General features: G+C 34.7%; 3 protein-coding genes and 6 non-coding genes across 13 annotated transcripts in view; 1 reads left to right on the forward strand and 8 right to left on the reverse strand.

Annotated features, from left to right (window-relative positions):
• Positions 1-9,541, reverse strand: part of LOC6047907 (calcitonin gene-related peptide type 1 receptor) — a 175,612-nt gene extending 166,071 nt beyond the window's left edge. For all 5 annotated transcript variants that reach the window (XM_038252077.1, XM_038252076.1, XM_038252075.1 and 2 more), the window contains exon 1: positions 8,795-9,541. The gene's annotated coding sequence lies outside the window, so the exon portion shown is untranslated. The remainder of the gene's footprint in view (positions 1-8,794) is intronic.
• Positions 9,542-27,548: 18,007 nt separating this feature from the next.
• On the reverse strand, positions 27,549-28,410 carry LOC6053401. The gene is made up of 2 exons (XM_001869460.2): positions 28,317-28,410; positions 27,549-28,250 (listed from the first exon to the last, which is right to left on the reverse strand). The coding sequence occupies exons 1-2, from the start codon at positions 28,329-28,331 to the stop codon at positions 27,762-27,764; spliced, it is 504 nt and encodes a 167-aa protein (XP_001869495.1). The 5' UTR covers positions 28,332-28,410; the 3' UTR covers positions 27,549-27,761.
• Positions 28,411-34,135: 5,725 nt separating this feature from the next.
• LOC6053400 (protein PTCD3 homolog, mitochondrial) lies at positions 34,136-45,317 on the forward strand. Its single transcript, XM_001869459.2, has 3 exons — positions 34,136-34,604; positions 34,663-35,058; positions 44,009-45,317. The coding sequence occupies exons 1-3, from the start codon at positions 34,257-34,259 to the stop codon at positions 45,266-45,268; spliced, it is 2,004 nt and encodes a 667-aa protein (XP_001869494.2). The 5' UTR covers positions 34,136-34,256; the 3' UTR covers positions 45,269-45,317.
• A 37-nt stretch (positions 45,318-45,354) lies between these two features.
• Positions 45,355-45,427, reverse strand: Trnaa-agc. Its single transcript has one exon. It is a non-coding gene; the product is annotated as a tRNA-Ala (tRNA).
• A 78-nt stretch (positions 45,428-45,505) lies between these two features.
• On the reverse strand, positions 45,506-45,578 carry Trnak-cuu. Its single transcript has one exon. It is a non-coding gene; the product is annotated as a tRNA-Lys (tRNA).
• A 649-nt stretch (positions 45,579-46,227) lies between these two features.
• Trnan-guu lies at positions 46,228-46,301 on the reverse strand. The gene has a single exon. It is a non-coding gene; the product is annotated as a tRNA-Asn (tRNA).
• Positions 46,302-46,806: 505 nt separating this feature from the next.
• Positions 46,807-46,878, reverse strand: Trnam-cau. The gene has a single exon. It is a non-coding gene; the product is annotated as a tRNA-Met (tRNA).
• A 1,663-nt stretch (positions 46,879-48,541) lies between these two features.
• On the reverse strand, positions 48,542-48,615 carry Trnan-guu. Its single transcript has one exon. It is a non-coding gene; the product is annotated as a tRNA-Asn (tRNA).
• Positions 48,616-48,704: 89 nt separating this feature from the next.
• Positions 48,705-48,776, reverse strand: Trnam-cau. The gene has a single exon. It is a non-coding gene; the product is annotated as a tRNA-Met (tRNA).
• Positions 48,777-72,089: the final 23,313 nt, after the last annotated feature.

A 72,089-nucleotide genomic window follows, 5' to 3' on the forward strand; every position in this document is an offset into this window, starting at 1 on the left:
TTTTTCTTTCAAACATGAGCAGTTCTTTAAAAAAAAAGTCCAACATCCTATGTATTTTGTACTATTTTGAAAAACGACAATTTTTGAAATAGTTCTGGATTTACATATTGTTGTGAGTTTTTCCATATGAGCAGTTCATTCAAAAAAGCCCAACTTCTCAAATTCTTTGTAAGTTTTTTTTTTAAACAACCATTTTTTAAACAACCTCGGTATTCAACCTCCTTACGGAAGACCAACTTCAAAAATGCTTAAGATTGTTCATCTACACGTCTATCAAGTGCTCCAAACTTAAAATAATCGAAATTTTGTTTCAATTTGGAGAAATACGAATATTAGTGTCGGAGATCACGGTGGCTCTAACGGCTTTTTGAAAACTCACCCGAGAAATCTTGATTGTCGTAATAATAATAATAATGATATGTCTCATGCTTTGAAACAGTTTTTTTAAATAATACTTCTTAAAATTTTTGTGAGTTTTTCCTTTAATAAAAAACAAACAAACTATTCTTGCTTGCTAATATTGCATAATTGCCTCGAAAAATCAGGGGACGAAAATAGATTTTAAAATCCAATTTAATATGGCCAGAGGTGAAATTGAGCCTTTCTTACAAAATGATGAAACTCCGACAAATATATTGGTGCAATGATTTTTCAAAAACATAATGATACAACCCAGAAAGAATTTGACCTAAAAGCTTCGAATTTTTCTAGGCTAAACCTCGAATGCCATTTTTTAATTTCTAAGGATTATGGGTCGCAAGATATTTATATTTAATAAAAAAAACATATTGGATTGACATTGCATATGTGGAATAAATTGATAACTCCTTTATTTGACGTCCTAGCCAAATGGTGTCTTCGAAAGTGTTGTTGTACTTGATAAGGGCTATTTTTTGAAGTTATTGACATACAGGGTGACGACCTTCCAGAGTGTCAACCAAAAACTAACTTTGTTGGATGACGTTGTAGGGCTTTGGTGTCTTGGGCAAAGTTGTAGAGGAGAAAATTTCATGAAAGTTTGTCAAAGGCACCAAATTTATAGCTCTTAATCTATTCGAGATATACGCCATTTTTGCAAAAATGGTCCAAAAAAGCATTTTTTTGGTGATAACTCAAAATGTTAGCATTTTAGCAGCCTACTATGTTCTGAAGAGTTGTTTATGACATGAAATTACACATCTTTGCCCAAGACAGCAAAATGTTTTGAGCCTTTGTTGAAGAGTTATAACCATTTTTATGTGATTTTGAGCTTATTTTCAAGTTGCTATGTTTTCAAAATGGCGCATTTTGTCGCAAAACCGAACAATGCACCTGAAAGTACACACTTTCAACTACATTTCCTGAAAATATCTCCGTGTCTATCCGTGTCTATTTTTAGATATCTCGATTTGAATTATCCAACAAAGTTAGTTTTTGGTTGACACCCTGGAAGGTCGTCACCCTGTATGTCAATAACTTCAAAAGATAGCCCTTATCAAGTACAACAACTCTTCCGAAGACACCATTTCGCTAGGACGTTAAATAAAGAGTTATCAATTTATTCCACTTAATTTTGCCATTGCAAACACTGTGGCATTGTTAGAAAAAAATAAAGGGTACTCAGTCTTTCATGTTAGTCTATGATTAACTTAAAATAATATGTATCGATATTGCGCTTTGTCGATCGATTATGAGAAGCCAGAAAGAACACTTTGCTTTGCTTCGACTTGACGACGTAAAACACTAATATGGCTATATCTCTGGAAATAAATTTTGGAAAGCTTCAAATTTTAGGCCCAATCAGTTTATGGCGCATGTTTTCGAATGGCTTTTGTTTGAAATTCTTTTAATTTAATAGTGTTATCTGTAAAATAGTCCAAATCCATAGGATTTTTTTCTGCGACGATTCCCCACCGTGATTTCTTAGAAAAGCGTATTGCGTGTATATTGCGACTTCTTCAGTCTAAATTGAGTTAATAGTATTATGATGAAGATGGTGCAAGCAATATAAAACCTTCAAATTTTACATTTTACAAATTACACGTTTTTTTACTGTGTACCTTAAATCTTTAAACACAGCTAACCATGCCTAAAACCGCGTACGCAAGTTTTCTTATTGTTGTTGCTGCCTCAAACTATAGCTGCTCTCAGTACTAGTAAAAACAACTTAACTTCGATTAAGTCTTCCCTCTGCTTGTTTCGTCTCAGCTTCTTAAATTTCGCTCGAAGCGTTTCGCGGAATGATGATTGTGGGGCTCGGCACAACGGCTCTCCACCATAATGTGATAATGTCCACTTGAGGTTGCCGCCGCCACCGCCATGGTCCGCCGGGGACCAGATCAGAAATTTTCGGTCTGTCGGGGGGTTTGGGTATGTCAATGTTGCCCCGGCATGCAATCGGTGGCATTTGGCTTTAATTAATGAGTATTTAATTAATGGTGCAATTTGGTATTTCATCTCCTTCCCTTCGTACTCTTTCCCTATGAACGAGGTATTTGAGCGGGATTCACTTTAATGTCTTGTGAACATGAGTAACTGTCAATTACGGAAAATGGAATTTCACACTGCGTGGCCCATGATATGGGAGTGTTATGAGAAATTTGAAGCCTTCGCCGTGCAAAATATCACGCTTTGAGATATTTATCGCCCCGTTCGAGTTCGCAAAAGCTTCACACAAAAGCCACATTCAGAACCAATTGCCGAAAATTGAAAAGTGGCAAAGCCGAAAAGTCCTCGCAGCTCTAACTCGATTGATGTCGGCAAACGGCAGGGGGTCGGCCCAAAACGAGTCTGCTCGATTTATGGAGCAGCCCACCCACAACTCGTAATCGTAATCATATTACTACGCACACACATACGCATAAAGACTCGAAAAAATTGAATCAACTCTGACGGAAAGTTGTTCCATGGAAAATGTCATGCTCGAGTAAGAATCAGCTGAGTTTATGGAGTAAACGAATTATCGTACGTGACTGATCATTTATCCACGGAATGATTTATAAACTTTTGTTACAACTTTTCGAATGCAGTAAGGCTTAATGTAAAAACTTATTTTGCTGATATATCAAATTTATACAGATTTTCTGTGTGTCCGCTCAGCTCAAAACAATCACCATGCTTGATTTGAGCACAACTTTTAATCAAGGGCCATAATGAGCTTTGTTGCTCTTGCGCGTTTCGTGGTTTTAAAATGCAAGACCTGACGTTCACCCTGTCTGGGGAGAAGGTGCTGCCAAACGGGTGACAATTGCAGCTTTTGATCGTGTGGTGATGCACTTTTTGCCTTTGAAACACTCGCGTTGCATGAGGTTTCATTTGCATAATTCGTTAATTCCCTCGCCGACCTGCCAGAAGTGTCCACGGTGTAGGCACATTGCCACGAAATATTCTATGAATAAATACATTGGCGAGTGCGGCAAGCTAATCCGATGCTGGTGGGTCAATAATGGAGGATTATTCTCGGGAATAACGGGGTTTGATCGCTGTCAGTGATTGAATTACAAATTTTTCCTCGCTTTTTGTTGCGGGGTTCAACACTGAAACAATATCCAATCGAGATTGATTAAATTCCGAGTAATAACCACTTTGTATGCGGCGATACAAAGAGATTGATTTTTTTTACTTTATTAAATATGATGGAAATACATTCACTGCAATCACTAGCAATTAGATAGATATTCGTATAAAATACTATATCTATCAACTTTTACCTAAGAAAAAAAATTACTATTTTTTTAAGATGGATACATGAAATAAAAATCACTCTGCATTTTATACTCAAATTTTAAAAATACATATGAATCACTAATGCAAACATTCTGTTTTATACATTTATGGCCTAAATCTAACTTTTGAAGGAACATAATTTAAAATTTTGCGCCTTCAAGATGTTAGTGTAGTGATGAAGCCGTGTCGACAATAATTTAGAAAAAAAAAACTTTTTTTACATTATTTTTGTCAACTCGACGTCGTTGTGCTATCTTGTCGCATCCGCCATTTTGACGTTCCGAGAAAAACGCGGTTTAATGTTCGACCTTGAATGAACAAAAACGAAAGCACGCAATGTAAACAATAACAAACACATTCTGTTTGGCTGACCATTAAGCCGTCTCAAAAAAATGAAAAGTTGTCAAATCTTCGGTGCTCACCCCTAGAATGATAGATTAAGATGTCAGGAACAATGTTTTCATACAACAAAAAATTCCCAAAAATGGTTTACGCATGCGGAGCTTGAATGTAAAAAGTGCATTTTTCGAGTATTTTTCAGAAATGCGAGTAACAATCATACTAAAGTCATTCAAATTTGGTCGCCTTGGGCTTCAAGTTAAAGTTTAATAATCCTTGAACAAGTTTCTGTTCAGATATAGTCCATAAAAGCTTGTGTTAGGGCATGGCAGGGCGTTTAAGGAAGAAAAAAATGTATTTTTTATCCATTTTTTTTTAAATTAGTGCACATGTTTGCCCATTTTTGAAAAAAATATTTTTGAAAAGCTGAGAAAATTCTCTATATTTTGCTTCTTCGGACTTTGTTGATACAACTTTTAGTTGCTGAGATATTGCAATGCAAAGGTTTAAAAACAGGAAAATTGAAGTTTTCTAAGTCTCACCCAAACAGTCCACCATTTTTCAATGTCGATATCTCAGCAACTAATGGTCCGATTTTCAATGTTAAAATATGAAACATTTGTTAAAAAATGAAACATTTCCCGACCTTCTCGAAAAAAATATTTTCAAAATATTCAAATCACGACTAACCATTAAAAAGGGCGTAAATGAAAAACTGCGACTATTTTCTAAAAAGTCACTTAAATATGGATTTAACTTGAAAACGGTGCACTTTATCAAAATTTTACTGAAGTACTTTTTGATTGCAAATTTGATTTTACATCGAAAAATGAAGTTGAAAATTTTTTGCGACCAAAATTTCGATTTTTTGAAAAAATCAGTATTGATTAAAAAAATCATAACTCGATCAATGATTTTTTGCAAAACCTGGAAATTTCTGAAAAGTTGGCCCAACTCCTCTAAAACATATCAAAAAATAAAAAATAAATAAAAATAGTGTTTTTTTAGTGATAAAAAATTAAATAAAAAAATCACCAAATTTTTTTTACCGTGTATCATATGTTTCCAGTGTAGTCCGTATTCATACCTACAACTTTGCCGGAGACACCAAATCGATCAAAAAAAAAAATGATAAAAAATTAAATAAAAAAATCACCAAATTTTTTTTACCGTGTATCATATGTTTCCAGTGAAGTCCGTATCCATACCTACAACTTTGCCGAAGACACCAAATCGATCAAAAAATTCCTTCAAAAGATACAGATTTTTGAATTTTCATACATCATTTTTGTATGGACAGCTGCCAAATTTGTATGGAAAATTATATGGACAAACTAATGATGAAAAATGGCTTTTTTGGGCATACCGAAGGCACCAAAAAAGTTTCAGTCGGATTAAAAAATACAAAAAAAATCGAATGACCGAAATCCTAGAGAACTGCTCATAAGGGTTTTTAGCATAATGCGTTGGCTACTATGATTAAAAACGGGAAGGCATATATTTTGGATATAATTATTTTGCTCGCTCAAAAACGATATTTGTTGATAACATTTCATGAAAAAACATGAGATTTTCTCACAATGTGACGTAAACGACATATTTATATGTACTGCTCTGTGCTCTTCTCGATATGAACAAAAATAAAGCTCTAGTGGGTAACTATTTAAAAAAAAAGTTTTTTTTAAATGAATTTGTTTCATTCGAATGCACATATAAAAAAATCACGTTCACAGCTTGAAGATATGATCTTTGATAAAATTTATTTTGATTTATGATTATTTGTCGTTTACGTCACATTGTGAGAAAATCTCATGTTTTTTCATGAAATGTTATTAACAAATATCGTTTTTGAGCGAAAAAAATAAAAATATCAGAAATATATGCTTTCTCGTTTGTAATCATAGATGCATATGTTTTATGCTAAAAACGCTTATATACCAAGGATTTTGAAAAATTTGTCACTTTTTGTTCACTAAAATGCAAATATCTCGGCTTTGCGTGGGCATAAATTGAATGTTAAAAATAGCAAAATGATCTCCGTAAAATTTCCTATAAGCTGAATGCATTAGTTTTGGCTGCAATTTTTTTGGATCGTTTAGGGAGGTTAATTTTGAAAATTTTTGGCTAAAAAATACAATTTTTTCTTCCTAAAACGCCCTGCCATGCCCAAACTCAAGCTTTTATGGACTATGTCTATACAGAAATTTGTTCAGGGGACATTAAACTATAACTTGAAGCCCAAGGCGACCAAACTTGAATGACTTTAGTATGATTTTTACGCGCATTTCTGAAAAACACTCGAAAAATGCACTTTTTTCATTCAAGCTCCGCGCGCGAGTTGTAAACCATTTTTGGGAATTTTTTGTTGTATGAAAACATTGTTCCTGACATCTTAATCTATCATTCTAGGGGTGAACACCGAAGATTTGACAACTTTTCATTTTTTTGGGACATCCTACTGACCATTCTGTGCATTGCCCCGAAGTTCGGTTGAAGTTGGTTGCTGGAATCCCGAGTTATAATTACAAATGTTTACGGTAGTCTAACTTGTACGTGTGACAAACGTGTTCTGACCTGAAATGCCTTTGGCCAGTTGTCGCACTTACATCAATTTTCAGGGAGTGACAAAATATGAAAAGTGACAAAAAATTTCGGATCTTTTTCGGATTTCATTGAATATCTCAGGATTGAAATCGAATTTTGAGGATCTGTGAAGGTCAAAAGATGAGGCATTGTGAGCTGCACAAAATGGCGTTCTTAACTCAATTTGGCCCAAAATGCACGTACGACAAGTTAGCACGACGGCGACGAACTGTTAACCTTATTAACAAGGTCAAAAGGTCAATGCAGCACCCAACTTGCAATCAAACGCACCCGCGTCGTCACGTTTCGTAATGCTCGCTCATTAGCCATTCAGAAATTATGATTAGCGGTGGTGTGCAGCAAAGTGCAACAAAACCAGCTTCGCATAGTGTCACTCTGTGCGCGAGCTTTGGGCTTTGGTTCAACGTTGAATGCATAATTATTGTCTTAAGCATCGCCCGTGTGTGTGCGTGTGCGAGTGTTTGTCTTTGCATAGCTCGAACAACTTTAACTGACATAACTGTTTTTCCATCGAACGGCATCAAGTGGGAGGAAACCCGTAATTAAGGCCCTTCCTCTCTGTCTTACAGTATCAATAGATTCCCCCTTCCCCCCCCCCCCCCCCCTGAACCAGCTTAGTTAGTTGCAGCGACTAGAATTTGTGTGCGCTTAATATAAACAAAACTGGTGCACGCTTTAATCGCTGATCGACGACGCCGATGTCGTCATTTTTAAGTCAACTCTGCCTGAAATGTTTACACTGAAATTGTTAAAAGTGTTGTTGGTTGCATTACAAATTAAACATTCATCTGTCTAAAACCAGGTGAACTTGAAGATCTCTCTCTCTCTGCTTAATTGAGAAGGGCACGGCCAACAGCCGGACTGGGTCGGGCCCATTCAAGGTGGATCAAATTTATGCTAAGTTGTGAAAATTACATATAATTAAATTAAGCTCGTCTGCTTTGATAACAGTGACTGCATCAGCTGTGCCGGGCATTCCGACATAAATCGTATGAAAGTGGTCGTAGTCGTGCTTCGAGTGTTGTTGTGAGCTGCTTATGTTTATGGTTGAAGGGGGTGGATCGTAATCATTGCTGTGTTGATTTTATTGTTCGATCGTGTACTTTGAGGTGGCTGAATTGGGGTTTTATTACTGGTAGATACTTTTGTTACACTTGAAATTCTAATTGTTCTTTTATCATGTCAGGAGTTTTTGAATAATCAAAATTAAATAAAAAATAACTTGTTCATTAGATTTTAAGTTTATCTTGATTGTTATAACATAACTTGACGTTCGTTGACTTCCTTGTTGAGGAAAAGCTACACATCTCTAAATAAAAAGAACATTTAAATTACACCTCCTAAGCCTAACTTTTTTAGATGATTGTCTTTTTTGTCTTTTTTTTTGTCTTTTTTTTTGTCTTTTTTTTGTCTTTTTTTGTCATTTTTGTCATTTTTGTCATTTTTGTCATTTTTGTCATTTTTGTCATTTTTGTCATTTTTGTCATTTTTGTCATTTTTGTCATTTTTGTCATTTTTGTCATTTTTGTCATTTTTGTCATTTTTGTCATTTTGTCATTTTGTCATTTTTGTCATTTTGTCATTTTGTCATTTTGTCATTTTTGTCATTTTGTCATTTTTGTCATTTTTGTCATTTTGTCATTTTTGTCATTTTTGTCATTTTGTCATTTTGTCATGTTTGTCATTTTTGTCATTTTGTCATTTTGTCATTTTGTCATTTTTGTCATTTTGTCATTTTGTCATTTTTGTCATTTTTGTCATTTTTGTCATTTTTGTCATTTATGTCATTTTTGTCATTTTTGTCATTTTTGTCATTTTTGTCATTTTTGTCATTTTTGTCATTTTTGTCATTTTTGTCATTTTTGTCATTTTTGTCATTTTTGTCATTTTTGTCATTTTTGTCATTTTTGTCATTTTTGTCATTTTTGTCATTTTTGTCATTTTTGTCATTTTTGTCATTTTTGTCATTTTTGTCATTTTTGTCATTTTTGTCATTTTTGTCATTTTTGTCATTTTTGTCATTTTTGTCATTTTTGTCATCAAAATTGAGGGACATAAACTTCAGAACAAATTTGTAACGATTGATAATTGATACTAATTTAAAAATAAGATAAAAACAAAATACAGCATATCAAAAGTTACTCACCAAACAGGTTTATCAAACATCAAATACTTTTGCAGTACACGGATTTAGGTTCCAATTTTGAACTTCATTTTTACACATTTGATCAATCTAACTAACAATAATCATTTGTTTTGCAAACAATTCATGCAACTCTACTTCATGAGAAACAATTCAACTTGTTGTAATCCCCACTCAGCTGAACCATGCACAAAACTACTGCTCCATTTTCAATTTCTCAGAAACAACGCAGCGAATTTTCGTTTCTGCTTCACCAAACTTCACTTCCACATAAAACCACACTCCAGGCGGATTAGTTGTAACACCCAGAACCCACCAGCAGCAGGTGGTCCAGCCACAAATTAATTTCTCCAAAACACACTGACTCTGCTGATTCTTCGCACTAACTCTGCCAACGACGATTTCTTCAAACACGTGCTCCTCCCATTTGCGCTTAATCACACCGCGCTGAGCTATTAATCGGCTTCACCCCGTCATCTGCTTCTCTAAACTGCATCTGCCGGAGGTCGGTGGGTCCAATTTCCCGTGCAAAACGCTTGACTCTTCTCGACGAACATCACATAACCCGGTTGAATCGGGCCGGGATCAACACTTCACAAACACCGACTTCAATCAAAGTGGCAAAAAATAGCATTCGCTTTTTCTAAACTTGCTCCTCCGAAAAAAAAACCAATCCAACCCCACGAACCGGACACAACACAAAACCCCGCTCCGACACGACGGAACGGACCACGCGATGTGAAACCGCTGGCAGACGAGGAAAAACTGAATCCGCTCAAGTTGCGCTTGCAGGCCATGCTTTCCACGGTGACGATGGACTGTGTGTTGCGCGACATTGAAGGGATGTTGCACGCGCAGCAGCGGTGTGACGCGATAGCTGGAGAATGTTGCCACCCAGCCGGCTAGAATTTCTCCGGGCTGGCTTGGAATACACAGATTGGGTCACGACAACACACGTGTTGCGCACAGAAGCTGACTGTGGGGACAGGCGAGGATACTTGGGTTGGAAGCCCGAGCAGACAAGAGATCAAAATAAAGTTTGATCACAAAAATATGTATTTATAAAAAAAGGCAGAAACTGTTTTAAAATCAAAATCAAAATCAAAATTAACGTCAACGTCAACGTCAACGTCAACGTCAACGTCAACGTCAACGTCAACGTCAACGTCAACGTCAACGTCAACGTCAACGTCAACGTCAACGTCAACGTCAACGTCAACGTCAACGTCAGCGTCAACGTCAACGTCAGCGTCAACGTCAACGTCAACGTCAACGTCAACGTCAACGTCAACGTCAACGTCAACGTCAACGTCAACGTCAACGTCAACGTCAACGTCAACGTCAACGTCAACGTCAACGTCAACGTCAACGTCAACGTCAACGTCAACGTCAACGTCAACGTCAACGTCAACGTTTAGTTTTTAGTTTTTAGTTTTTAGTTTTTAGTTTTTAGTTTTTAGTTTTTAGTTTTTAGTTTTTAGTTTTTAGCTTTTAGTTTTTAGTTTTTAGTTTTTAGTTTTTAGTTTTTAGTTTTTAGTTTTTAGTTTTTAGTTTTTAGTTTTTAGTTTTTAGTTTTTAGTTTTAGTTTTTAGTTTTTAGTTTTAGTTTTTAGTTTTTAGTTTTTAGTTTTTAGTTTTAGTTTTTAGTTTTTAGTTTTTAGTTTTTAGTTTTTAGTTTTTAGTTTTAGTTTTTAGTTTTTAGTTTTTAGTTTTTAGTTTTTTTTTAGTTTTTAGTTTTTAGTTTTAGTTTTTAGTTTTTAGTTTTTAGTTTTAGTTTTTAGTTTTTAGTTTTTAGTTTTTAGTTTTTAGTTTTTAGTTTTTAGTTTTTTTTTAGTTTTTAGTTTTTAGTTTTTAGTTTTTAGTTTTTAGTTTTTAGTTTTAGTTTTTAGTTTTTAGTTTTTAGTTTTAGTTTTTAGTTTTTAGTTTTTAGTTTTTAGTTTTTTTTTAGTTTTTAGTTTTTAGTTTTTAGTTTTTAGTTTTTAGTTTTTAGTTTTAGTTTTTAGTTTTAGTTTTTAGTTTTTTTTTAGTTTTTAGTTTTTAGTTTTAGTTTTTAGTTTTTAGTTTTTAGTTTTTAGTTTTTAGTTTTTAGTTTTTAGTTTTTAGTTTTTAGTTTTTAGTTTTTAGTTTTAGTTTTTAGTTTTTAGTTTTTAGTTTTTAGTTTTTAGTTTTTAGTTTTTAGTTTTTAGTTTTTAGTTTTTAGTTTTTAGTTTTTAGTTTTTAGTTTTTAGTTTTTAGTTTTTAGTTTTTAGTTTTTAGTTTTTAGTTTTTAGTTTTTAGTTTTTAGTTTTTAGTTTTTAGTTTTTAGTTTTTAGTTTTTAGACAGAATCTGGAGGATTGATGAAGATCCCTTCAGAGTTTTTAGTTTCGTATTGGTTGCAAATGAAAAGTGAAGTTTTGGGGAGAATTTGTTGAAAAGTGCCTTTTGCATAGTAAGGGTCTCATTCAGCCTTTGTTTTTGATGACCGCGGGTGCACATGTTCAAAGGATTGAGTTTGAGTGTGGGTAAGAAAAGTCAGGTGAGATGACAGTGCGACGAGGGGTGACAGCTCATCGGCTGAGTGCTTTATGTCGGTGTGGCAACTGCCACGCCACTAAGCTCGACGGTGGTCGGTGGCGGAACTAAATAAGTGCAGTGATGCCTTATTCACAGAATCCCGGTGAGTTTGTTCCAAGCAAAAAGTTTTAGTATTTTGAAAAAAGAACTACGCCGCGTCTTTTGCATTTTAATGATTTATGTCTTTAGTTTAATTCACGTCGCGGTTGCTGCAAAAGATTTCCGTTACCGCTGTCGTCGTTGGTTTACTCCGTTTTTGTTTGTTTTGTTTTTTGCCTGTACTCGTTTAAATGTTCGGTAAGGAGTTCGATTTGCGATGCCTTTTCGTTGGGTCGCAAAATTTGTCGCGTCCGTCGCAATGTGTTTTTCGTTTTTCCTTTCGCGTGCGTGTGAAGGTGCGGCTGGCTTTGGCTGTCCCGAGGACAGTTAGCCAGATTTTTTCGCGTCCGTCGTCGGTGTGCAACAACAACAAAACCCTATCATACCATTTCAGCTCGATAAACATTGTAACTCGTCGATCGCAACGTTAACGCATCAATCATTTAAAACTCGTAAAATCATCTCAAGTTAAAAATTGCACTGTTCAATCCTTCATTCATTAATTTCAAATGATTTTGGTTCTATCTTTCCACAGCCGGCTGTCTAAGACTAAACCATTTCATTTAAAATTTAACAACAGATAAACGGGAAATGTCTCATCCGCAGCATCCGATTGCTTGCCTTGAGAATAAAACATAATACCTTTCAACAAACACTATGATTTGGGTCGCATCATCATCTTCTATGATGAATCCTGACCAAACACCCTATCCTACTAACAAGTTTTCAGGTTCCTGGCGCTCGTGGGGTGTAAGCACAGAGTAAATCAGCTGCCCTAGTAGCAACCTGCGCTAACTAACATTCCCGTCCCTTAAAATCGAGGTCTACAAACTGACATGGCGGGCGCCGTTGGTGGCCAATGACTGTTACCTTTTCGCAACTGATCTAGTTTTAGCAATCATGGTGTTTTATCTTTTCAGCGCATTCATACATGCTGTTGATAAGGGAAACACCACTAGATTGTCGAAGCCTATGATCAGTAGTGCTGAAAGGATATTACGGTTCTGTTCAGCAACGGAGGGGCAACCATGGGTGATCTCTCATGCTCATGCTCATGCTCAGTTTTTAGTTTTTAGTTTTTAGTTTTTAGTTTTTAGTTTTTAGTTTTTAGTTTTTAGTTTTTAGTTTTTAGTTTTTAGTTTTTAGTTTTTAGTTTTTAGTTTTTAGTTTTTAGTTTTTAGTTTTTAGTTTTTAGTTTTTAGTTTTTAGTTTTTAGTTTTTAGTTTTTAGTTTTTAGTTTTTAGTTTTTAGTTTTTAGTTTTTAGTTTTTAGTTTTTAGTTTTTAGTTTTAGTTTTTAGTTTTTAGTTTTTAGTTTTAGTTTTTAGTTTTTAGTTTTAGTTTTTAGTTTTTAGTTTTAGTTTTTAGTTTTTAGTTTTTAGTTTTTAGTTTTTAGTTTTTAGTTTTTAGTTTTTAGTTTTTAGTTTTTAGTTTTTAGTTTTTAGTTTTTAGTTTTTAGTTTTTAGTTTTTAGTTTTTAGTTTTTAGTTTTTAGTTTTTAGTTTTTAGTTTTTAGTTTTTAGTTTTTAGTTTTTAGTTTTTAGTTTTTAGTTTTTAGTTTTTAGTTTTTAGTTTTTAGTTTTTAGTTTTTAGTTTTTAAGTTTTTAGTTTTTAGTTTTAGTTTTTTAGTTTTTACAATTCAACAATAAATTATTACCCGTCTTCTGAGTGCAATAACAATAGAATCACGATAAATATTTTCAGACTGACAATTTGCCCCAGATGACGAAAATGATTTGTTTGTTGTTTTTTTTCCAACTTGCTTAACTTCAACTAACTTTTAAATTTGTATTATTTTAATTTGGCGGATACAATTTATAACACTTTAAAATTCAAAACTGCTCGCTTCAGTTCAAAACCAAGTTGAAGTACAGTTCACAATGAAACGAGTTGTTTCCATGCCACCTTGTTACTCCGGTGTTGTTGCGTTGCAGACACTTGTTGCTGTCACCTTAGTCTAATGCTACCAATTTGGCATCACCGCTTTGCATTTCCGTCTTGTGTGTGATAAGAGAATTTTGTTTCTTCGGTGGATACAATTCATTTCTTTGTTTTTTTTTTTCGTAATTTGGGAGGAATTATCCATTTTGTAGGATACAAAAAAATTATTAAAATTCTTGATCATTTTGAACATCACTTTAATGTTATTGCAAATGAGATCAACTATTTGCCCGCCACATAGTTAATTCAACCTAGTTTAATTAGACTTTTCCGTTTGCAAACCGATACATACAATGCCAACTCCCGCACCAGGAACAAAGCCCAGTTCAGTCCATTCGAGAGGTGAATTGTGAAATTGTTTTTCTCCTGTATTTCCTTAGTCATGACGACCTAGAGACAGAGTTAAGAGAGAGAGAGAGAGTCATCGCATGACAATTCAACGACGATACGGGATGCGACGATGGTCTTTTGATAAGCGAGAAAAGTTTCTAATTAAAATCAACTAGGTCTCGGGATGTGTGTGCGCGATGCGATACTGCTGATAACGACCCAGACTAGACGATAAACGATACCTCCCATCAAAGAGCTCTGACTCCGACTCCGGAGATGATGCTCAATTGTCATATATGACATCCATTGGTGAAGTGGGTGACGCTGATGGTGACTGTTGCCTTGGCCTTGGTGGTTTGAAATTTATTTTGCCTCATTCATTTCAAATTCGATTTTAAGCGCCACATGTCACGGAAGGGAAAAGCTCCGTGAAATATGTCACTTGAGGATGCTGGGAAAGAGAGGAAAGTGTTGGAATGCTCACTTTTTCGGTGATTGTGGTTTGAGAAATGAGGAAATCGAAGGGGGTTCGTCTCTATTTTTGTAGATAAATATCAACAAACTGCGAGTGACAGTTTGGACCAGTTTTTGACCCGTTCAAATATCCGGAGAGTGTTTCCTTCTCCTATATCATGAGATGTGAGTGACATTTTCGATTACCACAGAGGCATTATTGTTGCGTGGTTTTGCAGTTAATAATGCATTTACTATCAATTTATTTGATTCAATTTTGTGATTTAGCTAATTCAAAATGAAACAATATTCCCCTCGTCCCCCTTTGTGGTACCAGGGGGAGGAGGGGAATGACACTAAGGAAAACTTATGTTGATAAATAAATAAAAAATCTTAAAATAAATAAATGAATATTTGTTTTCCTAAATTTCAAAGAATTAAGTTATTTAGAATTTTTTTTTAATTTCAATTTTTTGCTTTTTTTATTTTATTAAATGCCAACTTTTCAGAATTTTCCAGACTGTGCCAAAAATCTTTGCACGAGTTATGAATTATTTAATCAATACTGATTTTTTCACAAAATCAAAATATTGGTTCCAATAAAATTTCAACTTTATTTTTCGATGTAAAATCAAAAAATACTTTTGTGAAATTTTGTTGCACATTTTTCATGTTAAAGCCATGTCAACGAATATTTTTGGAAATAGTCGCAGTTTTTTATTTTTAAAAATTAGGCCGTTGCAAATATTTTTCAAAGTTTATGTTGCCCCCCGGTTCAACAATCAGGGGGCAAAACAATATTTTTTTCAAAAAACTTCAAAATTTTAAAGGAAATAGAAGTCTAACCAACTGAAAACAATTAGAAGGCATTTTCCTGCGTTTAAAATCATATTTAAAATGTCTGGGATCGATCAAAAATATTTTCAATTTTTGTGGAAATCAAATGTACAGCACCGCAAAAAGCTTGTTTTTCCACGAAAAGAAAAATCTCTTCAATACTTGGATATTTTGAAAACGAATGATTGCAAAACAACTGGGCAGGTGTAAAATGCACTTCAAAACACCTTTTTCATTCAAATGTTGAGACCATGGCTTGTCATTTCATTTTTTTTAAATAAAAACTGCGACTGTTTTCAAAAAGTTACCTAAAAATGGCTTTAACTTGAAAACGGTGCACTTTATCCAAATTTCACTAAGATACTTTTTGATTGCAAATTTTACTTTACATCGAAAAAAAAAGTTGATAAATTTTTGTGACCAATATTACGATTTAAAAAAACTGTATTGTTTCAAAAATTCATAACTCGGTCAGAGATTTTTTGCACAACCTAGAAATTTATAAAAAAAATGTATTTAATGTCCCCTGAAACATATCAAAAAATGAAAAAAATAAAAATAGTTTTTTTTGCAAAACAAGTTTTAGTGACAAAAATTTCAATTAAAAATAACCAATTTTTTTACCGTGTATCATTTTTTTCAGTTTGGTCCTTATCTTTACTGAGAACACCAAATCGATCATAAAATTCCTTCGGAATATACAGATTTTTGAATCTTCATACATCATTTTTGTTTGGACAGCTGCCAAATTTGTATGGAAACTTTTATGGATGAACCAATGATAAAAATGGCTTCTTTGGGCAGAGAATTCGTTATATCCAAGAAAAAAGCTGACAAAATTCTCTGTATTTTTCGTTTTTGGACTATTAATAGCGGATAGGTAATTGCTGAGATACAACCTTACAAATAATAAAAATTGAAATAATATATTTTTTATTTACGATGACGATGCCATTGTGAATTTTGCAATCTTTCCAAAAAACATATTTACAAATGTTTAAATCTGGCTTATGTTTGAAATGTTTCTGAACATAGACTTGATGTCCCCCAATTATTATTAAATTCCTTCAAAAGATTCAGATGTTAGAATATTAACGAACCATTTTTGTATGTACAGCTGCCAAAATTGTATGAGTGTACCACTGACACAAAATGGTTTCTTTGATCTTTGGTACAACATCGATCGATTTTGTCATCAAGTTTGTAAAGTTGGTGCTTTGTTACACGTCAGTCCACAAAGGCAAATTTTCATGATCTCTCAGTGCGGTTTTAAATTTTTGAATGTCTTCCCAAAAAGCACGTCTCACTGCTCAACTCGTGCACCAAGCCGAGACCCAAAGTATAAATTTTATTATGTTCAAAGCATGGCCAGTTTGATGGGCATTTTCTCCCCCGAAAATCAGGTCAACATGCATACTAAGCTCCACTGTTTGGGATCATCATCCCACATGAGGAGAACTTGTTTATTATTCATGTGGAGACTGATGCTTCTAGAGGGGGGTAATAAAGCTCGTCCAACCGAGCCTACCAAGAACGTCATAATTTTACGGATTGAATAAGCCTTCATTTTGGGCTGCATCCCACAAAAGATTGAAAGGAAATGATGGCTCCTTTGTAGATTTTCCTCGTCTGAAAAACCTGTTGAAACTGTTGGAAGTTAAGAAAGGATGAGTTTAGAAACCAGAACTTTTCAATTGTGTGTGGCCATGATTTCCAGCAGTTTAATACCTCCAGCACTAATTGCGTACAAACGTCTGCAGTCGGTTATTAATCTTGCCTCAGGTCGAATGCCACAGATTTATCGAATCTTGGGTGAGCTTGTGTATGCCAGTGCACCGAATGCATTCCTAGAGGCTGGATGCAATCTGAGGCTTAATCCACACCACTTAATATTGCTTGTGGTGTTTGCTAATACGTGGTTCAGTGGAGATACATTCTGGGTTTATGTCTGTCTTTGATAATTAACATGAAATCCTGGCTCAAAGCCAGGATTACTTGGAATCATTATTGACTCTGGGAAAGGATTTTGGCCTGAAGATTAAAATAAACAAGCTTTGAGGTGAAATTCGAAAGATGTTCAAATTTGCCAACATTTTGGCGTAAAATATGTCATTTCATAAAATCATGTCGTTCTCTTGTAATGTTCCAAGTTTGGAAACCGGAATCCCTCCCGCAAAACTAATAAATCTTCAACCACCTGCACAAATGTCACGCTGTCATCTGTTAGTTTTCCCAAGTTCATTATGAATTTTCCTCTTCCTCTCCACGGGACCCCAGCATAATCCAGTGGCAGAGGAGGATGCACATTACGCATGCTGAATGCAAAACCATCGTCACACAATAACAATGATCATAAGCCATTCCTACCAGGGGGGAGGGGAGGTTCTAGTTGTTTCCTTCCGGTCTTGGGATTCATGAGAGAGACGGAAAGTGAGGACCAACACGTGTGCATAATAATTTACGGTTGACTGATGCGGAAACGGAACTTGTTGTCTGCTCATTTCTCTCGGGTGCGACGCAAAACAGCAGACGACATGTGCTTCTAGCGATGTTTTAGTATTCTGGCCGCAACATTTGTACGGTGTCACTGGTTTGCTGGGGAGAAAAAACGGATGCTTCGAAGTGTCCTCTGGGGTGGGACACTGTGAGAAATACTTCTTCAATTTTGAAAACTTTAAAAACATTCTAAATTGACAAAAACAAGTACTTCAAACATTTGTAGCGTTCCACAAAAACGCCTAAATGTTTGCTTTTAGTGTCCTAAACAACACAAAGAATCCCCTTCAAATGGTAAATCAACTGGTGAGCTGAATATCAGAATCGTGGGAACGCATGGTGCTTCTGTGCACAATTCACATTCCCCCCGCGAAAACAGATTGCTGCTCATGAATTATGCAGTGAATGATTCGCTAGCCAGTGAACGCACATCACCGTTTTGACGTAAGGGCACTCAGTATTCCGGAAATGGCGGGAAAACTTTTCCACGAAAAACTATTCAAGCGTAAAGGCAGTCACAATCACAGTATTGGTCGTTTCGTATCGCGAAATAGTTTTGCGATGTTTCTGTTTCGCTAAACAACAGTTCATCTGGATAAAACTGCCAGCTTGAATGTTTTACTCGCCTGGGGCCACCAGACTTGTTGGTTATTGTGTTGGGATATTGAGTTCTGATGACTGGTTTCGAGGACGGATTCTACAGACCCGAAACTGAATGGAGTGTGGTAGTTGTTGGTGTTTGTCGAAATTGAGAAAGTTTCAAGGATTTGTTTGATTCGATTTAATGATGCGATCATCGACTCTCACTTCGACTTTGCAGCCAGCAACAACTTCCTTACAGAGTTGTTGAAAATTTGCTGACTCCGACTCCGCAGCACTGGTTAAAAGCCAGTTTTCGGTTTGTAATTTGTCAAAAAAAAGCAACTTTGCATCACAAGTTTTTCCATAAAAGTCTCCATACAATTTTGTGAGCTAGTCTTAGTGTCACCTAATTATCCTTTAATTTTCTACTGACGATATCTCTCAAATCATAAGTTCGATATCCAATGTTAAAACATTAAACTTGTGAAATTTTCTCGTTATCGTTATTCTCTCGGCAATAATGTTATCGTAGTATATTTATAAAATTTACTTAATCTAACAAAATAATGAAAAGAAAATATTTCTTTGGTAATATGGTAAGTTTCAAGTATAAATATTTAAAAAAAAATACAAAATACAGTATTTTCTCGAAAATACTCAAAAAAAAAATAAAATTCACAATGTGGGTATCAAACGGTTTGATATTTTGCATTGCTTTGGAATAAAATACTCAAATTTTCATAATTTGCAATCTGGGTATCAAACTATTTGAAATTTAACATGCATTTAAAAGGCAGTATTTGTAAATATTGCTCGGTTTGTTCTAGAGGTCGTATCGAGGTGCTCCGATTTGGATGAAACTTTCAGCGTTTGTTTGTCTATGCATGAGATGAACTCATGCCAAATATGAGCCCTCTACGACAAAGGGAATTGGGGTAAAACGGGCTTTGAAGTTTGATGTCAAAAAAACATAAAAAATCTTAAAATTGCTCGCATTTCCGTAAAACTTCATCAATTCCAACTCTCTTAGATGCATTCGAATGGTCTTTTGAAGCACTTCAAAATGTGCCATAGACATCCAGGATTGGTTTGAAATTTTCTCTTAGCTTTTGCAAATTACTGTCAAAAATAGATTTTTTTAAAACCTTAATATCTTTTTCCAACAGCCTCCAACACCCATACTCCCATAGGTCAAAAGATAGGTAATTCTATAGACTATAAGCCTACGGTATTAACTTTTTGGCCAATCGCAGTTTTTCTCATAGTTTTTAGATTTTTCTACAACAAACAATTTACAACGTTAGTTTTAACCTTGCTGGCCTCCATAGCGGCACTTTTTGGTCTCAATTTTGTCATATTCGGAATCCTCGGACAATTTCACGTAAATTAGAAGTATTAGAGTTGTAAATTTGATTGCAAAAATTGCCATTTAGAATGAATTAAAATATTTTTTAGAAATTTGTTGAATTAGGGGTAAAACAGGTTTTCGCCTACTTGATACAGCATTTGACGTATTGATCATAGGGTAAATAAAATCTATTTCTTTTTTCAAAAAAGTTTTATTTAATTATTTTTTAAATCAAAATTACAATTCCAATACTTCTAACTAAAGTGAAATTGTCCGAGGATTCCGAATATGACAAAATTGAGACCAAAAAGTGCCGTTATGGAGGCCAGCAGGGTAAAAACTAACGTTATAAATTGTTTGTTGTTGAAAAATCGAAAAACTATGAGAAAAACTGCGATTGGCCAAAAAGTTAATACCGTAGGCTTATAGTCCATGAAATTACCTATCTTTTGACCTACGGGAGTATGGGTGTTGGATGCTGTTGGAAAAAGATATTAAGGTTTTAAAAAAATCTATTTTGACAGTAATTTGCAAAAGCTAATAGAAAATTTCAAACCAATCCTGGATGTCTATGGCACATTTTGAAGTGCTTCAAAAGACCATTCGAATGCATCTAAGAGAGTTGGAATTGATGAAGTTTTACGGAAATGCGAGCAATTTTAAGATTTTTTATGTTTTTTTGACATCAAACTTCAAAGCCCGTTTTACCCCAATTCCCTTTGTCGTAGAGGGCTCATATTTGGCATGAGTTCATCTCATGCATAGACAAACAAACGCTGAAAGTTTCATCCAAATCGGAGCACCTCGATACGACCTGTTACACATTGATGAAAAACTCGCTCTTAATACCAACAATACTAAAACAGTGAAAATACCCAAAATACCCGATACCCATGTTGCAAATTACAACAATTTGAGTATTTTCGAAAAATTTGGTATTTTGTGAAAATTTTAGAATTCAAAAAAAAGTATACCAAGCTTTGCTTTGTTCTATACCCACGCTGAAAATTATAAAAAATGGATATTTTCGGAAAAATACGATATTTTGTTAAATTTTTAAGTATTTCCAAAAAATACGGTATTTTGTGAAAACTAAAGAATTTTATTCCAAAAATACTAGAACTGTTAACAAAAACAATCTAAAACAGTGAAAATGCATACAAAACTTCAAACCGTTTGATATTGCAAATTATTTAATAATTTGAGAATTTTGAAAAAAAAACGATATTTTGTGGAAATAAGACCATTTTATTCCAAAAAATCTGAAACAGTGCAGTGCATGAAAAATTTTAAATCATTTGATACCCATGATGCGAATTATTTGAAAATTTGAGCAATTTAAACAAATACAATATTTTGTGAAAATTTGAACATGTCTTTAAAAAACTGTGAAACAGTGAAAATGCAATCAAAATTTCAAATTTTTTATACCCAAATTGTAAATTATGAAAATGTGTGTACTCTAAAAAAAAAAGTATTTTGTGATTTTTTTTGTATTTTCGAAAAATACTGAACTTTGTGATATCTAGAACATTTAATTCAGGGCTGTGGAATCGGAGTCGGAGTCGGAGCTGGAGTCGGTGAGGTCGGCTCTTTTTGGAGAGTCAGAGTCGAAGTCGTCAAAACTCGGAGTCGGAGCCGGCTAAATTGTATGAGTGGTAAATTTCTGATAGACCCGGAGTGGGATCTGGAGTCGGAGTTGTCAAAAAATTTAATGTAATTTACGAACTTATTTATAGAATATTTGTTGTAATTCAGGTTAGTTCCCATTTTTTTTATTGAATTGCCTGCACTGCGTTGACATTTTTTTGCTTAATTTATTTTTTTGGTTCAAGATATTTATCAGATATCATGATGTTTTCGAAGCATTTTTATTGTGAGAGCTTTCCACTCTATCAGTATTTATTAAAAATAATTATGTTTTTAAAACATTATCAACTATTATATCAATCTTTTACTAGGAACGCAACATGCTCATTTTGTATATAAATAAAAACAAATCAAAGTGCCGAGCTGAAAACATTTCAAGCTGAAAAAAATATCGAAAATAAGTTGCAGTGTAGCTAGTTATTAACATAAAAAAAATTAATGTAAATTTAAAGTAATTAAATAAAATATTCCAATTTATCAAACAACAAAATTTAAATTTTCTCAGAGAATTGTTGTGCTGAAAATGCGTTTTTTAATATTTAAATTAAAGATTAGGTGTCGGAGACGGAGTCAGAGCCGGACTCAACAAATTTTGGAATGCTGGAGTTGGAGTCGGCTAGAGTTGGTAGGCCGAAGTCGGAGTCGCTTGAAATATGACCCGACCCTGTAGACCTAAATAAGGTTTTAAACAGTTTCATCGTTAGATATCCTTATAAATAACCACTCATTCACGCACAAGAAGTTCATAACTTCCCGAAGCGTTTATAATTGCCAGTAAGTGCCCTTAATTTATCATCAATTTTCTTCGCTCCACCCTCTTTGAACCTGAAAGCGATCGCTCCCTCGGGAAGAAAGATTAATTATTATCTCCGCCCCTCCCCCTTTTTCTTTGCACTTCCACTTGAACCTGACCTCAAACTTTACGCAGCTGAACGACTAAGTGCCAGGATCGATCGGGCCACCATCAGGCAGCAGCATCATGATCAAAAACGTAAAACTCTTTCCCATTCCAGAGTAGTTTCACAGATAAACAAACTATTTTAATGTTCTTTCTCATACATATTTTGGAGATGATGTTTTTGATGAAGTAAGTTTTTTTAATTTATATGATTTCTATTAAAAAAAAAATCAAATAATTTTTTAAAATCTAGAGGTTAACATCTTAAAATCTGTGCCACTAGCCGACCAGTAGCAGTAGTTGGACGGACGTGTAATCGATTAAATTTTATTACTTGTGTTCGCCACCGTTCGAGGGGGCGCCACCAGCAAGTGAGCAAGTTAATCGCGATGCGTCGTCCCACCGTGGCGTGGTGGCCGGCTCGAAATGGAAATCGGGCCCGTTCAATAAACCATTTCTTACCCGCAATTTAACCTTAATGGTTTGTTTGATTTGGCCTGATGTAGGTGCTGCGAGTGTAAAGAGGGATTGTTTATGAGTTTTTCGATAGTTTACTGTCTCGAAAATGCCATTTAATACAATATCTGTAATGGAGTTTTCGGTGCAGAGATGGGCTTTTATGAGTCTTTAGAGGGAAATCTCGATTGTAATACAGCTGAAAATTCGACAGAAATTAATTTTGATCGATGTCTTTGAGCTTGCCGACAAAATTGAAAATGATTGGTTGATTTATGAGAAATATAAGAGCATGTGGTTGGAATCAATTCAAACATAGAGCACTTGTTAGCAAGATTGAGTTCTTTGATTTCAACCAAATGATATATTGTTTATCATTTGGAATTTTTGAAACGTCTGATTATTTAAAAAATAATACAAAAAAAAACAAAAAATGACAAAAATGACAAAAATGACAAAAATGACAAAAATGACAAAAATGACAAAAATGACAAAAATGACAAAAATGACAAAAATGACAAAAATGACAAAAATGACAAAAATGACAAAAATGACAAAAATGACAAAAATGACAAAAATGACAAAAATGACAAAAATGACAAAATGACAAAAATGACAAAATGACAAAAATGACAAAAATGACAAAAATGACAAAATGACAAAAATGACAAAAATGACAAAAATGACAAAAATGACAAAAATGACAAAAATGACAAAAATGACAAAAATGACAAAAATGACAAAAATGACAAAATGACAAAAATGACAAAAATGACAAAATGACAAAAATGACAAAAATGACAAAAATGACAAAAATGACAAAAATGACAAAAATGACAAAAATGACAAAAATGACAAAAATGACAAAAATGACAAAAATGACAAAAATGACAAAAATGACAAAAATGACAAAAATGACAAAAATGACAAAAATGACAAAAATGACAAAAATGACAAAAATGACAAAATGACAAAAATGACAAAAATGACAAAAATGACAAAAATGACAAAAATGACAAAAATGACAAAAATGACAAAAATGACAAAAATGACAAAAATGACAAAAATGACAAAAATGACAAAAATGACATAAATGACAAAAATGACAAAAATGTTTTTGTTTTTGTTTTTGTTTTTGTTTTTGTTTTTGTTTTTGTTTTTGTTTTTGTTTTTGTTTTTGTTTTTGTTTTTGTTTTTGTTTTTGTTTTTGTTTTTGTTTTTGTTTTTGTTTTTGTTTTTGTTTTTGTTTTTGTTTTTGTTTTTGTTTTTGTTTTTGTTTTTGTTTGTTTTTGTTTTTGTTTTTGTTTTTGTTTTTGTTTTTGTTTTTGTTTTTGTTTTTGTTTTTGTTTTTGTTTTTGTTTTTGTTTTTGTTTTTGTTTTTGTTTTTGTTTTTGTTTTTGTTTTTGTTTTTGTTTTTGTTTTTGTTTTTGTTTTTGTTTTTGTTTTTGTTTTTGTTTTTGTTTTTGTTTTTGTTTTTGTTTTTGTTTTTGTTTTTGTTTTTGTTTTTGTTTTTGTTTTTGTTTTTGTTTTTGTTTTTGTTTTTGTTTTTGTTTTTGTTTTTGTTTTTGTTTTTGTTTTTGTTTTTGTTTTTGTTTTTGTTTTTGTTTTTGTTTTTGTTTTTGTTTTTGTTTTTGTTTTTGTTTTGTTTTTGTTTTTGTTTTTGTTTTTGTTTTTGTTTTTGTTTTTGTTTTTGTTTTTGTTTTTGTTTTTGTTTTTGTTTTTGTTTTTGTTTTTGTTTTTGTTTTTGTTTTTGTTTTTGTTTTTGTTTTTGTTTTTGTTTTTGTTTTTGTTTTTGTTTTTGTTTTTGTTTTTGTTTTTGTTTTTGTTTTTGTTTTTGTTTTTGTTTTTGTTTTTGTTTTTGTTTTTGTTTTTGTTTTTGTTTTTGTTTTTGTTTTTGTTTTTGTTTTTGTTTTTGTTTTTGTTTTTGTTTTTGTTTTTGTTTTTGTTTTTGTTTTTGTTTTTGTTTTTGTTTTTGTTTTTGTTTTTGTTTTTGTTTTTGTTTTTGTTTTTGTTTTTGTTTTTGTTTTTGTTTTTGTTTTTGTTTTTGTTTTTGTTTTTGTTTTTGTTTTTGTTTTTGTTTTTGTTTTTGTTTTTGTTTTTGTTTTTGTTTTTGTTTTTGTTTTTGTTTTTGTTTTTGTTTTGTTTTTGTTTTTGTTTTTGTTTTTGTTTTTGTTTTTGTTTTTGTTTTTTTTTTTGTTTTTGTTTTTGTTTTTGTTTTTGTTTTTGTTTTTGTTTTTGTTTTTGTTTTTGTTTTTGTTTTTGTTTTTGTTTTTGTTTTTGTTTTTGTTTTTGTTTTTGTTTTTGTTTTTGTTTTTGTTTTTGTTTTTGTTTTTGTTTTTGTTTTTGTTTTTGTTTTTGTTTTTGTTTTTGTTTTTGTTTTTGTTTTTGTTTTTGTTTTTGTTTTTGTTTTTGTTTTTGTTTTTGTTTTTGTTTTTGTTTTTGTTTTTGTTTTTGTTTTTGTTTTTGTTTTTGTTTTTGTTTTTGTTTTTGTTTTTGTTTTTGTTTTTGTTTTTGTTTTTGTTTTTGTTTTTACTAAAGAGGAGAAGGTAGTTATTTGACGTCTTTTATTGTTATGAAACCTGAATAAAGGTTTTAAAAGCACTTTCTTGCACTTTTCAATTAATTTAGACTAATGAGCTGCCATTTGTTCGCCTAAAATTATTTATGCAAATTTCGCACCCCACAATGGCGTTACTTTTCGCGTTTTACTTTCATGTTGTGAAATTTTTTCCACCATTGTCCCGCCAAGTTTGCTCGTTATCACGATGTCCTTTGCTATCTGGTTGGCTGTTGCGTCATTAATGCTTCAGCCTCAACTGTTCCACGATTCATCCCGTGCAAAAGAGTTTGCCATTTCTTTCTTTTCTCTTTTTTTCAATTTGTCCATCGCCGTAAAATGACCTGTTTCGATGATGCTTATTATTTCCTTAAGGGTCTTTTTTTCTCCCTCAACTCGGCTTTAACTGGTTTTTCTGCCCAGGTTCATTCACGACCGCAATTAAATTTTACTCGCTGAGATTATTACGCGAGGCAAACATATTTAAAGCACCTTCCCCACAATTACCTTCCTCACCTTAGTGTGGACGAATTTTTTTTAATGGCTTTTAAACATACAGATAAGTCGCAGCTCATTTCCAGCAGCAGGACGTCAGAAAAGGCGCCGCCGGAGTCAGCTCTCCGAAAAGTCAAGATAAATTTATTCCCTGCGCCCAGCGTGAAACATAATAATAATCGGCGATTAATATTCATTTATGAGTACTTTTTAATTTATTTACGATAATGACCCGTTTTGGAGACCTGACTCTGTGCGGGGATTTCGGTGGAGATTCAGTGGGTCAAATTTTACGCTAAAAGCAGTTCCAGAATGATCATTGAATGACGATTTATGGCTTACTTTGGGCAGGACTGGTTTATTTCTTAATAATTTAACCTGCTGGGGATCCTTGAGGTTGAGGGTTATCATTTCAGGAGGGGGGGAGGCCACCGACTGAGTAATGGGTTGCACTTGGGTGTAATGATAAAGGCTGAAAGAGTGAGATTGATTGATCACTTTAAGGGTTTTTATATTTAATTATATGTTTACATTTTTTTTAATTTCCACTTGACCTCAGTGGCGAGTGCTTTGAAAACTGGTTAAGTATCTTTTTGTATAACTTTTATCAAACTTTTTAAAGTTAATAATTTTCAATACGGACTTATGGGAATCCAAACTGGACCGAATGGAACAAATTTGGCATTAAACCATTCATCCAATTTCGAGGTATAAGAGAGCCATTTCCTACACTCATAACCATGCCATACACAGATATTTGTTCAGAATTTGATTCTGATTCGATATGTTTACGTGATGATAGGTCTAGGATGCTTCTTGAAAAAATAATTTTTCGGTTGATTTGAGTAAGAAAGACAAAAACAACAATAAGCTGCTTGAAGTCTGTAAGAGCCTTCTCACCACGCAGTCAAATCTGCCCGTAAAAGCTCGTTTATGCTTCATTAAAATTCACATCAAAAGGGTGTTGCTGTTCATCCCCTAGGGGTGTGCCATATTTATGATGTGTGATACTTGCTCAACTCATTTTCGAAAAGGAGTTTTTTGTCCTGCTCTGGAGGGCGTTTTCACGTGTCGAACAAGCCATTTTTTATTATTGTTATTTTCAATGGTTGGAATTAATCTGATCGCAAAAAGTTGAGCATATCGTAATAGCAAACAAGCTGATGATGATCACAGAATCAGCTGCACATTAACCATTATGGACTGACACAATTTTAATTGGTTTCGATTTTTAGCCTTGTAATCGATATCCTCACAACATTATCCTTCCCATGAAAAAATAAGCTGATTTAATAAACTGACCTCCAACCAACGGAAAAAACCACCGATAAAAGCTACAATTAACCAGCAAAACCAAACATTGGTTAACCGCAAACTCCTACCTTTTCCCATCTCGATATCCCGGAAGGGGGGTGCAATCGACAGAGTTTGATCTTTCTCCCAGAAGCCCCCCAGCGTTACAAGTTGACAGCCAGCTCAAGCGATTATTCATCGGACGATAAAATATTTCTCGTTTGTTTGGGCTCCAACTGTTTTGGGGGAGGTTGAAAATGTTTCATTTTTGTGTTTTCCTTCGAAATATGGTGATGAGTGAGAAAATTCGGTTAAGCAATCGAAAAACGTTGGCTTGGAAATAGCCAGAAGGTATGCAATCGTTGATATTGTCTCAATCTGTCATCCGTGTTGCATACACATGAGGGACATTACGTATTAAAAAGTGACCTTGTCACAGACAAACAAGCTTGAAATCCCTCAATGCAAAGTTCATTGGCTAATTCGAATGAACGGAAACTCACCACAGCAATTTTGAATTCACCACAGTCCACAACCACGCGTTTGACAGTTGCTTGAACCTTTGTGCACACACTACCAAAGACGTAGTGTGCGCGTTCACAACTAGATGGCTCTAGCGAAGAATGATCAAAGGATTTTTGATAAAAATTCTCAATGATTTAAGTCTGTTTATGTGTGGATTAACTCTTCAAAATAACCGTTGACAACAATCACCTTCTTCTCAAACACTTTTCTTTCAATATCCGAACAAAATATCACACATTTGCTTCAATATGAAAAACATCCCGATTTATTGATTAAATTAACACTTTCTCGACAAACAGTCTGACGTCGGGATTCATCTTACAAACCTTACAAGACTACTTGGGCTTATCTTCCAATTATCAGTAACTTATATAGATCATATTTACACAGTGAGCTGCCTCGAACTTCGAAAACAACCCCCACAAAAAATTAGCACTTCCCCTAGTTCTGGACACCTCGGTCAAAGATGCATCTTGGAGATACACATGCCCTGGGCCGACTTCTTGAACACGTCCGCCAACTCCATAATCTCCTCCTGGGTCATCGCACTTTGCTTCCGCTTCTTGAACAACTCGTTGTAGTTCAGCTCCAGCTCGTCCAAATCGTCCTCATCCGAACCGTCCGAGTCGCCACTCTCCCCGTCGTCGTCCTCCAAGCTATCGCAGCGGGTCATAATCCGGCGCTTCTCGTCCTCCGAGAGCATCATCTGGTGCAGGGACTTTTTGTGGCACACCATCTGACTGCTCTCCAGGTTGTACGGATCCACGCGGTGGGTCAGTATAAAGTGGCAGTGCAGGTCGTCCTCGTTCATGAACGCTTCGTTGCAAAAGCCGCACCGGAACCGGATCGAGTGGTAGTGCTTGATCCGGTTGTGCGTCATCAGGATCTCGAACGTTGAGTACCGCAGCGAGCACAGGTCACACACGAACTGGATCGAGTCGTTGAATATCTGAAGGTTGAAAAGTTGGGTAAGGTTAGTTACGTGTGGGATCAACCCGCTAGTACAAGTCACTACCTCAATTTCCGACATTTTTCGCGCACAATTGATCAACTTTCTATAAACTTTTGAAGCTTCACTAAAATTTGTCGTCTAACCGTTAAGCGATTCGACCATCAACTGGTTTCGCTGCACGATCGGTGATTCCGAGGAAAACTTTCATGTCTGATATCAGGCTCATTAGCACCAGTTTGCGAAAAGCTGCGATCCAATCAAATCACCTTTTTTCGATGCATATAAATATCTCGAACATGTACTGGTCACCTAGTGAAGTTCAAGTCAATGCTGGAATATTCCTCCATGATCGCTATCGATCAATATTTGATCAGCTCAAACTCTCTTTACATCGACTGACGACAGCAAAAAGGTTAAAAATAACCGTTCTATTTATAACCTCAAAATCGAACGATCCACTTCCATTCAGTTGACCAAATCAATTATCTTTCATCAATTAACCCACACTCCTCTGTCACAAAAATTTACATCACAGCCCGTGATTTGTGCAGAATCGTCATCAGAGTGTGTTTATGTTGTCGCAAGTAATTTGAGCGCTGCAAAATGGCTGTAAACTTTGCGAAAAGAATATCCACCCGCCGGTTCGATCCACGAGGGCGAGATATCGGAGTTGATATCGGGTTTGAGACGATGGGAATAACATGTTGTTGTTGTCATCCGCGGGGACTTTTGACCCAGTTGATTGTCCCACAAGACGAGCCTTGAAAATGTTGTTTGCAGAGAATTTGCGTCAATTGAGATGGGATGAGATTTTGGCAAAATAAAGGATATTTTTGTTCAGAAATGCGTCATAAAAAGCACACAATAAAAAAGAATACACGGCGTGTTTTCTGGGCAACCTTAAGGAGAAAAAATAGTCATCGCTACTTTCAAATGTGTCTTATAGGAAATTTTCTCAGCTTTCCAATGCTTCTAAGAGCGAAATGTTTCATCGGGAAATTTCTGAGATATCTCTATTTTAAGTTATTTGTTTTAACATCCTTAATCATTTATTGGAAACTTTGAAATAACAGTTCAGGAAACTTGTCAAATGATGTGTTTCATGTGTCATTTACTCATCAAACTGTGCAAAATAAGACAAGAAACAACTTTGTAGAAGGTTGCAAACCGCTAAACATATCGAAAATAAAGTTTTAACCGAATTTTTGAATATGTGGGATTTATTCAGGAATTAAAATCATTACACTGCATAAAATATTATTTTCACAAGAACAAATAGATTGTTACATAATTGCTGTGTACAAATAACACCGGTCTGCTCTGATACAGCTTGGAATTAGCTGCTGCAACCGAATTTTTTACAGGTTTGAGGTTGATAGGATATTAAAAGATTTTTATGGATAAATATCATGTTTCCTTAATCAAACATTAACCAGCTGCATAGATACAAAACATGTTTAATACTCGAAATTTAACTGCAAACTACCGTTGCAAGCTTTAGGAGAAATACTTTTCATTAGTATGAAATGATTGTTTTAGTTTTTTGTATTTAATGATCAAAGATTTACCGATATTTTATAAGTTTATAAGACTGTCATCTTCAATCTCATATTTAAAAAAAATATTTCGTGATTTTTGTTTAAATAGTTTCGAAAGAAAGTTTCTGTTGGATTTTTTTTGTTAAAATAATATTTAAAAAAAAAATAGTTTGTGACGGTGTTTTCAGCATTCTGAATTGGAAGACTCGAGTATTATTATTACTTTTAAGTGCATGTTCAACAGAAAACATTTTATAAAATTTTATCTTTATTTCATACTCATGAAAATATGACTTTTGAAGCATGCAACAGTAATATGTAGTACAATTTCGATTTTAAATCATATTTGTATTTATGTTCCTGGTTAATGTTTGCTTAAGAAAATGTCAAATTTATTCATTAAAATTCAATAATACCATTAACAATCACAAACCTGCCAAAGTTTCGGTTGAACATGCTAAATCAGAGCAGACACGTTATATTTGTACACAAAAAATATGTAATTATCTAATGATTCTTGTAAAAAAAATATTTTTACACTGTTTTATGATTTTAATTTCTGAATAAATCCCACATATTCAAAAATTCGGTTAAAACATAATTTTCAAAATGTATAGCGGTTTACAACCTTCTACAAAATTGTTTCTTGTCTTATTTTGCACATTTTGATGAGTAAATGACACATGAAACACATCATTTGATAAGTTTTTTGAACTGGTAGTATAGAATTTAAAATAAATAATAAAGGAATTTAAAACCAAAAACTTAAAATAGAGATATCTCAGAAATTTCCCGATGAAACATTTCGCTCTTAGAAGCATTGGAAAGCTGAGAAAATTTCCTGTAAGACACATTTGAAAGTAGCGATGACTATTTTTTCCTGATAAGTTTGTTCTAGAAAACACGCCGTGTAATAATGATCATACAGTGAGCTTTTTTCTTGAAAGAAAGTTTTACATGCAAATGTACATGAATTACAAAATTTGAAAATTTATGAAAAAATGCGGCATTTAAGTCTTTTGGACCTAATTGAAGAATAATCTTGATAAATATAAATATCTTGCAAATGTTCGAAATTATTTTGAAGTAAAAGCACCATAAAATAGCTTGTTTTACTTGTTGATTTCGTTCTGCCTCAATAATAACAGAAAAAAAAGAACGAGCTTTTTGAAATTATCACAGGGATGGAAAAAACGCAAAAAAAGTCTATTGCACCACTAAAAATTATTGAAAATTGATTTTTCGAAAATGATCAAGTTTTGGGGCTTTGGTGTTTTCAGAAGAGTTGGAACTGGGCATCTCTTGGTTTGGTTGAAAATTAGGGTGGTTCACGATTGGCGTGATTTTCAACATCTAACTTTTCAGGAATATTTTGGGATTATTTTGTCCTCTAGAAAATTGTTAGTCCTGTTAATCCAAACAACTTTGACCATGACATCACATTTTTATCTCGCAATCTACGCCTTCTACGACCAAATTTAGAGAAAGCATCTGAGCGAACCTTAAAAAATCAGTTTTTGAAACGTAGCAATTCAGGGTAAAGTTTGTTACATTATCATATAAACCCAAAATATGCCAAAACATTTAAAAATTATTTATAAAGCATTTCGTAATATTTTTTATTTTCTGATTTTGACAGTTGGGCTTGAAATTTAAACTCAGTTTATCTCAGTTTTTGCAGTTTCGATAATTTAATACTCAATTGATGGTTCGATAACTGTATCCCAAACTTAAATATCATTTTGAATTTTATTTCAGTGCTGATTATTCTATTTATTTTAGTGGTTTCAATTTGAATTCATTCAAATGCAAAAAAAATTTTTTGGATTTTTTTTTTGTTAAAATATTGTTTTTTTTGCCATTTGAAAAAAAAGTTTTTTTGCCTTGTTATGGACCCCCTTTTCCTATAGTGGACCCGGGTCCATAATCCGATTGTTATTTTTATACCAAATTTAACCGATATTTGATGTTTTGATGCATGGTGTAGGTCTAATGATAGATATAATGAATAAAAGATGGATTTTGCTCACTTTTCATTATAAACAAATATGTTTTGTTAACAAATTTAGCTTTAAACAACAAAAAACTTAACAGACATTTAAAAACATTTATTTCCGAAAAAGATCAGAGAAAACGTTTCGAAAACCACTGTAAACATAAAATAATTTAAAAAAAGTAATCTTGATGCAAATTTTTCCATATTAATTACATAAATGGTTGACCGAAACTAAATAATAGATTTGTTTACAGTTGCTGATAAAATCACGCATGTTTATTTTTAGAAAAATGTGTTGTTATTGATTTATTATTATAAAATATCATTTCAAACTGTATTTATGATGCTTCAGTTAAGTACAATCAACTATAGTTTTGATTAATTATAAATTTTCACGGCTTCAGCATTTTTGGTACTTTTAACATGAAAACAGCTATATTTATACTCATAATTGAAAAAATATGCGTTTAGGTTGATAACAACAAGCATTTATTGTATGTTTTAGAGAAACTTTTGCTTGAATACACAGTTTTCTTCATTTTTGAAGATGAAATTAACAGGGGTCCACTTTTGGAAAAGTTTGGATTTCGTTGTCCTATATTGGACCCCCCTAATTTTTGCTCGAAAATGGCAGTTCTTCGCTTTATTTTAGTAAAGATCCTTAAACTTACATAATTTCGACTTGCTGAAATTAAATAATCAGTCAAAAAATGATTGGATGGTTAATTCAATTATAAAATATAAATGCAGTTTTGTTGTGAAAATGCTAGTGGCCATGGCTGATTTCAGATGTCGAACTCAAAACACTTATTTTGGTGAAAAGGACAATTCAATGTCAGTCAACATTGTTTTAAATGATGCTGAACATGCCAAATAAAAGATTTGTAGACAAAAACATGATTGAAATTGTGATTTTATTGAATTTTTCATCAAAAACCCATCAGAGGGTCCACTATAGGAAAGGGGTCCACTAATGGATAACGTACCCTACGAATTTCTATGCTTCTATTAAATTGTTTTTTTTTTTTAATTGACCTTTTCTAGGAGGAACGATGTTCTGAGGATTCGTTAATTTTTAGAATTCGGTCATCAAATTAGGTTTAAATTTATGAAATAATTATTCACTGCAGTAAAGCTTATTATTTTCAGAACAATGACTCTTTTTACGACCACAATAGTTTAAAATTGATTTACAAAAAATTAAAAAAAACTTCGCGGCCTTTTATGATAAAATTTATCTTACTAGACAGCTTTTTCTGAGAGGACAATTGTTGATACATCGTTAAATGTTGTCTTATCATTTAAAGTTTTTTGAATTAAATTAACAAAAAGTGATCAGAAATGGTTCGTATGCGTGTTTATCATCACTCTACCGTCACGTAAAAAACATCAAAATTACATCAAAATTGAGTGCTTACTATTGGTTTTCTAATCTGTTTGTGGTCTTATTTTTATGAAAATAATATTTTGTGAATTTTTATGATTTTCCAATACCTATTTGCTATAAATAAAAAACTCAATTTTTAAGTGAAAATACTGCAATTTTCTTATGTTTTTTCAATAAACATTCAATGGAAATTTTCGCCGAGTCTTTATTTAAGATTATTTAAATTATTTTAAGGTAAAATTTTGGTAATAATATTTTCAAAAAGTTGAAAAAGTATCTTGCTGAAACCAAGCTAAGAATGCAAGATATCGTCAACTCGGGTTAATCGGGACTACAGTCTGAATAGGGACAGCAGTTTTTAGAGCACTCAACAGCTTGAAATATGAAAACCGCATCACTATTTTTGTTGTTCTGTGTCTGTACTATTCGAAACTAATCAAAAATTCCCCACTATTGTGCAGTTACAATGCTGAAACAACTGTCTCAATTCGTCCCATGTGCCCCGTTTCGTCCCAAATGACGGTACCTAGTTTATTTATTAATATTAATATTATTTTTTTCAACTGCAGGTTTTTCGACATTCAACAACTTTTTTTATGAACTGATTTAAAAAAAAATACATAAATCATTGCTTACTTTTTTGATGCTATATGTACATAAGAAACACATGGCGCATTGGTTGTTTTGAAAAAAAAATATATATCTGGGAATACCTTTATAAGCAAAAGTAAGCATAGATCGGACTGAGCGAGGAGCAACCTTTGGAAAAATCCAAAATTCTACATAAATATTGTTTAAAAAAATGCATCATAACTTATTTGCGCGCCACCTACACGTCACCACGCGAACCCATCCACTCGTGTATCACTTCTTTCGCATCACCCTGTTCTTCTGTCAGCCTGCTATTCGCGTCGTTCAGCACCCCCCTCCGTCAATGTTTTTGTTTTCCTCCCTCGAACCGGCTGACAGCTCGAATTTGTGACATAACGCGTGCGGGCGCAGAAAAACATGCGAAATTCGGTTCGGCAATTTTAATTTGCAAGTTTTTCAAAGAAATCAAGTGAATTAACCAGTGCTCCACGATGAACAACCTTTGCCGTTCGGTGTCCAAGCTGCCCGCCCATCCGGCGTTCCGGATCGCGACCGGCAAGCGCCTCTTTGCGACGCAAACTGTCCGCCGCCAAAGCACCTCGACGGAATCGAAAGAGAAAATCGTCATTCCTGCGCGGATCGAACGCGGTCCGACGGACATCCTAAACGCACTGTCCAGCACCGTGGGCTACGACCCGACGGCGCCGCACTACAAGTACCACGACGATCCGTACCTGATGCCGATGTCGAACGTGGGCAAGAAGACGTTCGCGATGGCCCAGGAAGCGGGTCGGAAGGCGGCCCGCTGGATCCGGCAGGAGAATGCGAAGCTGTTTAGGGTAATTCAGTATTTTAAGTAATTATTCCAAGAGGATGCTTGAGAATTTCTCATTTTAGCACCAAGAAGCGGACCCGCCGATTCCGGCGTTTGCTCCGACGATGGTTTACACCGAGGAGAGCCAGGTCGAGGAAACGGACCTGCGTCGGTTGATTGAGAACGTTGAGGTGCAGGATGCCATCCTGGTGTACAACCTGCTGAAGAAGAACAACATCGAGGTTAGTCCCGAGTTGAAGCAATCGCTGCTGGAGTTGGTTTGCTTCTTCAACCACGAGGAATCGCTGGAGGAGGAGTACATCGAGGAGCGTTGGTTCCGGCAGGGTGTTACGGAGAAGGGACGCCAGCGCAAGACCTGGAAGGACTTTGAGCTGGCCGAGCAGCTGTTCCACGAGGTGGAGGAGAAGCGACCGGAGCATTATTGCGTGCTGATTCGGGGGATGGCCAAGTATTATCAGGTAATTGACAAGTAGTTTACTCAAATTTACCAAGTTTATACTAAAAATCTGTTTTAAAGAAAATAATTTAAGCCATCTATTCATAAAAGTATTTTATATTATTTATTTAACTGAGCTTTATTTTCAGTACAAACATTTTTTTTAATGTTCTAATTTATTAAATTTAAAGTATTACGCTATTGCAGAAGCATGGACAAAATTACAAAGTTTCGACCTCATGTCCATTCGACTTTCAGGTTATTTATAGCCAATCTTTAAGTTATTCAATTGAATTTTAGCAAACTGCCTTGATAATTTAGCAAATGTTAATAAAAAAAATCAAAATTTATCCTGAAGCTTAACAATATCTACATAACCATATTAATTAAAAAGTCATGCCATTTTTATGCGCTTGGCCCCAAACTTATTTGCATTTATAAACCACCCACCTTGGGATTCGAGCACATGACATCTGGGTTACGAAATGAGGGCGTAACATCTAATTCAGACTGACCAAAATTTATCGGAGTATTAGTTAAATTTTAGGAATTATTGTTGAAAAATCTCTTTTCAGGAATTTAAAATTTTAGTTGCAATTTATCTATAAATAAAAATTGCCGAGGGACAAAAAAAAATAAATTTAAATTTTGCTCCAGCCTTATTTGCCATTTATATATTTTTCATATATTTTTAAAGTATATAAGTTTTTAAATATTTTCATTACGTTTGGATTTTGTTCGATATTTAACATTTCCGATTACTGAAAATCAAGCTTTGTCCATTTACATAGGACGTTTTGAGTAAAAAAGCGAGAAATGAAATGACTTTAGTTTAGTTAAACATTTTACAATATTTACAAAAAAAAACTATAGCCAAATATAAGTTGGAATCGTATTTCAAATATTTAAGCAATTTAACAAAATGAAACAGAATCATTACTTTACGTTGATGTAATCGTAGAAATAAAGCTCTATTTCCATATTGGTTTTATTGGCTTTGCTGTTTGTTAATGTGAGATGTAACCATTTGTGTGATAACCAAAGTCAAAAATAAATAACAATTTTCTGATTCATAAAAAAAATATTATAAAAATTTGGGTCAATGCCACCATAACAATCCAATATTAATTAGGTTTGTCATGTCTTAAATGTCTTAAATGGGCTTTACACTCTCAAATATTTTAAAATAGTGAAATGGACCTTAAATATAAAGTTAGATGCTAAAGACGAAATGAGTGAAATTTATTTAAAAAATGTGCAAAATATTTCAAAATTATTTAAGTGTTAGGAAATATTTTTCAATCAAGAAATCACAAATTCCCGATTTTTTTCCCGATTTGGGGTAAATTGATTTTCTAAATTTTAATTTTGAATTTATAGGAAACATTATGACAACCTGGAACAAATATTTTCAGAGTTTATCAAGCATGATCATAACTTCTACTGGCAAAAAGCACCTTGATACAAGTAATCACTTTTAAGTGGGTACATCATGAAAACAAAAATGGAGTTCTTGTTGGTTTTAAGTGAGTTTGTTTATCTGAAAATTAAGTTGAACAAACGTCTTCGGAAAGTAACGATTTAGTCCAACATTTCTAAAAGGTCAAATATCCATTATTGTACCGTTTCGAAATGTTAGAGCTGATTCAAAAATTAAAAAAAAAACGAAAAGATCAGAAAACATGACTCACTTTTTTGAAAAAAGAACCATTAGTTCTAAGATATTTGTATTTACTAGAAAATAAAAAAAACTTCAATTTTATACTAAAGCAGAAGTAATTTTTCTTTCGAGTAAAGTTTCTATTACTCCAGATTTTTTTTGAAATCATGATTCGGCGGCATTTTTGCCTTCCTCACTGAGGTAAGGCTATAATCCTGCTCTAAAAAACAACTTTTGAATAAAAGCTCGAAGACCCACCTTCATGTATACATATCGACTCAGAATTGAAAACTGAACAAATGTCTGTGTGTGTGTATGTGTATGTGTGTGTGTATGTATGTATGTGACCAAAATTCTCACTGAGTTTTCTCAGCACTGGCTGAACCGATTTTGATCAAACCAGTTGCATTCGACTTGGTTTAGGGTCCCATACATCGCTATTGAATTGTTTGAAGTTTTGATAAGTAGTTCAAAAGTTATGTATAAAAATGTGTTTTCACATATATCCGGATCTCACTTTTATGCATGTAAACGATGTTCGGATCCATCATCCAACCCATCGTTGGTTAGGCAATTGAAAGGCCTTTCCAATGAATAGAAAACATTGAAGATCTGGCAACCCTGTCTCGAGTTATGACCACTTAAGTGATATTTATGTACTTTTTTGAAGCCGGATCTCACTTAACTATATGTAAACTATGTTCGAATCATTCATCCGACCAATCGTTGGTTAGGTCATTGAAAGGCCTTTCCAATGAGTACAAAACATTAAAGATCTGGCAACCCTGTCTCGAGTTATGACCACTTAAGTGATATTTATGTACAATTTTGAAGCCGGATCTCATTTAAATGTACGTAAACTATGTCCCGATCCATCATTCAACCAATCGTTGGTTATATAGGCATATTGGCATAGGCAATTGAAAGGCCTTTCCATAGAGTCCAAAACATTGAAGATCTGGCAACCCTGTCTCGAGTTATGACCACATAAGTTATATCTGTGTTTTTTTTTCTGGATCTAAAAAAATCTGAAATGTGTGTCCAAACCACTCATATATATACCACAACATTTTTGGTAAAAAGTGGGGAAGGCATCAACCACATAGGTGGATTAGGTTAGTTTTTTTGTTGTTGTTGCGGTTGCAAAAACTGCAATCATTATTCGATAAAATAAATTTAAAAAAAAATAAAAAGAAAATGATTTTTTGAAATAAATTTCTTGTGAAATAAAGTGAATAAAACAATCTGCAATTTTTCTCCGTATATATTTTTTTTCTGAATACCGTCAATACACACAACTTTGCCCAAGACATCAAACCGATCAGAAAAATCGATTTTTTATATTTACGTACCATTTCTGTATGCAAATCTGCCAAAATCCCCTGGGCCTTGTCAAGTCAAGGGGCATGATTTGATCCTAGTGCATTAGTTAAAATTTGGGTATAAATTCTTTTTTATAAGCACTATGGACACCACTTCATGCTACGAGAACTCGCTTTGCCGCAGCCCCAGGGCTTAAGCGTTGACCGATAAGCTGTCTTCGTGAACTAGGTAGTTCTCCGATAGTGAAAATATCACAATTGCACAAGACACCGCTGCTTCTGTGACTTTTTCACTATCACAATGTGGGATTTAGGTCGGGACTTCAGGATAGTACAATTGATTTGTTGCTTAGCATTAGCATTTAAAATAGATCTGTATCCTTTCCAAATCTTTTTGATGTTAAATTTAGTTGCAATTATTAAGTTTGAGTAATGCTGTCAATAAACTTTGATTGATGTAGAATACTAGGCATTCTTTTATGTCAAATTGTCCATAGAGTCTCGATCAATCAATAATGTAATGATATCGGACAAAATTCGTTGATCTGTTGAACTAACGGTTTTCGGATTATGGTTGTATCGACCATTGTTGCGAATCGAGGAACTACGGATCTTTTGACGTAAATGGTCATTTCTTTTTCAAATCGCGATTCTGTCCTATTTGTATATCAGTTCATAAATTTTTATTGTTTTTGATAAAAGTAGTACTACAACAGTTAAAGGAACGTTTACTTTTGAACATTAAGTTTAGAGGATTTTAGATTAAAGTTTAGATTTTCAATTTAAAACAGTTAGCAAATGAATATTTGGACTTAAATGAATAATTGAACATTTTGGACTTATGAATAACACTCAACTGTGCATTTATTCTAGAGTCAGATCCATACAGCGTCAGTGTTTATTTGGTCGAAGTGTACTAATTCATTGGCAGATCTGATTCTAGTTGTAATGTACGACAAGACTACTGACGGACGTGACAGGACGAGGGCCCAGTTTAGAGGTTTCAACATCAACGATGTGCGGCTGGACCACCCTCCCAAAAAAAAAAAAAAAAAAAAAAAGAAATCTGCCAAAATCGTATGGAGCCTTCGATAGGTAATAAATGACACAAAATGGCTTCTTTGGTCTTAAGGAAGACCCTAGGCCCCATAAAGTCTGAGCCATTTAATTTTTTTTCTTTTCAGTAAAGTAGTCTGAAAATTCACCATATTGATAACTCTTGCAATAGTCTTAAAATCACAGGCTCACAATTTCTGCTCCGACGTTATTTGGGCACGAACATTAGCATAAAAAAATAGATTGTTTAAGCTTTATATCACATTAGGTTTTACAGCGTGACGTCACGAGCGCACACGCACACACATTTTTGCTGAGACACGTGCAAAAAATGTAAACAGTCAAGCTGTCAAATTTCTAACCTAAACATTGAGTCGGCGTAAAACCTAATTGCGAATTAGCGTGGCTCACGGATATATGAAAAAGACAAAAGTGTTCAATTTCGAACGCCTCAACCGGAATTTTGTAGCAATATGGCCCCAAAACATAGCCTGAAATTTTGAGCGCATTTGGTTAAGGTTTAGAACTTCCACCATTGACCTGAAGTTATAAAGAAATTTCAATAAATTTAATTTATTTATTTTCAACTTTTTAACTCTTCTTCGAGTATATTTTTCTATGCCCTATGAATTTTTCTCAGTAGTGGTTTCTTATAGGTTTGATCTGGGAACAACTTTGTAGAACATCACAAAGCGCTAGGAATTAATCCCGGAAAGATACAGGCAAATTTTTAGAGCACGTTAAAAAAAATTCCTAGCTCCAAAAAATATCCTGTATCTTTTCAGGATCAATTCCTAGCGCTTTGCGATGTTCTACAAAGTTGTTCCCCGGATCAAAACCTATAAGAAACTTGAGAATAAGAAAATTTGATTGGGTTTTGGGAAACTTTATCTAAGAAGAGGTTAAAAGTGAAAATTTCCCATAGTAAATCTTTAAAAGTTCCATACTAACTTCAGGTCAATGGTGGAAGCTGGGACGGGACGGCTGGATAGAGTCTTCTTTTTGAGTGTCTACGTTTGTATTCTTCTTCTGTTTTTTGCAAGAAAATTCGTGTTCAAAAACAAATATCAAGCAATCTGTGATTCAGATAGCTTGACAATTAAAATTTTCTTGATGATGTTTTTCAACTCAGTGCTCAAGCATGCGGATGACTTTTTCTTTGGTTGAAATATTGTTTAGTTTTTCCTCGCAGATTTTACGGATACAAATTACTTGAAATGGTTGGCAAATCAAAGATGAGTCAAAAAAAGTTCACTTTTTCAATTTCTAATGTGTTTTTTATATGAAAGATTTTTAATTTTCATTTGGATGTGAAAAATGCAATACGATTTAAATCCGTTTTCTTACTTCAATCTAAAAAAATCCTAAAATGCCTGCAAGTCATTAAATGCCATTCCAGTTTGACAGCTTGCTCAGAGCAGACGTGTGTCTTTTTAGCGCGTTTTTGACGGTGTTTTTTTTAACTTTTGCCGACGGCCATGGCGGCGGCCGCAACGGCGGAGAGTGAGTAGACAGAGCATAGGGCTGAGGATGGAAGGCTGTACTACTGGAACGCGGCCTTGAGGAAAGTGTGTGGGAGAAACCGGACGGGTTCCAACCCAAAACGCAGGCGGCGACGGGCATGGAGGTGGAAGACTCCGAAGGAGGAGGAGAGGACGGGGCGAATTTCGTCCTGTGATCAAGGAGATCAACGACGGCAATGGCCAGGAAGTGGAGAAACTGCTCAGCAACAACAAGTTCAGCCCGCTAGCGGAGAAGAGCAACAACAACAACAATGCGAACCCAGCAGCAGAAAAACCACCCCGTGGTACCAGCACCCGGCAAGTCGGCCGGGGAGAAGAAGCAGCCGCCACTGGTGGTGAAAGAAACGAGTTTCGCCCGCCTTGCGAAGGTGATGGCGACATGTGATGTCCAGCCGGAACACAAACTGACGCGGTACGGCACCAAAATTACGTGCTTCTCGAGCGACGACTTCGACACGGTGCAAGCTCACCTGAAGAAGAACAAGGTGCAGTTCTATACGCACGGAAAGCGCAGTGCGAGACCGCACCGGGTAGTAATGCGAGGTCTCCCGAACGCGGAACCGGATTACGTCAAGGAGCTGCTCAAGACGGAACATCAGCTGGACGTCTTGGCAGTACACGCCATCAGGCGGAAGCAGCAGCTTCCCGCCATCGATGAGACGCCTTTCATCGTGCTCTTTCCCCAAGGGACATACCAGTCTGAAGGAGTTGAGTAGCAAGGTAAAGAAAGTGGGACCAGTCGTCGTCCGGTGGGTGGCCTACCGGAACAAAGAACCGCACGTGACCCAGTGCAAGAACTGCTTGCAGTTCGGTCACGGAACCAGTAACTGCCATCTCAAGCCCAGGTGCAGCAGCTGTGGGGGGTGCCCACAGCACGGAAAAGTGCAAAGCAGAAGAAACGGAAGCCAAGAAGTGTGTCAACTGCTCTGGATCTCACGAGGCTCTGGATCGCTGCTGTCCCAAACGTGCGCAGTTCATCCAGTCGAGGCAGCAGGCGTCCACGCCGAAGCCGCCAGCATGGAAGAAGGACAAACAGACTCCGGCAGGAGCCACGTTCACCGCGGCGGATTTTCCTCCGCTACCTGGAGCGGTGCCGTCCGTTGAACCGGGAAATAAACATCCTCGTCCCGCAGGAAGAAGTCGAGAAGATACTGGCGCCGGCGCCGATGAAACCCCGAAGGAGCAACAAGGCGAACGGAAGCTGTACAGCGAGTCGGAGCTGTGGTCCATTTACAGAGAATACAGAGGTCGCTTGAGGCAGTGCAAGACACCCGAGGAACAGATTGACGTGATCGCACACTTGCTGACACATGGCACGAGAAAATGATAATCTAGATCAGTTCCGGTTTTTTTATTTTTCTTTTATTATTTTTTGTAGGGGAGATTTTTTCTTAGATCTGCTCCTGTCGTTGTCCCGTTACGCAAAGAAAGTAAATAAATCTTTCCCAGTTCCCCAAAGAGGAGCACGTCGAATTCAACGGCAAATTTTACTCAACTTTGAAGAAAGTTTACATTCCATAGGTCGCACGCAATAAGGTGTCAGAATCGAAAGAAATGGCTGGCAAAAATTCAAATTTGTACTAATTCATTCACTTCAAAGAGCAAAAAAGTTTGTTTTTCAATTTGTGGCACGCATTTTAATTTCATGGGAAGCACTGGTTCAATCTAGAGGGCTTTTGTTAATTTGATTTGGTTAACCGCGGTGGATTTTCTTGAAATAATTCGAACTGTCAAAAATCCACCAAAGGATCTACCGGTGGATACTTTTCTACCACAGTTTTTTTTTGTGATCAATGTGGTAGATGCTTTGGTGGATTTTTGACAGTTCGAATTATTTCAAGAAAATCCACCGCGGTTAACCGAATCAAATTAACAAAAGCCCTTAGATGACATTTCTATGTAACGCGCAAAAAAAAAGTTTTAAATGGGCAAAAGAAAAGTCAGTTCATGAAATGTATGGTTTTTTAAAATGAAAATGCTGATAAGTCAACATTCGGTGTACGATAGAAATAAATGCTTTTCAATTGAAAATATTTTAATCAATCTATCAATGCAATTTACAATTATTTCTGAAATTGATTTAATTTTTTTTTTCAACTCAAATTACAATACTTCTCATTTTCTCCTCATAAGAAAGGTCTGGTTTAGGTTGACAGAAGCGGCCATGTTGAAAGTGGTTTAGTTTGACAATAGGTTTTTTACTCTTTGTTTGTCCCATCCCAGGGTGGAAGTACTAAACCTTAACCAAATGCGCTCAAAGTTTCAGGCTATGTTCTGGGGCCATATTGCTACAAAAATCCGGTCGAGGCGTTTGGAATTGAACACTTTTGTCTTTTTCATATATCCGTGAGCCACGCTATTGCGAATTTGTCAGTTATGTTTTCCAACAAGGACCAGCCTTTTCTTTTAAACGCCTGAATTTCAGAGTTGTGTTGTTGAAGTGAGTTTGATTTAACGCAGTAGATTTTCTTGAAACATTTCGTTGGAGTCGAACACGAACCTCTCGAAATTTGTTTTACAATACGGCTTAGTTTTTCACTTCTATTACGGACTTCAACTTAGTCTTGATACAGACATTTTAATAATTGATGTTGTCGTAACTACCAGTAAATTACATGTTTTTTATCAAAGGTTATAATCATGATCTTTTTTTTTTTTGAAGAAGTATAGCTTATTAAATTCGTTAGAAACTTTTTAGAATGGTTTAAAGAAACGTTTCCACTTTCTTTGTTGACACTTTTCTAATATTGTTTTGATGCACTAATTCTATTCTCGATGTTTTAAAACACTTTTCCGTTGTTTCTGAAATGCTTGTACACTTGGCCATGGAAGTCATCCGTTGGAAACAAATAGATTTGCTTGAATGATGCACCCTTGGAGTATTAAGGTAAATTTTTATTTTTGACGGCTCGTAAATAGTTTTAAGAGAAACTCTCGCATTATAAAACCTTCAAAAACTACAGAGACAGATCGGGAATAAGAAGTCGTTTGTTTGCGGTTCCAAGAGGAAAAGAGACACGACTCGTGGTTGCAACTTTATCAATATGTGGGGATCTGAGCCGTTACCTTCGATAACTCTCGTCCGTCGAGCCGTCCCACTTGCTGGTCCGCTCACCTTGATCGGTTCGCTCCTGCGGTCGGGTTGTTCACCGGGCTCCTTCTTGCCACAAGATGGCCCAAGTAATGAACACGCACATAACAAAATTCACAACATTATTATTTGTGTATTACGTTACTTTAACAAACATTCATTTCTCTTAAATACACATTCATTCTAACAATTAACACTAATAGTCTGGTTTGTTTAATAGCCAATGGAATTTGACTGTCTGTCAAGTTGACTGTCAAATAAGTTAACACAGCCTACTTTAATTTTCACCAATAATCATTTCTTTCCCATGACATTTCCAGGTTGAGAAAGCGTGGGCCCTGTACCAGGAGACGATCGAGAAGAAGGTCCTGCTGGACACGACCACGTTCAACAGCCTGCTGCAGATCGCTTCGTTCCTGAAGGAAAGCTACGACATGAGGTGGGATCTGGTGTGCGAGGTGCTGACCACGATGAAGAACCAGGGACTGCGGCCGAACGTGGGCACGTTGAACGCGGTGCTGCAGACGATCACTACGATTGGCGGGTACAACCATCCGCGGAGTTACGCGCTGAAGACGCTGGCGGAGTTCAAGAAGCTGGGGGTTGAGCCTTCGCTCGCGAGTTGGTACTACATGTTGGCGATCTTTTGTCGCGAGCGGGGACCGACGAGCCACATTTTGCACGATATCATGAACGAAATTGAGGGGAAGGAGTTTGGGATTGTGGATCCGAAGGATACATTCTTCTTTGTGACGGCCATGGACGTCTGCCGGAACCATCTGCACGACAAGGACTTGGCGAAGAGGGTCAACAAGTTGCTTCACCACAAGGACAACTACAACCTGATTGGAGATTCGTACAAGGAATCAATCTACTATCGTCACTTCTTCATGGTTCTGTGCAGCACGGAACCGCTGGAAACCTTCATGGAAACGTACCACCTGCTCGTCCCGAACGTCTACATTCCGGAACCGTCCGTCATCGAAGAAATCCTCAAATCCATCGACGTCAACTGCGCCATCGAGCACGTCCCCCTCCTCTGGTCCCACATGATCCAGTTCGACCACACGAACCGCGAAAACCTCCTCCTCCTCCTGCTCCAAATCATGATCACCAACCCCCCGAAAACCCCCGAACTCGTTCAAAAGTTCACCGCCATCGCCTGGGACATGTACACCCGCCTCGAGGAACAATCCGCCCTGGCCGGAACGCGCAACCAAAAGTCGGTCGCCCTCTCCGGAGCCCTGCTCGGCGACATTCTCCTCCTGGTCTGCCGCGGTCGCGAAGAGTTCGAAAAGGCGCAAACCATCTTCGAGAAGCTCAACACCGAGCAGAACTCGATCGTGGGCGATCCCAAGGTCGAAGCGATGCGGTCGTTCATCCAGTTCTGCATCGACGAGCGCAAGCCCAGCCTGGCGATCGGGGCGCTGCAGTACTGTGCCGAGAACGGGTTCCCCGAGAGTGCCGAGCTGGGCCGGAACATTGTGCGGTCGCTCACGCTGGACGAGGTGCATTTGGGGAAGATTAAGCGGTTGGTTGGGGCGGAGGTGCTGAAGCCGGTGGAGGAAGTGGCGAAGTAGGTTGGGATTTGAGCGTTGTAATTAGTGGAAAATAAATGAAAACTCAGAATTGCGTCTTATTTCACCCGAAAAAAAAATATCAAAGTTGGAGATGCGGGGCATCGATCCCCGTACCTCTCACATGCTAAGCGAGCGCTCTACCATCTGAGCTACATCCCCATATGTTTGGATAAACGTATCCAACCATCTGATCGCAGAGTTAAGGTCGGTAACGAAATAAGCAAACAAAAAAGTGCACGCCCAACGTGGGGCTCGAACCCACGACCCTGACATTAAGAGTCTCATGCTCTACCGACTGAGCTAGCCAGGCAATTGTGTTGTAATGTTCAACTGATACATACATGTTTTTTTCATAGTTTCGTAAATTTTCTGTAGATTTTATTTAAATTTTTTAGCCAAATATTATTTTGTAATTTTCTCCAAATTTTAAAAGAGTTTTCACAAGAGTTAAATGTTTATAAGATTAAAATCATGCAATTTCAAGTCAGTGTATACTAGGAAAAAATAATGTATCATGCATCTAATATTGACTCTTGACCTCTTTAATATAAATTTACAGCGCAAACATTGCATTAAAAGGTAGAGAAGTAAAAATAAGCAAATGTGCGATCTAATTAAAGCACATTGTCAAATAGCACATAATTCAGTGAATTGTTAATTCACCTAGTAGCTTCTTAAGTGAACAAAAAAAAATTGACTAGACAACATTTTTTCGATTGATCAACTATGGTCCCCTTGGAACAAGCTGTCAAGAAGGACTTTTTCTGTCATGAAGGACCGCGAAGGTAATTTTTAAAAATCAATTTTAAACCCTTTGCGGTCGTACAAAGGGTCATTGTACTTATAAAAATAAGCTTTATCGTTGTGAACAATAATATCACAAATTTAAGCTTCATTTTAGGACCCAATTATCATCCAACGTAATTTGCAATTATTGGCTTTCAAACTAAAACGATACTCGCCCCCGGGTGGACTCGAACCACCAACCTTTCGGTTAACAGCCGAACGCGCTAACCGATTGCGCCACGAAGGCGGATGCTTAAGAACTAGAGAGCCTATATGGAGAGGCGAAATGTCACTTTCAGGGTTCCAATCGAACTGTCAAATCGGGGTTCCAATCGAGCAACAAGGTCATGTAAGAACAAAATCGGAATCAATTTAAAATCATTTTGGCAAAAAACGAGACTTATAACAATCAAAAGTATTGTAAAACTGTTGTTGATAATAATCTGATAGTTTTTGTTATGTTTGTGCTTGTTCGGTACAAGAAAAGTGCCAGCACCAAAGAAAAACTACAAGTTTTTCAACCTTAAATTTGAATGACTTTGAGTGTTTGAAATTTCTCCCAGAACATTTCATTTCCCTATGTAGGTCCCTATTAAGAACTGCAATTTTTGTGAAAATTATTTGTTTCTATAAAGTCTACATTCCTGAATTTAAGTTAAAAAATTCTTTCCGTAAGATCAAAACGAAATAATTCAAAAACTATTTCAAGATTGAACATAAAGTTTGTGCTTGATGCAAGAATTTAAAAAAAATAGCAGAGCGTAGTTTCGATCTACGGACCTCTGGGTTATGGGCCCAGCACGCTTCCACTGCGCCACTCTGCTAACGATAACATAATTGTATTTGTTTTCTAAAAACAAAAATCATAAAATAAATTCAATCATCAACAAATGCTCAAATATTGTTCAAGATTTTTGTTTCCACCTTTCTCAATTTCAATCACTGATCCAAAAAAACTTAACTTCTTTTGTTTTGTTGTGTAATTTTTTTGCTTATTACTTTTATGTTTTTGTAAATTCTTAAATACATTTGAAATATTTAAAAAAATGTCGTTAACTTTTTGCGTTTTTAATGCATTTTTTTATGCTTGTCGCCATATTGGTTTTAATTAAAATTGAGGTTGGAATTTGAAGTTTGAAACAGAATTCTATGTTTTCATCAAAGTATCAAAATGCCATTGGTCTACAAAAGTTAACAATTTTAATTATAAATTTACGTTTATCGACCACTCACCTCAAAAGTCATTCGGGTCCGTTCTAAAATTAACAAAAAAGCCTGCACATGCTAAGCTCGAGGGAAAGCATGAACCATAGAGAAATAGGGTACCCAGAAACACAAGCACTTTGATGATTTTTTTCAAAAATATTTTTAGACAGGGTCGATTGATCTTTTTTAATTTGTAACCAGAATAATTATGGCGATTTGTCGCACTCGCACACTCATACAATCCAGAAACCACGTATAGGGGAGAGTGGGGAGACTTGATCCCCTTTTTTTGTATCGCACAAAACTCTGTCAATTTCTCACAAAACTATGATCTTTTTGCATGAATTGATAGCTTAAACATTCAACTATGTATGACTGATAAGGGTATTTCACCAGATAAACTCTTCGAATCATGCCAAGTGTTTTAAAAAAATATTTTAAACCTGCATTTTCAAAATGTTGGGGGTAATTTGATCCCCCTTTCATCATTTTGAAAAAATCTTAAGCAAAATGTTTCTTATTCATCCAAACTTTTTATTTTTTATAAGTTACAGCAATTTCACATTAAACCTGTACGTTTGTTTTCAAAATATAACAAGTTTAGCATGCAAAATATTTAAAAACTTGAAATTTTCTTTTTTAGACCAAAATTGAGCATGTTTACAAAAGCTGGTAAATTTTATTTACAAAACTTTTGAAAAATGGTTCAAACTGCAGTAAGTTATGTACAACTATACTAAAGGAAACTATGTACGAAAACCCAGCCCAATTATTTAATCTTGAGGCTGATTCCAGTGACTGTAAAAATGCAGGGATCTAGTCTCCCTAAACGCATTTTTTTAAACAATTGATTGTAAAAATAGTATGACGATAAATTTAACGTCAAATGCGTAAGGGTTTTGGAGTTGATATGTTTATCAAACAATTCATGTATAAAAAATATTTTTTTGAATAATTTTTGAGTGTTTTCCAGACTTATCAAAACAAAGAAAAAAGATCTCTTGGAAGTTTTTTGCAGCACTTTTTAGAAAAATGTGTGTAACTCAATCTATACATTTTTTAATTTTCTTCTTTGTTTTCTACAATGAGTTTTAGTCAATTTCGCACAACTTTCTAGAACAAAGCTAAATGTTTTACCCACATGCTGACGAGATATAGGCTTGGGATCAAGTGTCCCCGGGGATCAAGTCTCCCCAGTCTCCCCTACAAGAAGCGAACCGTACAATATCGTAAATATTTATCAAATTTGCATCTATAGGCTTTCAAAACCAAAATGAGTCACGCCCCCGGGTGGACTCGAACCACCAACCTTTCGGTTAACAGCCGAACGCGCTAACCGATTGCGCCACGAAGGCGGATGCGTGAGAAGTGTTAATTATTGTCCACATTGTTCGTTTTTATAACACTGCTGCTTCAAAAAACTTCTAAAAAAATCTTCACAAGTTAGCAGAGCGTAGTTTCGATCTACGGACCTCTGGGTTATGGGCCCAGCACGCTTCCACTGCGCCACTCTGCTCACATTGGATAAAGTTACCTTATTAGAATTCTTGGATTTGCCAAAAATCCAATTTATTTTACCATTACAGTCCAGACTCGATTATCCGAAGGCCTTGGCAAAATTTCACCCCGGATAATCTTCTTACTTCGGATAGTCGAATCACTAAAACAATTTTTTGTTGTTGTCTTATTTTTGTTTGTTGAGCTTTAGTATGACCCTTAAACTGCTCAAAAGTAATTTAGAATTTATAAAACCAGGATGGTGGCAAAATGGCGATGCTGAAATATTAGAAAAAAGCATTTTTTTTTATTTTAACGACAATAAATCATTCACATTAGTGAAGTAGGTTTTTTGCTTGATTTTCCTGCTTTTGTTTATTCTTTTCTCCTATTTATAAAATCGCATATTTATTTATCTAAGCACTAATTCATAGTTGTAAGGAAATCCAAAGTTCTATTTTGTCAACAAATTGAACTCATTGCACATTGGTAACTGGTGAAATAAAAATTGAATTGAATTGAATTGAACCATTCAAATTGAATAAAATAGGGTTGCAGAACTCGAATTTGATGTTTAAAGCAAGAAAAAAAAATTAAAGAAAGTTTTGTTCGTGTTTCGATTATCCGAAGTCCCAAACAAATTTAACCTTCGGATAATCGAGTCGAGACTGTACTTTAAAAATAACAATGCTTCTTGAAAGCTCTACAACATTGCAAAAGATAAGCTGGAAATAAAATTTATTTTTTTAACAAATTTTAGGTTTTCTTATATTTAATGTTCATATGCATGGAGCAGATTTCTTAATCAGAGTTCTTGAAAACCATCTTTCTAATTAGATCGATTTCTTATTGGAAGTCATTCAATAGTATAAAGCCGTGTTTTTCATCCCTTTTCTATCGATTCCCATCTAGGATTTTTGTAAGGGTTACTCCCCGAGTTTTTCTCTACGAATAACCGAACCAAATAAAAGCAAAGCATGATGAATATTTCTCTTTTTCTGGATGCATTTGTTTGAGTTTTCAAATATTTCATCAATTGGGTCCTAAAATTAAGCTTAAATCGGTGATATTATTGTTCACAACGATAAAGTTTATTTTGATGAGTAAAATAACCCTTTGTACGACCACAAAGAATTTAAAATTGATTTTTCAATCCATCAATTTTCCAAAAATAACTTCGCGTCCCGTTACAGAAAAGGTCCTGCTTGACATCTCACTCCAAGACTCCAAGAGGACCATAGTTGATCCATCGAAAATATGTTGTTGTGTTTTTTTTATCGTTGTTTACTCAAATAGGGTCTTAAAGCCCTATGAAAATGTTGATGTACAACGATTAAAAACATGCTTAAAAACCATTTCTGTTCACTTTTATTTATTTTAATGCAAAAAAAATGTTGACAAGACAATTTTTTTCGAATGATCAACTATGGTCCCCTTGGAAAGAACTGTCAAGTAGGACCTTTTCTGTCAAGAAGGACCGTGAGGTTAATTTTACAAAATTGATTTAAAAATCCATTTTAAACTCTTTGTGGTCGTACAAAGGGTCAATGAACACAGAAAAATAAGCTTTATCGCTGTAGATAATAATATCTGCAATCTAAGCTTCATTTTAGGACCCAATTGACATAGGTATAATGGTATAGAAAAATGAATTAAAGCCGCATAAAACTTTTTTATTCGAAGATTTTTTTCCTTGTTCATACGCCAACATGAAATTTTGCATTTAAAAATTAAAAAAGAAACTAGAAAACACTAGAATAGTGCACTTTGAAAATGAAAAAAAAAAAAAACAATCAAATTGGTGAAAAGTGTAGGCAAATACAAAGGAAATTTTAGAAAACTAAACTCAAGAAAAGATTTCTAGTTTTTGACACCTTTGCAATGTTATGAAAGCATGGTAAATGTTGAGAAACTTTAAATAAAAAATGATGAAATTATGTACATAAGATTATGTGCTAATAATCAATAATATTTTAAGGTTCAAATTTCGATTGAAAGCATCATTTGTTCAATAAGTTTGGTCATGCACAAGGAATAGTTGTTGTCGTGTGACAATTTTACTTACAAAATGAGTAAAATTAAATTGAACTTGAATATCAGATAAATTTAACTTACTGTTAAACTCTTAAGATAACTTCGGTGTTGAATTCTTTGAAGCGTTTAAACGTACATCTTCGTAGTTCAGAAAGCCTAATAAAAGCACTTCCTAGAAGATATTTTTTAACCTTTCCCTTTCCAACAGCAGCAGTTGCCTACCAACCTGCCAAATTCAAATCTGCTTCCCGTACTCAAGCTCAATTCGCGACGGTCCTCCGACTTTTATGGCCCCCTCTCGAAGATCCCGTCCTGGCCATGGGTAGGTATCCGAAATTATGTTTGTTTGTTCAGCGGCAGCAGCAACCCCCGGGAGAGAGTGATCGTCACCATGAATGGATGTTCGGTTGGGAAAAACCCCCATTCACCAGAGAGGGCACGCCCCTCGGTACTTGAGATTTCAATTCCGATCGATACCTGGCGCTGGTTCAACGGTTGTGTTTTACCGGGTCAGGTAGGGGCCCGGGATGATAAAAAGTATCTGGGACTGTTGAAACGATGTCATTCATTCATCAATCGTAGAAGGTAACACACAGGTTTAGAAGTGAAGGACAGCTTAAAAAAAATGGGAGCAAGCGGTAGTCACGTGGAGAAGTTGATCGCGCGTAGTGTGGAGTTCGATCCGATGTCCTCGTGTTGTCTTCCGACAAAGCACTGCAAGACGGCACAGCACCAGAGCCAAAAGTTCCTCGCGAGGATCAGCCGGATCAAGCAGTTGGACGAGAGTTGCCACATGGAGAAGAAGATACTGAAGCAGAACAAGAACGTCCCGATTGGAAGGAGTTCGAGTCCGACCAGGAAGGAGACCTGTTATCACTGTGAACATCAACACCGCGAACGATGCTGCCTGTACGTCGAAGACAGCGAAACCGCGGAAGATCTTCTTGGTTATCCGCGCTGGAAGAGCTACCTCGAACACACCGACATCATTCCGGCCGAGTACGACCTGCTTCCGGAAGCCGTTTCAGCCGGAACAACCCCAAACTGGTTCCCAACGGCAACAATCACGATCACCCCCGCGATCCCAACTCACATCTCAACACCCCAAAAGACCAACGATTCCCGGCGTTCCCTCGACCACAGCCCCTCCCAAGTGTTCTACTATCTAACCGTCCTGGACGAGCTGGACAACGATCTGGAAGTGCCGGCCGAGCAACGCCCAACCCCGTACCAGCTGTACATGCAACAGCAGCAACTGCACGGCGTGGATGGACAGTTTCCCCACGTGGTCATCTGGACGCCACCGGCCGGGAAGACCTCTACGCCAAGGAAGGTGGCGGTCAGGACGAGTCCGGAGACCATTACGGCTAGCCCGGTGCAACGGGTGGCGCCACCGCCGGTTCTGAGGTCGCTGAAGCCGAAGCAGCTGAATGTGGTTAAATCGTACAAGAGGGTTGGACAGTGATGGGGATGCTACAGGAGAGAAAATGTAAATAGTTTAGGGATTCGGGGTCCAAGTCAGAAGATCAATTGGGAATATTTTAAGCTTTCAGAAAGTGTTATTTATTGCTAGCATTTAAAAATTATTTATTCTAAACTAATAAACAAAAAATTAATCAAATGACTACTGGTTTTAATTTTTATTTGACGTGATCAAAAGCAAAACAAATCACTTAAGCTAAGATCCAAAGATAAAAACTTTCCGAAAAATGCAAGACGAGTTTTGGATACTTATCGAGTTGTAAACACAAAACTGCAATCAATCATGTCTCGAATTCGTGAACAAGCGTTCATGAAATTCGAAACCATTTCTCGATTTTTCAAGTTCAATCTGTCCGAACTCAAAGAATAACAAATTGTTTTGTTTCAGAGAATTGTGTACTTGAATGCAGAAATGGCTATCAAGACATATTTAAAAAAAATCGTCTGAAATTAAAAATTTTAAATTTGAGTATTTTTCTGTGACTAAATAAAACTATTTTGCATTAAAAGTGTGGCCTTACATTACAATCTACATTTATAATTTTGCCAACTGACCATACAAAAACGCTATGTATTTATTTAACACTTCGGTAGTATCTTTTTTTCTAATAACGCAACCGAGGTCTGTTTTTAGATATCTCGTGATGGAGGGGCGGTACGACCCCTTTCATTTTTGAACATGCGAAAAAGAGGTGTTTTTCAATAATTTGCAGCCTAGAACGGTGATGAGATAGAAATTTGGTGTTAAAGGGACTTTTATGTAAAATTGTACGGCCGATTAGATGGCATACTCAATATTCCGAGATAAAAAAAAACATATTATTCCCAAACCTTCAAAAACTATTTTTTTCATGTTATGGCCAACTGTATGAAATGTAGGGGAGAGTGGGGAGACTTGATCCCCGGGGACACTTGATCCCAAGCCTTTATCTCGTTAGCATGTGGGTAAAACAATTAGCTTTGTTCTAGAAAGTTGTGCGAAATTGACTAAAACTCATTGTAGAAAACAAAGAAAAAATTCCAAAAATGTAAAAAAGCCTCAAGATTAAATAATTGGGCTGGGTTTTCGTACATAGTTTTCTTTAGTATAGTTGTACATAACTTACTGCATTTTGAACCACTTTTCAAAAGTTCTGTAAACAAAAATTACCAGCTTTTGTAAACATGCTCAATTTTGGTCTAAAAAAGAAAATTTTAAGTTTTTAAATATTTTGCATGCTGACTGTTATATTTTAAACACAAACGTAAAAGTTTAATGTGAAATTACTATAACTTATAGAAAATTAACAGTTTGGATGAATAAAAAACATTTTGCTTAAGATTTCAAAAAAATGTTGAAAGGGGGATCATTTTGAAAATGCCGGTTTAAAATATTTTTTTAAAACGCTTGGCATGATTCGAAGAGTTTATCTGATGAAATACCCTTATCAGCCAAACATAGTTGAATGTTTAAGCTTTCAATTCATGCAAAAAGTTCATAGTTTTGTGAGAAATTGACAGAGTTATGTGTGATACAAAAAAAGGGGATCAAGTCTTCCCACTCTCCCCTACATTTTTTTGCAAGCATCAGTTTTTTAATTCAACTAAACGTTTTACAGTATTTTTTGGTATAAATTAATGTTGAAATACATTCTTGATTAAAGGATATTGTTGTTTATTGTGTTCGATTAATGAAAAAAGACTTAAAAAATTTACTTTATCTGATTCTGACTACCAATACCAAATTTCAATGGAAAATTTAAATGTTTTTCCTCATTAAAAAAAACTGGTTTTGCTAGAGATATAAATATAATTAGATACAAAACTGAAAAAAATCCAAACTTCAGGCTTCTGTTTTTCACAAACATATTTTTCCCGGATTATTAATTTACAATAATGTTAGAATAATTCGAATAATGTTCTTATCGAGAAAAAAATACATTGATTTCATTCAATCATTTTTTATTTTCCCGTTTTGTCAGTCGAATTCCCAGTTTTTTCGGTTTACTCCCGGTGGAATCAAATTCCGGACTTTTTCCAGGTTTTCCAGTTTTTTCCCGAGTTGGCAACCCTGTCAAGGGTTAATTTTGGTTCCTGATCACGAATACAAAGATCTCGGACGGATTCAAGATTCGGAAGAAACGAATTTTCATCGAAAAAAAATAATACAAAAATTGATTTAAAATCTCTGCCTCTCTTTTTATACCACTGTAAAACCCCTGGGGCAAGTTATTAGAATAGAATTTTCTTAAATTTATCGAATCTGTAATAAGCCAAAAGGGTATTGTAGGAAAGCAGACAATTACAAAACAATCGTGAAGTGCTCAAGCAACCCCTTTATGTTGATGCATCAACTTTGAACATTGTTTCACTCTATTAAATTACCTTGCAAAGTTACCAAAAAAAAAAACAGAAAACTATAAAATGAAAAATTGTTTGAAACAATGACCCTTGCTGGGTTACAAAAAAAAAATTAAAACAATATTCAATTTCCCTTCTAATGAAATGTCCCACATTTTTTCACAGTTGATTAATCAGCCGTCCAATTTTACATAAAAATTCATTTGACACCAAATTTCAGGCTGAAAATTACAGAAAAACACGTTATTCAGTGTTCAAAAACTAAAGGAGTCGAACTGCCTCTCCGTCACCAGATATCGAATAATGTAACTAGGATTTGTGATCATTAAACAATTCTCTATTAAAAAATCATAATACATTAAAAAATAAGATTGGTTTAATAAATATCAAACTTTCAACCAACAACCATTAACCCACTCTACCTATCCAACTGGCGACATCCGCCTGTCCCTGGGAAACGCCCAACACAAAAAGTTACTTCCTCAAATTCCCAGCCAGGAAAACCGGAAGATCCTTCAAGTTTGTTTAGTTTTCGGCTGCCGCCGTTAACGAGACTCGGCCTAATCTTTTCGAGTGACGCCACCCTTTCCCATGCTTCCGAGAGTAGAGCAGCGAAACTATCTGTAGCTACTTTTATTGCCAACCCCCCCTTCGGAGCTCAAGCCTTGTGAAAATAAACCGCAAACCCGGCGACTCCGGTTGTCAATGAACAGATGGCGGGGAAATCCCCGCGAACGTCTCATTCAGAACGGGGTTTGTTGTTGTTTTCTCCAGGCATTTTGCCAGGTGGGCTGCTAGGAACGGAAACGCCTGCGCGTCCTTCTGGCGGGGAAGAAAGCTGGACTTTTAATGTTGTACCTGTCGCCGACGTTTGTGGTTTTGAGTTAATGTGAGAGAGTAGTTTTGAGATCGATCATTAGTCTTTGATTAAATGTGAGACGAGAACGATGGGGTAAGTTAAGATATAGGGGTGGTTGGGGAGAATTTATCCCATTATTTTGTATCGCATTTTTCGTGAGTCTTTTTGTAACATCTTAGGCTATTTCCTCAAAAATTTTGAACGAAAAAAACATCACCTTGAAATTTAACTTATAAACATAAAAATCAAAAATTTTCATGGAGGTGGCGTTTATTTTTATTTCAGTGTTTTTTTTTTGTCAGAAAGCCCGTCCAATTTCCTATAAGTTTGTCTTTGACCACTTTTTGATACGATTCAACGGCTTCGAGACACAATAATTTTAAATTACAAAATACAAAAATATTTGTATAACTGACACCCTTTTCAAATGTTATTTTCGAGTACAATTGGCTCCATATACACAAAAATAGCTTATATAGAAAAATAGTATCAGAAAAATTCCCGATTTGAGCTGGAATTGCTCGATTACAAAAAGTTGACACTTTGGATGTTATATCCATTAAGATAATTGATGCATTTCGACAAAATCGTTGCTGCCCTAGGCTGCATTGATTCACTCTCTACACGGAGAAAAATGAGTTCCAAAAATCGTGAACAAGCGTTCATGGAATTGGGAACTAATATAACGAAGTGTTCAAAATGCATAGTACGTTTTTAAATTTTCTCCGTGTATACAGTGTTATTCGCTACATTAGAATTCACTGAATAGTGAAAGCTTATTTTTTGACTTTGATCAAGCCCCCCAACTATGATTTTGAATTTTTAAATTCAAGATGGCGGCCGAAATGGCGGGATGAAATATTGAAAAAATGTATCTTGTATTTTAATAGGTAAGGCTACCAACTCTTGCTGAGGAAAAAATCCGTATACTTTACCGATGTGACATCATGGTATAACAAAAACTGTCAAGGAATAATTTTTGTAAGTTTGGAATTTGGGAATTAAACATATTTTTGTTAAACGTTTAAAAGTTTACGCAATGTCTAGTTTGCTTTTACGAATAATATCGTTGTCAGTGTTTTCACGAAAACATTTCTAGAGTTTTTATTGGAAAGGTCCTATAAATACAAGCACAACACAAGGTTTTCACATGCTTTAGAAAGCCTTTTTATCTTTTATTTGATAAATATGTTTTGTAAGGAATTTGAAAAGAACAATTATTGACAGTCAAGTTTGAACTGAGGAAACCCCTGAAAATTATGCAAGTTATCCCTTTAAAATCAAACTGAAAGTTAAATAAAAATAACTGATAAGCAAAAGCTTTGGCCCAATCAAAAAAGCAATGAAATTTTTAAAAAGTTGTTAAAATTCCGTACAAATCCGTATTAGGAAAGTGGGGCAAGTGTAACAAGCTAAGGAAATGCTCGTTATAACCCATCAAAAACGTTAAAAAATCTGTCGGATTTTTCATAATCATCTTATTCCAGGTCTTGACTAAGACTTTAATAGAAAAAAATACAAAAATCCTGTTTTTTAATGTTAAAAATTGATTTTAAAAAAATCGATTTTCCGTACGTTTTTCTCAACTAGTGGGGCAAGACGAACAACCCGTTGGGGCAAGAGGAACAATTCATGTACCGTCAGTGGGGGTGAGATTGGGTCAAAGTGAATTTTTACGGATTTTACCATTTCTCAGGTTCTTTTCAATGAAAATGAGTTCTGTTGAAAGGGTTGTGTAGGGAACATCTAAAGATAACTTCGCTGAAAAAATCTCGTTCCTGGAACAAATCCTATTATTTTGGCAGCTGTCTAAATTTGGGGGTCGTTTTTGGCCAAAAATGACCTCTCGAAAAATCATTTTTCTAATATTTTAGTTAGAATTGCTCGGAAACTACACAGAAAAAATTATATGAATTTACTCGACACGGAAAAAATGTATCACATGTAAACTCAGTTGATGTAAACTTGAGATTCGACGTAAACGATTGAATCACACGTAAAATCAACGTTTTACGTATAATTTGTTACAAATTTACATCAAATTGCATGTAAATTTCAATGCTTAATGACGTGCAAAAGTGTTACATCATAAATGATGTAACATTCGGAAATATTTTTTTGTGTGTACCCAAATGTTTGAAAATCTCCACTTCAAACATTGTAGCGTGTCAATACGATTCCCTCGAACAAGAAACACTGTTGGATGACTTGTTTTTACCATATCGTTGTATTTGAGCATCATTTTAGTTTCATTTGACCCAATGACACCCCCTCTAAGGGGTGAGAATGGGTCAATTTTCAAACAATTGGCATTTAAGGTAGTGTTTATCAAAATCAATCATATTTTGGGAAAATGTTAGTAAACTATCTAAGAACAAATCTACGTTGAAAGATTTTCGATGTTATTTAAATTGTTTTTGTTATTAAGAAAATACGAGAGGTGTATCGTTTTTTGACCCATAGTCACCCCCACTGACGGTAACAACATGTATTTGCTAACAAGTGAACTGTTATCACTAAGATACATCATATTAGAATGTATTTGAAATGTTTCTTTCATTTTTAGATTAAAGAATAATATTTTACTAAAAAATTAATCGTTTTTACGAAAAAATATTACTTAGATGAAAAAAAGGAAATTTCAAAAATATCACTATATTTTGCATGGACAATTTTTTTTAACAACTGTTTATCAGTTTTTAAGTATTTTTATGTATTTTTTACCCAATAAAATATGTTGTTGCAGCAATTCGTAATTTTTTCCATACTAAAAATCCATATGGTACACTTGCCCCACCTGAACAAGATTTTTTAAAAACTCTCAACAAAAATAACTAAAAGTTAATTCATACTTAATAAAAGGTGCAAGTCATTGCTAGGGACACTACTGATCCAGGAAAAATAGCATTTTGATAAAATGAGCCTTAAAACGAACCCTAAGCCTTATTTTGTACTTTCCAAATATTATAAGAAAACGAAGGTTTTGAGAAAAACTTAATTAAATCTTACGCCCGTGGCGTGTACGTCGTTTTGGCGGATATGTGGTAGTAGAATCAGTTAATTGCATTGCTAGAAACAATTCCTCATACTGGAAATAATCAAAATTGTAAAAATTATGGCCTTTCGAGCGATTGTTCCTCTTGCCCCATATGGTCGTATTGCCCCACCTTCCCCTATGCTAAAAATTCCGACCTGCTAAAAATCCGAGGAGAGGGTCGAAATCCGTACGGTAAGGAAAAAATCCGTAAAGTTGGTAGTCTTATTTATAGACAATCAGTCGTTTTATTTTGACTAAAATGGAATCGCAGAACTCGAATTTGATGTTGAAAAGAATAAAATTAAAAAATAATAATTAATTAATAAATCAATTAATTAATTAATTAATTTATTTATTTATTTTTGTTCGTGATTCGATTATCTGAGGTTTCTATGGGACACTCTCGGATAATCGTGTCTAGACTGTAATCAAATTTGAGCTGAAAAATCACTGATTGTGAATGGACACTCTATAATATTATTTTACAAACCATATGAAAAATGGTTCAAACTGGAGTAAGTCATCTTCAACTATGCTAAGGGAATCCATGTACGAAAAACTAAACCGATCAATGGAACTTAAGGCTGGTATCAGTGACTGTAAAATACAGGAATCAAATTGACATAATGTGAATCAGGATTTTTTAGTTGATAAATTCATCAAACAATTCATGCAAATCATTTTGAAGGATACGGACCAAGTGTCCCCACGGTCCCCTAAGTATGATAACATTTCCAACGTTTATTTCCAGTTTTGCACGAGGAAAACTATTTAAAGTGCTGTAAATTATTAACTTATATACTAGCCCATAATTTAAATTTGCAGAAATGATTGTTGTAGTTAATTACACCTTGGAAATGTTTACATTAATTTTTAAAAATATTGTTGATTTTCAACTTTTATTAACAACAATAAATCATAAATAAAATTACTTCCCGGACTTTTGCAAAACTTTATTTATGTTAATCTAGAAATAAGCTTTTCGGGGCATTATCTGATCGGTTTGATGTTCTAGGCAAAGTTTCAAGTTTTAATTAGGACTATATTGTCGCACTTCGTCTTTTGATGGTCCGAGAAAAACGCGGAAACTCACATGCTTCAAGTTATTTTACGGCTAAATTTTAAAGAGTCTTTTATTTTATGAAAAATAAACTTCAAAATTGTTTCCTTAGTAATTCACTCATAGCTTATGAGTGTTCTAAGTTTGATAGAAAAAAGTTATAAACTTTTATTTCTTCATAGTTTCAATAAATAAAGTTGTTGTATGAATCGATTTTCATAGAATCGTTTTCTTAATTTACATAAATTATCTGCCAAGTAACAATGCTAAAACTAGCTCATTTTGTTAATATTACAGGTCAATTTAACCGAGCGGATTACCTAATACTATATTCACTTAGCAACGACTTTGTCACCAGAAAGTGCGAACCTGTATGAAATACTGTACCTCCGACGGCTAATTCTGCTGAATACAGGTAGACAACGGTCATCCCGACTCGTAACTGTTCGTGGACAGGTACAACGCGGTACTATAAAAGCGCATTTTTCCGTCCCAAAATCACCAGTCAAACAAATCGTCCAGTACAAGTAGCTCGTGCGCATCAAAAACTATTCTCAAACCATGGGAATAATCCAAACTCGTGACGAAATTCCGTACAACGGCCTCCCGGCGCCACGGATGTACGACAGCTGCGTGTCGGCGAACGAGGCTTCGCTGATCTTGAAGGAAGCGTCGTATCACGAGGGAATGCCCAACGAATATCCAAGGACGCGATTGTCGCGTTCGCTGAAGAAGACTTGCCGCAGAGATCACACCCTGAACAACACAGCCATCAACGAGTCGTTCAGCAAGGGTGCGTTTTCCGGAGTGATCGAGCAAGCCGAGGAAGAGTTCTTCATGGAGCAGCTGCTGTTCCGGGTGAGAAAGTATCGTCCGATGGGAAGGAAGTCGTCGCCAACGAGGAGAAGGTGCTTCCACTGCGACCACGGACATGCCGCGAAGTGTTGTTTGTACATTGGAGATCGATACGCTGACAAGGATGGTTACGCCCAGTGGAAGCATCACCTGGAGAAGGATCCAATAAGGTTGGGAAGGTTCCCTCGGATTCCGGAAGCGGTATCGGGAGCAGCAACGCCGATTTGGTTCCCACGGGACTCCCCTCGAACGTGGGATGGAATCCGGCGAAGACTCGTCGAACAGAACAAACCAGCACCAGCGTTGTCTATTCGGAGGTTCTTCTTCCCCCTGCTGATTCCGGGAAGTCGCGAACGAGTGCTGAACAGGATGATCAAGAAGCCAACTCCTCGTCAGCGGTACTTCAAGAAGCTGCGCGATCAACGACGGAAGGATGCCTACAAGCCGGTGCTGGTGGTGAGGACGGACAAGGCAAGGATTGAATCTGAGGAAGACGTGAGTGCTCTGGCTGGTGATGATGGGGAGCACGAGCAGTCGGTGTTGGAACCGACTGTGAAGGAGGGAATCGCGTTGATTCTGCAGGCCGTTGAAGTGTTTCAAACGGTGCCTTCTTGAAGGAATGCTAAGATTTGAAATTTGTGTTATTGAACTGACGAAAAACGTTTGCACGATCGTGAATTGATATGCGCTTTGAGCTTCGACTTTGATGAAAATCAATCAAGAAATATTACAAGAAATATGATTTCTCAATATTCATTCGTTGGCGAGTGATTGGAATATAATTTTAAACTTTTGTATTTTTCTGCTTTGCAAAATAAAGAAGAAAATTATGTTGACAACTTAAACGTGACTTTTTTTTAATATTTATGACACTACTCAAACTTTTCAAGCCTTTCTCTGTCCGTCACCTGACGACTCTATTATTTATTGAAATTTTAGAAATGATTACAAATTAACAGAATTATTATAAAATTCAATAAAATCTAATCAGAGAAGTAAAGTTTTTGTAGCAATAGCAATTTTTTATAACAATCGCAAAATATTTAGTCAGTGTTCGTTTTTTGAATTTGTTACAATAAAAATGCCGACCTCTAAACAAATTTATTGAAAAAATTCTAATAATTACCGCAATAATTATAGTCTTAAAAGGGGTATCATATTAAAGCATAATTTCATTACAATCTTGGTCCATAACATCAAACAAACTTCGATTTTTTCATGCAGAGCAATTTTCTACGAAATCGGTATTTTTTTAGAATTTTATTTTTTTACTTTTCAATCCGGCTGAAACTTTTGTGGTGCTTTCGGGATGCCCAAAGAAACCATTTGGCATCATTAGTTTGTCCATATAATTTTGCTTACAAATTTGGCAGCTGTCCATACAAAAATTATGTAAAAAAATTAAAAAATCTGTATCGTTTGAAGGAATTTTTTGATCGATATTGTGTCTTGGGCCAAGTTGTAGGTATGGATACAGACTACACTGAAAAAAAATGATACAAGGTAAAAAATTGTGTTGATTTTATATTTAACTTTTTATCACTAAAACTTGATTGGCAAAAAATACTATTTTTATTTTTTTTTTTATATGTTTTGGAAGACATAAAAAAACCACTCTCAAAAATTTTCAGGTTGTGCAAAAAATCTTTTAGCGAGTTATAAATTTTTTAATCAATATTAATTTTTTGAAAAAAATCGAAATATTGGTCGCAAAAAAATCTCAACTTCATTTTTCGATGTAAAATCAAACTTGAATCAAAAAGTACTTTAGGCTGGTACAAATATTTTTAAAAGTTTTTGTCACCCCCCCTCCCCCCCCCCCTTCAAAATTGGCCCGAAAAATCAGGGGGCAAAAACAAATTTTTTACAATAAACTTCAAAATTTCAATGAAAATTCAAGTGCAACCAGCTGAAATCAAATTAAAATACATTCTTCTGCGTTTAAAATCATTTTTAGCATGTTTGGGTTTATTAAAAATCTTAAGATTTTTGAAAATTTTCGATGCAAAACCTTTTTTTTCGATACAATTTTTGTTTTTGTCAGATCTTAGATTTTTTTGAAAACTAATGATTGCAAAACAACTGAACTAGTGTAAAATGCATTTTAAAACACTTTTTTCATTTAAATGTGAAAACTATGGCTTGTTATTTAAATATTTTTATTTTTTATTTTTGCCCCCTTGACCTCGGCCAGGCCGAGGGACAAAAACTTTTTTTAATATTTGCATCGGCCTTAGTGAAATTTTGATAAAGTGCATAGATTTCAAGTTGAAGCCAGTTTTAGGTAACTTTTTTGAAAATATTCGCAGTTTTTCATTTTTTGTTCAAATTAGTGCACATGTTTGCAAATTTTTGAAAAAATATTTTTGAAAAGCTGAGAAAATTCTATAAATTTTGCTTTTTCGGACTTTATTCATACGCACCTTAGATGCTGAGATATTGCCATGCAAGTGTTAAAAAACAGAAAAATTGATTTTTTCCAAGTCTCACCCAAACAACCCACAATTTTTAAACGTCGATATTTCAGAAACTAATGGTCCGATTTACAAAGTAAAACTAATTTTCCAATCATTCAAAAAAAAAATCAAAAATTTTAAACCAGGATTATCGTTTTAAAAAGGGGGTAATATCGAATGTTTTGCCCTTGTGAAATGTTAGTCTTGAATTAAAAATATAGTTTTCGAAAAGGTCGGAAAATTTTACGAATGTTTCATGCTTTAAAATTGTAAATCGGATCATTAGTTGTTGAGATATCGACGTTAGAAAATGGTGGGTTGTTCGGGTGAGACTTGGAAAACATCAATTTTCTTGTTTTTGAACCTTTGCATGGCAATATCTCAGCAACTATGGGTCGTATCAACAAAGTCCGAAAAAAGCAAAATATAGAGAATTTTCTCAGCTTTTCTAAAATATTTTTTTCCAAAAGTGTGCAAACATGTGCACTATTTAAAAAAAAATGAAAAACTGCGACTATTTTCAAAAAAGTTACCTGCAAATGGCTTTAACTTGAAAACGGTGCACTTTATCAAAATTTCTTTCAAGTACTTTTTGATTGAAAATTTGATTTTACATCGAAAAATTAAGTTGAAAAATTTTTGCGATCAAAATTTCGATTTTTTGAAAAAATCTGTATTGATTAAAAAATTCATACTCGGTCAAAGATTTTTCGCCCATTCTGGAAATTTCTGAAAAGTTGGCATTTGATGTCCTCTAAAACATATCAAAAAATAAAAAATAAATAAAAATAGCGTTTTTATTTTGCTAATAGAGTTTTAGTGACAAAAATTTAAATAAAAAATCAATTTTTTTACCGTGTATAATTTTTTTCAGTGTAGTGTGTATCCATACCTACAACTTTGCCGAAGACATCAAATCGATCAAAAAATTCCTTCAAAAGATACAGATTTTTGAATTTTCATGCATCATTTTTGTATGAACACCTGCCAAATTTGTATGGAAAATTATATGAACGAACTAATGATACAAAATGGCTTCTTTGGGCATAGCAAAGGCACCACAAAAGTTTCAGTCGGATAAAAAAATCCAAAAAAAAAAAAAATCGAATGATCGAAATCTGACAGAACTGCTCTGAAGTATCCAAACAGAGAAGAAAACTTTCGTTTCCGAGAAGAAACTTGAATAATTACCGAGAGTTGGGTACTTCATTTCCATAGAGCTACTGGCCGACTACAAACATCTGCACACCTAGAAGAGTCCTCAATGGACAACAAATCCAGGCCAATAAACTCAAACCTTGGACCCGGTGGAGTAAGCATCGCCATCATCATCGTTAAACCATGAAAAGCAGTGCCTCGCTTCCTACTCCAAGCGAAAGTTTATCTGATGGAAAAGATTTCTGCAGATTCCGATCCATTCTGGCGTGGTTTGGATTTTCCATTTGAAATCTAGGCTAACTTAAGGGAAGGAAAGGGGTGAAGGGTCAAAGGTCCATTTAGGAGTGCTTTTCTCGTTTTGCCTTCTCATTTGGAAGCTAGAAAGAGATGCCACTGTTTGAAAATGATGAGGTTTTCCAAAAGCTACACCATCGAAAATGCAAAACCTGGCGAAAAAAATAATACAGACCAAAAAAAAGTTAATTAATGCTAATGGTTTGCAGGCGCTCTCCTTGGAAATGGATGTAAAATATGTTGTTCCTGTTTTAGCCGGATTTGTTACGACAACGGACTAGAGGGAGGTGACTTACGGGACAACAAATTCGGATCAAAGTGGACGTCTCAATGGAGTATATACAGCTGGCAGGGTAAAATGCCAGGCTTATCAATTTTAAAATCTTTGAACTGCTGATAAATAAATTCTACATAAGCTATTTTGAACTGGGCTAAATGCCAACGTAATTTGAGATTGCAATCGCTTGGACCTTGGAAGGACTGGCCAAATCACATAAATCTTTGTTTCATTTAATTCCAACAAATTAAAAAAGAGTACTATGAAAATACTTTTCAAAGGCAAAAGCTCATCTCCCACCTGACGTTGTAATTAAAAAGTACAAACATTCCACCCTTTCCCTCTCCCCCATCTATCACCCAACACCGTGGATAATATTTTTAATATTTTCACTTTTGAAAGCTCTTTTTTCGCACAAAATAATAAGCGCATCCCAGCATAAAACGCTTTCATTGTGCATAATTAAATGGCCGCCGAGACAAGCAGCTTCGCTTGCAATCTGCTTATGTGAGCCAATTTTCACAAACGCGCACCAAAGTAATAATAATACGCGTGTGTGCTAAAGGGATGAAAGCAGAGCAGTTCTCTAGGATTTCGGTCATTCGATTTTTTTTGTATTTTTTAATCCGACTGAAACTTTTTTGGTGCCTTCGGTATGCCCAAAGAAGCCATTTTGCATCATTAGTTTGTCCATATAATTTTCCATACAAATTTGGCAGCTGTCCATACAAAATGATGTATGAAAATTCAAAATCTGTATCTTTGAAGGAATTTTGATCGATTTGGTGTCTTCGGCAAAGTGTAGGTATGGATACGGACTACACTAGAAAAAAATAATACACGGTAAAAAAATTTGGTGATTTTTTTATTTAACTTTTTATCACTAAAACTTGATTTACAAAAAAACACTATTTTTAATTTTTTGATATGTTTTAGAGGACATAAAATGCCAACTTTTCAGAAATTTCAGGTTGTGCAAAATCATTGACCGAGTTATGAATTTTTTAATCAATACTGATTTTTCAAAAATCGAAATTTTGTCGTAAAAATTTTAAACTTCATTTTTCGATGTAAAATCAAATTTGCAATCGTACTTTAGTGAAATTTTGATAAAGTGCACCGTTTAGCCATATTTAAGTGACTTTTTGAAAATAGTCGCAGTTTTCATTTTAAAATTAGTGCACATGTTTGCCCAGTTTTGAAAAAATTTTTGAAAAGCTGAGAAAATTCTCTATATTTTGCTTATTCGGACTTTGTTGATACGACCTTTAGTTGCTGAGATATTGCAATGCAAAGGTTTAAAAACAGGAAAATTGATGTTTTTAAGTCTCACCCAAACAACCCACCATTTTCTATCGTCAATATCTTAGCAACTAATGGTCCGATTTTCAATGTTAATATATGAAACATTTGTGAAAATTTTCGAAAAAAATATTTTCAAAATTTTCAAATCAAGACTAACATTTCAAAAAGGCCAAACATTCAATATTACGCCCTTTTAAAATGTTAGTCTTGATTTGAAAATTTTGAAAATATTTTTTTCGAAAAGATCGGAAAATTTCACAATTAATTCATATATTAACATTGAAAATCGGACCATTAGTTGCTGAGATATTGACGATAGAAAATGGTGGGTTGTTTGGGTGAAACTTAGAAAACATCAATTTTCCTGTTTTTAAACCTTTGCATTGCAATATCTCAGCAACTAAAGGTCGTATCAACAAAGTCCGAATAAGCAAAATATAGAGAATTTTCTCAGCTTTTCAAAAATATTTTTTCAAAACTGGGCAAACATGTGCACTAATTTTAAAAATAAAACTGCGACTATTTTCAAAAAGTCACTTGAATATGGCTATAACTTGAAAACGGTGCACTTTATCAAAATTTCACTAAAGTACTTTTGATTGCAAATTTGATTTTACATCGAAAAATGAAGTTGAAAATTTTACGACCAAAATTTCGATTTTTGAAAAATCAGTATTGATTAAAAATTCATAACTCGGTCAATGATTTTTGCACAACCTGAAATTTCTGAAAAGTTGGCATTTTATGTCCTCTAAAACATATCAAAAATAAAAAAATTAAAAATAGTGTTTTTTTGTAAATCAAGTTTTAGTGATAAAAGTTAAATAAAAAATCACCAATTTTTTTACCGTGTATTATTTTTTCCAGTGTAGTCCGTATCCATACCTACAACTTTGCCGAAGACACCTAATCGATCAAAAATTCCTTCAAAAGATACAGATTTTTGAATTTTCATACATCATTTTTGTATGGACAGCTGCCAAATTTGTATGGAAAATTATATGGACAAACTAATGATGCAAAATGGCTTCTTTGGGCATACCGAAGGCACCAAAAAAGTTTCAGTCGGATTAAAAAATACAAAAATTAAAATTGAAGAAAAAAGACCGATTTCGTAGAGAATTGCTCAGCAACAAAAAAAAAAAAAAAGAAAGCTCTATGATTTTCCACTCATTTTCCTGCCGCAGCAAAAAACAACCTGATGAGTTACCGAGTGCGAATTAAATTGATAAAAAAACCCCGCGCAAAAATGGTGCCATTAATCAGCGAGTGTGGGCACGGGGAAAACATATTAATTAATTGCAATGTGGAATTTTCGCGACTCAAAACATTTTGAGAGAATGTTTTGCGAATAAATCCAGCGCTGACCAAACCGACAAAAATTCTTGAGCGTCGCATGTGCGTGTGTAATTGGTGGTCAATTCCCAGCAGGTCAATTACAATTTCAAACTCAGGTAGACCCCCTTCTGGTGAACATGGTCGTTACGCGATGCTTTTAAGCCAACACAAGAGGGTGAGCAAATAAGCAGAATCGATTTATTGCTCACGCGCGCGACAAGCGTGGGACATCGAGATGGATCAAATTAGGTGAAAAGTTGTGATTCTGGATAAAAAAAACCTTTGTTTTACTTATTCCTACAGCTGAATCTTGTCAAATTTTAATCCTAAATTATAAAAATTGTTAACTTCAAAATAGCATTGGTTGATTCGTTTTACTTTCAGAAAGTCGAATTGTTTGATTTATGTTAATTTGCAAATGATTTTTTAAATCAGCAAGTATTTAATTGTTTTCTGCTGTTTTCCCTTTATTTCTACTTAGTAAATTACCTGAAAAAACAAGCAAAAAAAACATACGAAATTCAGAACAAAAGAAGATTGGCTTAAAATCTTTGAAAATACACGAAATTAAAAAAAGTTTAATATGAAGTACCGTAAACCGGGATGACTTTGATAGGATTTCAATTTGTTTTTAGAATATTTTCCAACAGGTAAGGTTTTTCTCAAGATTATTATTTTTAAAACATGTACTGGGGTAGGACACACAAAGTCCATGCACTATTTTGGGAAAAAAGTTTTTTCAATGGTGTTTAGAAAAATAGTTACGTTAAAAATTCTTAGTTTTAATTCCGGGGTGACTTTGATAGTCAAAGTTTTTCTTGTTAAAATCATATTTAAGATGTTCAAACTTTTTTTGTACGTTAAATGTATCATTAATAATGTAGCTGATATAATTTGTAAGAAAAAAAATCAATGTTTATGTTAAGTTAACTATTGGTTAACTAAGTTTGTAAGCTTTTTAACAAAATACATATAAATTTCAGGTAAAATTGTTAAAAAGTCGGAATTTTGCCCGAAATTTGTTAAAACTTGTTTTGTTTATAAAATTATCGATTTTTATTGCATTTTATACTGAATTCGAAGCACGAATCACAAGTTTTCACATTTTACATGAAATTTGTTTAACTGAATTTGCCTATAAATTTGGAGATGTTTTTTGATTGTGTTTCAAAAACACATATTATTTATTATTTACAAACTTATTTAACCTTCTCCTAGTGGAAAATTGTTCAAAGAATCCGAAAATGCATTCCGTTTTCCGATTGAAAATCATGTTCATTGAGAAAATCTTGACACTTTGAGAAGTTTAAAATAATGACTTCCATCAACATTTTCTTAACTATAGTTAACTAACTTTATAAACCATTCAAAAAATTAGGAAAAGTTCTTCTTGAGGTACTTTGAACACTTCTCTACCACGGTCAGTATGTTTCTGAACCATTCCTTACGTATTTTAATTGTACTCTTCATTTTGCGGAAAAATCGCAAACCTATCAAAGTCACCCCGGCTATCAAAGTCACCCCGTTTTACGGTAACATATTTTTTTTAATAAAGAAAAAGAATCTAAAAAAACAGCACAATACATAACAATAGAACAAAGCTGTTAAACATGTGATGATGTATAAAGTATTTAACAAATTTTCGACTGTTGTCATAGGTTGCATTGAGTTTTCAGGTAACTTTTTGGAAAATATTCAAAACAAATCAAGTTGACAGCCAAATCAACGCAGAATTTCAGTTCAACTTGCTGATTTTCACACTGGAGCAGCCGTGGCTGACTGGTTACGGTGTTCGCTTTGTAAGCGAATGGTCCTGGGTTCGATTCCCATCTGCTCCCAACGAGAAAGTATAGGAAATATAAATCTTGAAACTCTGAACATGTACGAAAAATCCAAGTCGCTCGAGTCGGGGTTCAATCCCCCGTCCTTTGGATTGGTAAGCAAAAAAAAAATGCTAACCACTAGGCCATCGCGACTTGGTGAGCTATGACTGGAATTAGGAATACTGTTACCTTACCACCATCAACTATGTACGCGCTGGGTCCTTGTCCATTTGACAAGGGTTCGGAAGTTCTAAATAACGTTTGAATCCGATTGGTCCAAACGTTCTTCAGGGCGGGGCTTGTCGACAAAGCTGAAGTACCTCGCGCTCGGCTAGCCAGCGTAGAAATGGGTCACCGAAGCTCGGCAGAGCTAACACCTTCCAAATGCCTATGCGAGTTATTTGCATGTATAGAATGAGAGCTAAAAATACATGGAAACAACCCAATTTGTAAGAAGCGACCGCGTGGTCCCGTTTGGTTGGTTGCACACACACACACAACTTGCTGATTTTCACACTGCGGTAGTTAGGCGGCAATAATCTCCTGTCACTCGCAGCGATGGAGAAACGTGATTTTATCTCGCAATAATTTATATATTTTTTTAAGTTAATAAAATAAGAAAAACTTAAATTTAACTGTGAATCAAAGTAACCTTATTTATGGTATATTTGACGATAACAATGAACTTTATGAAACAATGTGACTATCAAAATCGTCTCGGTTTTACAAAAAATAATGTTATCGAGACTATTTTTAAAGCACCAATCAACAAAACATTTTTGAAATCACAAGCCTTTCCCCTACTAAAAAAAAAGTCCTCCATCCAGAACCGATCAAAGCTAACAGGTCCTTCGGATCAATTAATTAAGCACAAAATGCTTCCTCCTACCTCATCACACCCTAGCCACCCCTCCCACCCCTTTTTGTAACAGGGCAAAATTTGCTCGTTAAATTGATTGTAATTAATTGTGTTTGAACAGGTACAAGGGCCGCGTCCTTGTTTCAAATTGTAGCCTAGGTACTCTCGATTGAAACAAGCACAAAAAAAAGGTTTACAGAAAAGGATTTCCATCAATTGATAATTCGTGCGGTTGCCGAGGCAATGGGGCTCGTCGATGCGTGACGTCGATTCTCCGTGTGGACAAAAAGTGAACATTCGCTCGTTCAATTATGTGTGTGTGTGTGACTGTTTTGTATGTGTGACTAAATTTTCCACCCCGGAGGGGGAATTACAAATTGAATAGATTTGTTAGTTCACGTGGCAGGCCCATGTTATCGGTGGCTTTACAATAATCGCTCACACACCCGCGCAGCTTCTAGTTTCATTGATTGAGGGACATCGGGAGATATGCATGGAGGACATTTTAATTAAAAACAAACTGAATGGATTGGAACTGGTCAGCGGTGGATGCAGTGAAAAGGTCAGCTTGTTTGGTTCAATTTGTTCAAATAATGACTAATTTAAGTTTATGCTAACGATTACTTTACATTATTTTAAAATAAAGAGACGAAAATGACAAAATTGACAAAAATGACAAAAATGACAAAAATGACAAAAATGACAAAAATGACAAAAATGACAAAAATGACAAAAATGACAAAAATGACAAAAATGACAAAAATGACAAAAATGACAAAAATGACAAAAATGACAAAAAGGACAAAAATGACAAAAATGACAAAAATGACAAAAATGACAAAAATGACAAAAATGACAAAAATGACAAAAATGACAAAAATGACAAAAATGACAAAAATGACAAAATGACAAAAATGACAAAATGACAAAAATGACAAAAATGACAAAAATGACAAAAATGACAAAATGACAAAAATGACAAAAATGACAAAATGACAAAAATGACAAAATGACAAAAATGACAAAAATGACAAAAATGACAAAAATGACAAAATGACAAAATGACAAAATGACAAAAATGACAAAATGACAAAATGACAAAAATGACAAAATGACAAAAATGACAAAATGACAAAAATGACAAAAATGACAAAAATGACAAAATGACAAAAATGACAAAAATGACAAAAATGACAAAAATGACAAAAATGACAAAAATGACAAAATGACAAAAATGACAAAAATGACAAAAATGACAAAAATGACAAAATGACAAAAATGACAAAAATGACAAAATGACAAAAATGACAAAAATGACAAAAATGACAAAATGACAAAAATGACAAAATGACAAAAATGACAAAATGACAAAATGACAAAATGACAAAATGACAAAAATGACAAAAATGAAAAAATGACAAAAATGACAAAATGACAAAAATGACAAAATGACAAAAATGATATAAATGACAAAAATGACAAAAATGACAAAAATGACAAAATGACAAAAATGACAAAAATGACAAAAATGACAAAATGACAAAAATGACAAAAATGACAAAATGACAAAAATGACAAAATGACAAAAATGACAAAAATGACAAAAATGACAAAAATGACAAAAATGACAAAAATGACAAAATGACAAAAATGACAAAAATGACAAAAATGACAAAAATGACAAAATGACAAAAATGACAAAAATGACAAAATGACAAAAATGACAAAATGACAAAAATGACAAAATGACAAAATGACAAAATGACAAAATGACAAAATGACAAAAATGACAAAAATGACAAAAATGACAAAATGACAAAAATGACAAAATGACAAAAATGACAAAAATGACAAAATGACAAAATGACAAAAATGACAAATATGACAAATATGACAAATATGACAAAAATGACAAAATGACAAAAATGACAAAATGACAAAAATGACAAAAATGACAAAAATGACAAAATGACAAAAATGACAAAAATGACAAAAATGACAAAAATGACAAAAATGACAAAAATGACAAAATGACAAAAATGACAAAAATGACAAAAATGACAAAAATGACAAAAATGACAAAATGACAAAATGACAAAATGACAAAATGACAAAAATGACAAAATGACAAAAATGACAAAAATGACAAAAATGA

This window comes from Culex quinquefasciatus, chromosome 2 (genome assembly GCF_015732765.1).
Source record: "Culex quinquefasciatus strain JHB chromosome 2, VPISU_Cqui_1.0_pri_paternal, whole genome shotgun sequence".
NCBI classification, from domain to species: Eukaryota; Metazoa; Arthropoda; class Insecta; order Diptera; family Culicidae; genus Culex; species Culex quinquefasciatus.

Bases quoted from the DNA above. Each gene is read 5' to 3' on its own strand.
- LOC6053400 (XM_001869459.2), top strand. From the start codon at position 34,257: ATGAACAACCTTTGCCGTTCGGTGTCCAAGCTGCCCGCCCATCCGGCG. The intron at 34,605-34,662 runs GTAATTCAGTAT...TTCTCATTTTAG, and splicing joins AGAATGCGAAGCTGTTTAGG to CACCAAGAAGCGGACCCGCC. The intron at 35,059-44,008 runs GTAATTGACAAG...TGACATTTCCAG, and splicing joins GGATGGCCAAGTATTATCAG to GTTGAGAAAGCGTGGGCCCT.